The sequence below is a fragment of the Bacillus rossius genome, chromosome 1 (assembly GCF_032445375.1).
Source record: "Bacillus rossius redtenbacheri isolate Brsri chromosome 1, Brsri_v3, whole genome shotgun sequence".
Lineage (NCBI taxonomy): Eukaryota > Metazoa > Arthropoda > Insecta > Phasmatodea > Bacillidae > Bacillus > Bacillus rossius.
In genome coordinates this window covers 298,263,607-298,335,695 of record NC_086330.1, presented here as the reverse complement: position 1 = coordinate 298,335,695, position 72,089 = coordinate 298,263,607, and the positions used below count along the sequence as shown (strand labels likewise).

The 72,089-nt window shown below is 38.1% G+C and overlaps 1 protein-coding gene across 1 annotated transcript; it reads right to left on the bottom strand.

Moving 5' to 3' along the window:
• Positions 1 to 39,357: 39,357 nt before the first annotated feature.
• LOC134527764 (uncharacterized) lies at positions 39,358 to 53,414 on the bottom strand. Its single transcript, XM_063360699.1, has 3 exons — positions 52,815 to 53,414; positions 44,604 to 44,949; positions 39,358 to 39,416 (listed from the first exon to the last, which is right to left on the bottom strand). The coding sequence occupies exons 1-3, from the start codon at positions 53,412 to 53,414 to the stop codon at positions 39,358 to 39,360; spliced, it is 1,005 nt and encodes a 334-aa protein (XP_063216769.1).
• Between the last annotated feature and the right edge of the window lie 18,675 nt (positions 53,415 to 72,089).

The window sequence follows — 72,089 nt, the reverse complement described above, 5'->3', positions numbered from 1 at the left end:
TAAAATGTGACAGTAGACAAAGAAAAACAAAACAAAAAAAATGGCAGTTCGACTAGTTGAGCACAAGTGTGTAGAGGCTAGTCAGGCGCTTACCAGACAATGACGAATATTTTGCGGGTCAGTAAGTATGAATACCTACACCCCTCCTGGGATTGAAATGGACTCGCCCGGACCTCTCGCGAACATGAATATTTGAAGCGACGCAAACCTGCGGCTCTGTAGAGAGGAGAGAAACATGCTGTCAAGGAGAGAGAAGAGAGTGAGAAAGGGACAGAGGGAGTGAGAGAGAGAGAGAGGGTACTTCAAATCCCCGTGGATTGTCATCACCAGGATTGCCAACGCTAGAAATTTATCCCTAGGAGTAGGAAATTTGAAGGTTACCCAGGGAACCAGGGAACACTCTTTAAAAGAACCGGTTTCTAGGAAGAAATAGTCCTGGGGCAGGTATGCTTTTTGTTTAGCAAAACTTATCAGTAGTATTTTATTTCTTTACTTTCATAGTACTTACACAACGATATATTGTTAGGGACTGGTACTCAGGAATATACCAACTCTGACTTGTGAGAGTTATCCATTGGGTAGCCTGTGATTTGAAACATTTTTATTTAAATCTTTATCATTGATCCTGAGCCCTTAAAGAAAAAAAACTGTTAGCCAATAGCATAATAAGCTCAATTATTAATTTATTTATATTTCAGCGATCGCAAATTGAATCACCATATTTTACCGGTGTCTATAAATAGTATTTCTCCCACTTGTGCAAATGTGACCAACTTGATTCTTATCCTTATCTGTTAATTGTTGCCGGTCGGGAAGCCATTGGTTAGGCTATCCTCTCTTTCCTTATTTGTGGTTGGGACGAATGCTTTATCATGTGTGCTCTCATATTAATTCAACAAGTGCACAAATGCCATGACTGAACTCTTGGAGCTGGAGTTGCTTCACTTGGCAGTAAATAGTGCCCCACGCGTGTGATTCCTTGTGGCTTGAATATACAAGGCGAGTCAGAAACCTACCAAAAAATTTCGTCTGCAGATTCATTACGAAAAAATAATTTAATAACATGCATACGTAGCATATACACGTAACACTGTAGTGTCTCTGTTTCTTAATTGGTTGAGTTTCTTCTTGGTACACGCCCGCTGTCCGCACACGAATCAAAACAATTTTTTTTGCGAAAGTAAACATGTCATGGCCAAAAAGGCCATGGCTTCTCTTGCAGTTGGCTGCCAATTACATGGAGGAAACCTCTGACTAGGGATACCTCATTGCATTCTATTTAGCGGTCAGATATTTTCGTGAAAAATAGCTGCCCTTACTTATTATTTAAAGTGCTTTCCAAGGCTGATGTATGCCTTTGAAGTTGGAGCTGAACAAGTTATTTAGTTAAAAATAATACAAAAAATATTTTTAATGGAGTACTAAGAATCTTAGTAATGTTTAATTAAGTAACATTCTACAACCACTGCAAAATGTGTAGCTGTCGTAAAGTGATTTCTTTGAAATTATTTGTTTTTCATACAGTTTTTTAACATTATATTTTGATCAATAATTTCAAATAAATAATTTTAAATAGCAAAAATTGTACGTTAATTGTAGAAATTTGTTCAATTAAACATTATCAAGATGGCCAGTGTTACATCTTAAATAATTTCTTTATTATTTGCAGTCAATGAGTTGCTTGGGAAGCACTTTAGACCACAAGTCGTTATATATGTTAAATTTGTTTATATAGAGCCTACAGAAGAAGATCGTAGGTTAAAATCTGACAACCTATAAAATTATATTTTCAATAAAAATTAATGTTGTGTGTTTGTCTTATATTTGTTCACGCATCGTTCATCCAATTGAGTTGAAAAGTTTCACACTAAACCTTCGAAACAGTGTTTACATGACATTTCGAAAAAAAAACACCCAAGTCCACCGTTCCCACCTCTTAAAACAGAACTCTCACAATACTTGGTGAAATTTTGTTCACATTACATTCAAAATAAGGGGAAAATTAGAGTCTATAATTGGTATCTAAAAATGAAGTAATTGTTTACATGAAATACAAAATATAACACAGACTATTTTCCACCCCCGTAAAAAAGAATTTTTGTGATTTTTGATGAAATTTAGCACACTTTGTGTTTTTAATTAGGAGGAAAATCACAGACTTAAACTAATTTAGAAAAAAAGGGAACGTCAAAAAACAATCCCCATCCCCCTTTCCACCCTTTTAGGTAGACAATTGGTAATTATTTATGAAATTTTGCACACATGACATTCAAAATAAGAAGAAAATTATTGTTCAACATTTACTTTAGAAAAAAGTCTAAGGTCACTGCCTACAATGAGATTTTAAAAACCACCCCACCCCCCATTTGGATTCACTAAAGCATAATGTTGGTACATATATTCGAAATTAAGCACAATCAATGTTAAAAATAAGAGGAAATTTATTGCTCTATATGATTTCAAAATAGCCACCCTATCCACGTGATGTTTCAGAAACAGTTACCCTTTCCCATACCATATAACAGGATATTGGCATTTATTTATGAAATTTTGCACACATGGTGTCAAAATTTAGAGGAAAATTACTACCTCTGTCCGATTAAAAAAAATTCTTCCATCATCATTTCTACATGATATTTTGAAAGACCGCCCCTAATTACCCTTACTACAGTTTTATGGTAATTCTTGATAAAATTTTCCAAACTCGACGATCAGTTAAGAGAAAATGTACTATCTTAATTTAATTTAATATTTACCCCCATAAAATTATCTATATTAGATTTTGAAAAACCACCCCTCTCTACCTTTCCCGCCACTTAAAGTATAGTTCTGGTACAACTTATAACATTTAGGACATTTCACCTTCAAAAGAGGACGAATATTACTGTCTACATATGATTTTCATAAAAAAAAGTTAATTGAATACGTGATATTTAAAAAAACTATTCCATCCACCTTTACTTCCTCTTAAAGATAATGTTTTACACCTTGATAAATATTTTCACAATTATGTTAAAAATAAATATATAAATAAAATAATTTTTTCCTAGTTACATGAAATTTAGGAATAACTACCCCCATTCCACTTTACTACATCTAAAAGCATTTTTCGGGCTCTCCTTGGTAAAATTTTAAACATTTCACTTACAAAAAAGGGTGATTTTATCATCAACATCATTTTTAAGGAAAAAAAAATTCACTGAAAACATGATAGTACGAAAAACAACCCCCAATCCCTTTCATACCCCTTAATGCAGTATTTTGGCCCTCTTTGACGAAATTTTGCAGTCCTATTGCATAAGAACAACACTACTATCTCCCTCTGATTTTAACAAACAGTTGATTGAACACATGAGATTTTAAAACACTGATATCCTCCCGTTTCCCCTCTCCCTACCAACATTATATTATTCTACTGCTTGAACGAGAATTTGGACAACTATTGATGACATTTTTTTGCACACTTAACTTTCAAATTAAGAAGACAACTGTCTGAATTCAATTTCAAAAAAAGAAAAAGAAATCCTCTTGACCCTGTGTTGATCCCGGGCAACGCCGGGTACTTCAGCTAGTTGTGAATGATACTTGACAGGTGATCGATAACAAGGCCACTGTGAACTTCTGGGAGCTCGGGGATGGCTGTCGGTGCGGGAAGCCGGCCAAGTGCTCGGATCCTCAGCTCGGCCCTCCACAGCGCAAACAATCTCCCCGCGGGCGCCGGCGGATCCCTCTCGAGTCCTCGGCGGAGAAGTAGCTGCGGGTGGGCGAGAAATCCCTTTCCGATATCCGCGCATCTGCCACGCCTAGTGAGATATTCTTTGGATCAATCCCGTTTGTGCTCATCTTTCCCTGAACAAACAGAAACCAAAGATTTAAAATAAAGAAAAAGGTAAAATTCTTTAAAAATAATGCCGAGTGTGATAAATATACGGAAATTGTATTTTTAACTACTTAGTTCCCGCACCCGCAGCTAGAGCTCCCTGCCAGAGCAGCTACGTTGAATATAGAATAACCAGACCGAAAGTTTTTCCTATATAAAAAACGGCTCTGATAGAAACGAAAAAAGATTTAAAAAAAAAAATTATTGAACCCCGACTTTGGACATGATTATCCACATCTTGTTAAAATTCATTAAACAGGTAATACATTAAATATTACCTTTGGCTTTATGAACTTTGGTTCGCGCCATCCACCACAGATGGCATCACCGTGGTTACACATTTCCGTTCCATGCGACTTCCGTTCTGTTTACGAAATTAATCCTACCAAATGCCGTATAACGAGAGATAAGGTGTTACACACCAAAATGACTGTAGAAAAGAACGCTGACTCAATGATATATAGAATAAAATCTACCGCACTCTACATTCTCGGGAAAATGCCACCAGCTCACTGGCTGCTGACTTGCATGACTTCTCAAATCAATAATTTTTACACAATACCTTTTTTTAAATATTGCTCAACTTAACCACAATTTAGACAAAGCAAAACGCTGACCAGTATCCTTTAACTCAATTTCCCTCCAAAACCTGAACCAAACTGACTCAGCACTGGAGGTTAGGGGCGGCAAACCACCTCCCAGTCTCACTGCGGGCACCGCGCTTTGGAGGCCAGGCAGGGGTCGGCAGGCTTTCGAGTAAAGAGACTCTCCAAACCTTTGGAGAGCCGGAAAAGGTATTTTCTTGGCATCTACATGGAATTTTAAGACGATAAAAAATAAATTGATAAAATAAAAATGTTTTATTCACAAATTCAACATAAATTCTTAATAAAGAATACTTAAGAAAATAAAAAATGTTCTTGTAAAAAATATTTTAGTCATTAGTAGAGCTCTACGGATAAACCAAAAAAACTTAATTATTTTATGCATTAATTTAATAAAACAAACATCTAGACTTTGTAAAATTTATTAATTAGTTGTATCGGTGACCTTGCATTGCTTTCGAAAACTTAGCCATGTCTGGCAAGTAAATAAATACTTATTTTCAAATTTAGATATGATTGTTAGTTGTCGTCGGTTAACTTACTTCTTAATGATTTTTTTATTTGATTCACTGAAGAGGATGTTTGTTCACATGAATAGGTAGAGCCAAATATTTTCAGAATAGCCAATGTTAGTTTTTTGTTTTGTTTTGTGAATGTTTTCATGAAGACTATTCCACGAATAAAATATGATTTGCTCTAATTTAGGCATTTGTTTGTAGCCGTCCACTTACAATGATATATTAAATTTTATTTCTCTCTTTCGTATTTTTCCAAGCGGCTGATGAGATCCGACTTTTTTGTGTGTGCTGTGGCAGCGCAGATAGCCGCCTGGCATCGCCTCAGGGGCCACAGCAGCTGTGGTGAGCCCAGCGGCAGCCAGCAGAGGCTGCAGAGGGACTGCTTCACTAAGCACGTATCCCCAGAAACTGGGCAGCCCTCATTAGATTATATTTTAGGAGAAATATTCTTATTGGACCAGAACCCTCAAGACAAACTGTGAGCTAACGGTAAAAGTATATGAACTTCAACCTAACGCGAAATTAACCGTAACTTTCTGCTATCATTAAAAATCAAGTTAAATATTATTTAGTATATTCTAAATGTCTGCAGCGGAATGTGTACGTAGGCCCGCACTTGCTTGTAACGACTAAGCACAAAGACACTGCGCGTTATATGCCACAAACAGCATGCCTCATAAAAATTCTACATTTATTTCATATGTATGATTGATATACGCATGTAGATTTCTATAAAAATATTTCGAGATAGTTGTGTGCTGCACCTAGTAGCATCGTCTGTGTTTCGTGATTGGACGAGGTTCTTCAGGTACACGCCCAGTCGGCAGACGTGTCGCAGCCACTCTTTGCGGAAGCAAACGCGACCTTAATGAGCCGGCTAAATAATGCAATAGCTTCTTTTGCAGACGGCCGGCCATTGCAACAAGAAACCGCCGAAGAGGGCATAACGTATTTCAGTCTAATGAGCGTCCAGATTATTTCGTAAAAAATAACTGCCCCTATGTCCCTTTCGATACTTCTTTTGGCGAGGGTGTCTCTTTGCACAGTGTTATCAAAACTGCGAGCCAACAGCATAACCAGCGCAATGTATAGGCCCCTAAGTATTTGTGTTTTAGTCAAACGCGAAATTAAATCGCTAAGTTTTCCTGTCTGTTCGTATAATGTACGAATAAGCGCGCGTGAAGTTGCCACAAGCCATCAGATACACTAATCCAGCCAGCATCCGCGACAGCACACGCTTTTAAGTATTCTTAATAGTGATGATATTCGTGGTGCACACGCCCCTTTTCATCCCAAAGAAATGACATGAATGAAAAAAAAGTTGCGAAAAACTTATTTTGCTATTTTATTAAACTAACTAAACGTCGCATAGTGGTAAACAAAATCACCCCCTCCCCCTCCAAATCCGCCGTGTGAATCTTCACGAGAACCTTTTTATCGGTAACAGCGATAACTGTGCCATCGCGATTATTCAGGTTTCAGCCACTTATCGATATCCGAGGTGGTCCCGCTGAACGAGATATCACCTGAATTATGGTTTCATTGAACATCTGTTATTTTTCCATCTAGAGAGTGGAAAATATATTGAGGGGGAGACAGGTGGTGGCTATAATAGCGAGGCTGGCTATAAAGCATCTCACTCTTAGTTTGCAGTACAGAGTAAATGGCGTGCTTTGTTGCCAGGCATATGTATTAGTAGAGTACACTTGTTAATAATATGGCTTTTTATATAAATAATAGTTTTTTGCAGCATAGTAATTAATTTAAAGTTTAAATTATTTAAATTCTAATATTTTTCAATATTTTAAGATTAAAAAATGTATATTATTACTATCATTACAATTATGGCCATTCTAAAAACACTAATTTAATAATAAAGGCAAATTATTTCACAAGAAAAACAATTTGCATCAGCCTGTATCTGTTAATTTCAGGCATTCTATAAAATCATGTGCCTTGTTCGAATAGAGCCAAAAATTTTAAATTAAATTGTAGAAAATTTTTTTTGACAAAGTTATATTTCAACAAGATGGCAACTTTCAGTAGGTACTATCTCCTTAGAAGTAAAAAAAAAAATAGATGAAGCTTTTGACGAAAACAAAATGATGATGCATTATTTTCTAAATCCTAATTTTAAATTTCCGTTTACAGCATAAAATAATAAAGTTTTTTTATTAACCTTCATGACAGCACAGAAATGTAATTTTTCTAAAACATTACAAAGATATGTCTACAACTGTGTGTTCTATGGTCTATAGATGGGAAAAGTGCTCACATAAACAAGGACAGCGCTAGTGACAGAAATCTTGTATCGTAAACAGAGAGTTTCAAGTCCATTACACTGCACACAACGAAGTAAGGATGGAGCGCGCTATAAGGCCGTGATGAAGCTGTATCGAGTATCGGAAAGAGATCTTCCCCCAGCCAGTTGGGCATGTCGCTGTCGGATCCGCCATCGACGAGAGAACGTGTGGATCGCGAGGCTTGTCACTCGGCGTTTCTTTTATTTATTTTTTATTTTGGGGTTGAAATGGGATGGTATCTCTCCTGATGCTTTCATTACATCGCACTCCCTTTCCCTCTTCTCATAGTCCTTTTGTGAATACTTTTCGGAAAACACTAGAAAACAATTGAAAGATAACATAATGGGCCCTTCCATCATATCTGCTAGCGTCTCAACTGGCGGAGTTTCGCTAATAAAACACAGGAAATATCGTCCGTAGGATAAGCATAAGTTTGGCACAAGTCCTTCTAATGTACACAGAAAAACATTTTCTTTACTTTTACAAAAGATTCCTTTGGAAATCAGATGACAAGAAATAGTTTGATATACTACAAGAAATATATTGTAAATTCATACAACACATGGCTGTGGCTACTTTGCATATATGAAATATGTTTTTGCGAAATAATACTGAGTATTTCTTACAAAAATTGGCGCATAATTTTATATTTAAATTTATGTTATATTCAAGCATTAATATTTTAACCAAATATAATATAATCGAATATATAATAAGTGGACATTATTTTGTTTTATTACGCTTGTGAAAGTGCACAGTTAATACTTGAAATCTATATAACTTTAACTATTAGAGGTACTGGGACAACACAAAGCATAAATTCCCGGGTAAGTATCTGAGCCCGGTATTACTACAAACACTATTTTTTAGTTATACTGGTGTTTTCATGTACAAATGTACAAATTTTTGTAAGTTTACATAAATATTTATGTTCCAATTACAAAAAAAAAAGCATTTACCATGTAAGTTACGTGAAAAATATATATGTGTATATATGAAATAAATATCATTGCGAAAGTGTTTTTGGCCAATAAATTCTTGTTACTTGGATTTGGCGATTTATGTTTACAGGCACTAGTTTTATCAAAGACAGCGCCGGTCTGGATTCCAGTACGTGTTTTAGTCGTTGGATGGATAATTAAGTGCGGCCCAAGCTTCTTCAGTCCTTATGGACCAATAAAAAAATACAAGTTGTAAATGTGGACACCGTGTATTGAAGTTTATTAAACAGTTAATGTTACCGCGATAAATTACGATCACAATAGATTTTTCTTTTGGAGGAATTCCAGGTTGTCTACGCTGGCTGGCTGGATGTGGTCCGACACATCACTAAAATATAAAATGACGTGCAATCTAGCTTGACGCCAAACAACAACGTGATTCCTAACCTTCTCTCTTCTAACTGCTTTATTTCCGGCCAGGGCAGCTCAGGGCACAATATCGAGGAAGGGAATCCAGCCGTTAGGCCAGGTTTATAAACTTTGCAGGAAACGAAATATGCAACAAACGCAAGTATAACTACAGTAGTCTATATTTCTTTACACAGATAATATTTTAAATGGAAACATTTGGATTTTTAATGATTTTATTTGTTTTCTCTGTGTGGTGATTTAATAAATGTAAACGTGAAATGTGTAATGAAAATAAAATCGTAAAAATGTACTACTACAGTGTCTGTATTTATAACAATACAGTTTTGGAGACACTTCACATCAAACATAAAAGGCAAAAACGCAAGAAGTTATGAAGTCGGCCGACGCTTACGTTATGTTTTTGAGTCTTGCGTAATTTACAACTGGGTGGTGGGTGGTCTTAAATGTGGTTACTTAACTATTCGCGTCTAGAGTTTCCACGTTTCTTGCATACTGTTTATAAACTCGGCCTAAAGTTGCTAATAATTGAAATGAATGAATTTAAAAAATGTGCGAAAAAATTATATTGTTACCTGTGCAATACCCTAAGGTCAGGCCTTGTAGTGGTAAAACATATATTTATTTCCTATTTTCTTTTTTGCTTCGTGAAATATCGCGAATGTCTTGATAGCGTATCGCGCTCAGTTCAAGTTCCAGATAATCCAGCCGGGTCCCGCCGAGAGATATCGCCTGAATTGTGGCCGCTGCCGAAGTGACTATCTCCCCCCGCGGAGGCTCGGCGGCAGGAGTGGAGGCAGGAGTGGAGGCCGCGATAAAGCTGCGTCGAGTGTTGGGAGGGCCCTTCCCCCCTCCTGTGTGACAGGTCTGTGTCGGCTGAGTGACGTCACACCGGCGCGGGCACGTATGGATCGCGGGACTTGTCATCCGCCGTCAAACCCCTGGTATTTCTGGGAGGTGGTGGGGGGTACCTCTCCTGAAGCCTTCATTAGCCCGCGCATCCTCCCAGCTCCTCTCTCCCCTCACCCCTCGGCAGGGTTCTCGCGCCTCCTGTCGGGAAAAGTGGCCGATGTGCTCTGGCATTGCTATACTCCCAGCTCACAACACTTTAAATGTTTTTTTTTTTTTGTAAATAAAACAGAAATATTAATGTAAACTTACATATATTTGTTAATATGTACATTCACATGAAAACAACTGTACCACTACAGGTTATTGAGGAAATATATTAGAAATATAGCATTAAATATTTTAGTATTTACGAAAACATTACACCGTATTTATTAAAATGTCCATGATATTATTATCATCCCCGAAAACTCATATTAGTCTGACAGGTTAAAGTACGCGCTCAGTGTCGTGTTTTCTAACAATGTACGAAGCGATGATATGCATACTGTAACCTTAACATGTAACTTTACAATGTTAGCATGATTTTAAATGTCCTTTGAACGAAGTTACGTTGTGTAATATAGTTTCAGGTTAATATTTCAGCTAACATGAAAATTTAACAAACCACTTTCATCTCAGCCTGCAGGCGCAGGCGTTTCTCGAATTCCATAGCTATTCACGTTGGAACAAAGTAAGTTGAGGTCCGTACAATCAAATATCACCCCTTGTAACAAGCGTTGGTCGTAAAACATCATTTCAGTCAAAAGTTTGATACTGTGCCTGATAACAAGTTATGAACACTTTTGTTTTTCAAACCATATTTTCATATTAAACATACCTTCTGTCCCAGTTTTACCTCATTGGTTTGATTATTTTGATGAACTCACATGAGATTTTCTTTATCCATATTTTGTGTAAATGTTCGCAGATAATCTGTTCAAAATTACGGTAGTTTTAATATCCAAGAAAAGTTATATCTATAAGTATAAATATTTATAAACTTTTGAGTTGAGAATGGTTTTGGGGTATAGTGACCATAAACAAACAAAAATAAATTACACCTCCTTATCGAAATCTACCGCAAATACAATTTTTTTTTTTAAGTTTCACAGAAAATCTTAACTTTTCATCCAATGTGATTTATTCTATATCCGTGCCTTTTCATCCAATATGATTTATTCTATATCCGTGCCTTTCCGCATTTTCTTTTTCAGTGCATTCCGTTCCAGACGTACTTTTCATTTACTCTTCAATCTAAAATTTTCCATTTTGTTCCTCCTCCGTCGCACAAGACTTATGGAAGGAATGATATCTCTCTCTCTCTCTCCCTCTCCAATTTTCCTCAGATATTCCCAGTTCTTTTACGTGAATCCCAAACGTTCATATCTCCGTCGAGTTGCACCACTGCGAACGCCTTAATAATGACTCGCAATATCTCCATCAACCTGCTACAGTTCCTTGCATATTAGTTCTTCCCACGCCGTCATCTGTGCTGAATTATAATAAAAATTCATTAAATATGTATGTTTAAATATTCTCAGACGTATATTGAACGATACAGTTCTTTATGGTAAAACTGTAGGAATAAATAAATTTACAATTCAAAATAAACTGCTACTAGATACCGTTTACATCTAGTTCGCAGGCTTTCATGACCAGAGTCACTCGGCAGCCATATTCAAGGACAATTAACAACTGAAGACAGGGGCGGACCATGGTTAAACTTCTGGGTGGGACAACGGTAGTCTGAACCTAGTATAATTCCTGTCGTGTCGTGTTATACACTGCATATTTTACCCTTCTGTGATTGGGGGGGGGGGGGGGGGGGGCACGTGCCCTCGTGCCCCCCTCTAAATCCGCTTCTGACTGAAGGGTTGGTGTTCTGGCACATCAACGCCCAACGCATCTATCCCTACTAATATTACAAATGCGAAAGTGTGTTTGTGTATTTCTCTGTTTGTCCTTTGACGCAGCAACGTAGCAACGGATACACATGATTTTTTTGCATGTATGTATGTAGATAGTTTATGGTTCGGAGAGTGACATAAACTACATTTAATTATGAAATTCCATCCCTAAGGGAGTGAAAAAGTGGTAAATTCAGTTATATAATAGAAAATCATAGGAGGTAGGTCATAGACACACAAACAGTGAGTTTGTGTCATTTCTCTATGTCCACCTCACGGTCATATAGTAAGGTCGGGCAACTTCCTATCCTTCTCCATGGTGAAACCCATCTGTCTAGTGAAGCTCGTGACTGCTAGCGAATTAAAGGTGCTAATAACAGTTTAGTTTAGAACTTCGTCAATAGATGGAGTTGTCTTGAATTTGTAACGGGCTATCGTTTAGTGAGGCCGTCACGTCTTACCTAGGGAATACCTGCCTTCCCACAAAATGAAGCTGAAGATTGGCGTTTGGTTTTTGCTGATGTGTAGCCTTGATGAATCGAGATTGTGAAATCAACGAGACTTTAAAATCATAATTTACCGTTTTTCAATTGTACGTCATGCAGACTTGAAACTCGGTAGTGGTGTTAATGTATTATGATGTGTTTAGCCCGGGCAACGCTAGTACTTTTATAAAACTGTAAACAGAAGTGTGTTTGTCTGTTTGTTTGTTTGTTCGATCATCATGCAAAAACTACTCAACCGATTTTGTTGAAACTTTTTTAAAAAAGCCCACGATTAGACATAAAAACTTGTTCACAATTTATCTCGCTACGATGACGGATGATGGAGCTATAACCACTAAACCCCATTTTTTCACAACTAAGTGCAACCAATATAAGGTGAGCTCCCATTTCAAGTTCATTCATATTAAAGGGGGGTCAGTTTTGAGTGGCCCTTGCGCTAGAAGCTACGTGGGCGGAGTTGTAATATAGAATAAAAGATAAAAAATATTCAAAATAATTTCTAAATATTTTTTCTTGAGTTTTTGTTTGTTTCTTATAAAAATCTGCATTTATGCTCCGATCTCGATGAAATTTTGCGCACTTGACCCTCGGAAAACGAGGAAGGTCACTGTCTAGGTGAATTTTCGAGAAAACCACCCCTCAAGCAGAATTTAATTATTCTTCACGATTTTTCCCTATTTCATTGTTTATGCCTTCTGCGTATCCATGGCATTGACTTCTGCAACGACAGTGGCGCACCCACGAGGAAGGGCATGCATAATGAGCAGTGCGAGTGTGTTCTGCCCGCAGCCTGCCGTAGCGAAGCACAGGTACTCCGGCCACTGATTATTCAGAGGAGGATAGTATTTTAAAACTCACCCCAAAAACAACAAAAACAAGATGGATGCATATTAAGTAATGTCTGGAATTCTTTGTTTTACCATAAACATGAACGTTCACCCTCCAAAAATAACCAAAGTCAATGCTGCTGCACCTAACAAGCCGACGTTTTGACTGGGCACATTAACCTCCGATCATGACCACCCATACCGACCAATCACAGCTTGGCTATGAATGACATGTAAAAATACAGTGTTTGAACACCACGCCTACAGCCGTTATTTGCCACCAAAAATGACTGCAACAACGCATGCCGAAACATCGGGAACACAGTAAGTTCCACAAACGTAATCTTAACCCACAAGCCAAGAAGTAGTTGGTTGGCACTTAGTATGAATCGAGTAACAAAATTGCAAAGTAAAAATAAGACGCCAGAGACCTATGTGATAAATCTACAGGAATATCCATTAATAAATAGCATTAACAAAAAAAACTAACCAACATTGCGTCTGAGATAGTCTTAAATTGGCAGTTTTGCTCCCGAACTTTAACAGCTCTAGGGATAAGGGTGACCTTGACCTGCATATCACACGTATCTTCGCCTATATGCCACGGGTACCACGATCTTCCGCAGTCTTTTCGTCAGTATAGCACCTCTGTTGGACTTAAAGCAGTGAAACTATCATTTTAGATTGGCATATTAAAGATAGTTTCCAAGCATGTGCCTATACTACCTACAATACCATGCTGCGAATGTTTAATAAATAAAAATGTTCGTGGAAATATAATATATTAATTAACATGTTAAAAACAAAACCTTGAAACGAAATGACCATAGGAAAGAGCAACGGCTCTTAAAATGATATTTGTAATCATACGAACTAAATAGATGTTGAGTGGTTTGTAATAATGTCGCGTTAGTATCTGGAACTGTACACGCCATTAGAGCGACTTTAAAGGCAAAATATTTTTTTTTTTTTTTGGCTGTGTATTTTCATCTGCTCTGTGACCAGAAACTGTCGCGGTTCCCAGGGAGTGGACGTTATAACAACGAGAGGCTGGATAACCGCAGACGTGCATGTGGAATTTAAATGGTAATCTCCTTGCCGATGAGTCACCCAAGAGTAGCCACCTGTTGGTGGCCGCCGTTATTCGAGACCGTTTCCGCTCCGAACAAAAACACAGCCATTCCGCGGTTTAACTGAGCCAGTAATCTCAGAGTTAGACCCACGAGTGTAACTCATCGTAAACTTTAAGTTCAACATTAACTACAAAAAAAATCATTAAAAAGTGACCCAGTTACGAACGTCGTAGAAAGACTAACAGGAATAACTGGTTGTCGATCTCAGTAACGCAGTTGGACGCACACCAACACTTGCGAGATCTTCTACAGGTACATGGTAAACGTCTGGTCAAACAACAAATGCAAGAGAGTTATCAGAATATATTCACAGGGAAATCCCTTAGCAAATAGTAACGACAATACAATGAAATAACAACTGTGACGAGCCGCTTAGCCAGTAGCTAGCATATGTGAAAACACCGTACAACAAGGTTACCAGTCAAAACAAAGTTACTAGAGCCAAAACTGATTTGTTTTTAATGAGATCGCTGTCACCTACGAAAATGACAGGACTCAAACACGCATATTCCGGCCTTTATATCCTTAAAACTACAGGACAAAAAAAAAAAACAAATGGAGAAACTAATGGTTATGCAAGCATTACCACGGCCTGGAGGGCCATGGGATCTCGGTTCCCTTTCCGGGTAATGCATGGTTGTGAATTTGTGTCTTAAACAGCCACAAACCTGTCACATCGTCAATGAGTTGTCAAACGATATTATACATTTTGTATGTAAATACTTCATCGTTAAAGAGAGAATGTTTGGATTTTAGGCAATGAAAAATTACCAACAAGCCAAACATTTGTTAAGAAAAAGAATGGTAAAAAATATAATGCATTGACAAGATACTGGACTCTAATTGCAGAGGATCTGCTTACAAAAACTGAATGTGGTTTGCCGTAGGTGACCGAAATTACTCTAGGTGAATGGTTCCTAGCTACAGGCCATGGACAATCACTTACCCAGTTTCCTTGAACTTGTTTTTTTGAGATCGTCCTCTCTAATGACCTCGCTGGAACAAGATGTTAGGTCAAAGTAAAATAAAAAAAACACAAATAAAAATATTTGGTTTCAATAATTAAATATTCTTGCATTGACGATTTTATTTTAATGCTCAGCCTCACATTCAAATTTGAATTTTTTTTCGTTTTTACATCATTAGCTTTATTCTAGAGCTATTTATATAATCTTAACTGGATATCTCTATTGCACTTGTTCTGCCATAAATATTTTCAACATGTATTCACGCAGTGTTGTGGCGGAAATCAGCTTCTCTTGGCACAATGTTTCGGTTTTATTTAATTTTTATATTTTTTTTAAATTTATTTTATCTGATTTATTTAATTAATTACTTTTTTCTTTTTTTTTCGACTGTAACCTCTCACCCAAACTTTTCCTGACCAGTGTGCGTCGGTATTCCCATCGCTGAGAGCTGATGATCCAGCAGTCCCATGTTAATTCAGCAAGGCTCATCCTTTTCCCTTCGCTCCTGATCACGGCTTGGATGTAATTCCTCTCCCCCACGGTGACTCCAGGCGGGACTCATCGGACTTACTGCTCCCGTCACCCCCTACATGAGTACGAGCCTCCTAAGATGTCGTCTGAACTAGACAACTCTGGTCAGGCCTGGAGATCCGTTTCGCTATCCGTCAGAGCACATCGAAGAGGGTAAGTTCGTCAAGTTCCCACTATGCCTGCTCTCCTCCCGCACTCACTTGTGCACCCTCTTTTTTGCTTGTGTTCCTATAACCAGGTGTCCGTTTACTGTCTATAAATCCAGTTCCCCTGCTGGTGGAACAAAGGCATGTCCCGTAGTGCGCTGCTCGCGCATGTCATGCACTTGTCGGGCTTCTGTAATACTAAGACCAAGATAGTTATTCCCCTTCCCTGCCAGGTGGAAACTCCAGCCAGAACCATCAGCCACTGGCCGGTCTTAGCGCCCACGCGTGCAATCGGCCGGCAGTCTTGGGAACCATTGGGTGCCACGGACCAGGTCTATTTCTTTAGTGGGTCCCTACTACCTAAGAACCTATGGCCAATCAGAGGCTACTATCTCCTCCCTTCTCCATGGCATAGTTCCGTTCCTTTCCCCTCCCCCCTTTTTGGCACCAGGGAAGGAACTTCAACTATACGAGCTCCAGCTGGCTCGCGGCGTTTATGTGCCAGTGCGCGAATGAGCTAGTCACCGACTCTCGCTCCGCCGAGATAGAGACCGATCACTGCCTGTGGCGAGATGTAGTCGCTTTCGCGCGGTAATCTTGTTGTCATGTTTGCGTTTATGTCTCGTAGCGATTTAGCTATGCCTCTCCACAGGAGTACTTTAATTTCGGTCCCGCGCGTCTCCTCGGCCGCGCTAACTTGATCTTATATTCTGTGCTACCCATTAAATGGTAAGTGATATGCTTTGTGTTTTTTTTTATTTTGGCTTTCCTGGCATCTTTGGCTTCATTCTCTTTTTCCGATATGGACTCACTATGCTTGGCGTGTCTCTTTGCGTTGTGTGGGTCCAACTGTAACCCCCCCTCCCCCGATTTCATCCACCTGGAGAGACCGGCGGTCCTACGCGTCCGCGATGGAGCAGCTCTCACAGCATAAGTCTTGGTGTCGCCTGCTGGCTTGGTCGGCCTTCACAATCCGATTTTTCCATCACTAATATCACAGGTAGCAAGGAGAAAATTTTATAAGAAAAACTAGGGAAATTATGAGCACCTATGTATTTGGGTAAGTTAATATAAATAAAGACTTAATGTCACTGCGGCCGGCCGACAGATTAATTAAATATTATGGTACCAGTTTTCTGTACATTTCACTTCGTAACTGCTGTGTGTAATGTAAAGTGTACTTTTATCGCCAACTCATAGCGATATTTTTGTTTAAGTTTATTTAAACTCACATTAATTGCTTGCTGTAAAGCTGGTGCAAGAAAAGGGAGTAATAATAATAATAATAAATAATTTAACAAACTATGATTCAAATCAAAACATTTGGTTGTTGTTACTTACATAATTACTCCCAGTGGGTTAATCTTAAAGAACTTTATTTCTGCATTGTATTTGTTCCCTTAAAACAGCATAATAGAACAAGCCAGTTAGTCTAAGATCCACGGTAACTATGCAGCTAATGCGTAGGGGTTGAACTAAATTTATTTATCACTCACTCTACTCTGAGTGTGGGTTTTCATCACATTACTTTGTTTCTTTTACGTAGACTAGCACATGCTTACAGGCCTTGTTTGTTATGAGCTATAAGTTGGAATTAATTACACACAGAGTGGAGGGTCACCGTTTAATATTATGTGTTAAAAAGGCGCACAAATTTTTGTAATTATGATCACATCCACGACTTTTTACACCCATGATATTACACAAAATGAATATCTGTTGAAAATATTTGTGGCCTATTAACAAATGCAAGAGTGATATCGAGTAAAAATGTTATAAATAGTCCTCAAAGAAAAGTAATGACAAAAAACAACACTACATGACATGTAAGATTAAGCCTTAGAAAGTGTTTTTAGTTTAAAAAATATATTTTATGGCCAATATGATTATCTTTATTAAGGAGATTAATTAACTGTTTTAGTTTAAAGAATTGTAGCCTACATATTTTAGCAAAGCCTTACGATCAATGTTTGTGCTTTACAAAAGTAGAGGATGACGGGAACATTTGTCTTTCACTAATAAATGGTTTAGTCGTGTCAAAACATTTATTCGCTGTATGTTGTATATTACCTATACTAACCAATTTTTTTTTGTGGAGGTTCTGTTGTTTAACTGAATATATTTTACTGTCTGTTTTTACGTTTTGTAACATTCCTAGGTTTGTAGGAATAGCAGCGACACATAGAGTGAGAAAAATGATTGCTGCAGGAAAAAAACATTTGCGCTTAAAAAACTTCCAAAACCTTAAATAAAGAGTTAACAATGAACTGTATTGGTGTTATCATCTACATTTTACTGTAACAACACACGGAATTGTCACACTTTTTAAAATTACGGTGAATTTACGGGTTTTCCATTGATATTCTCCTCTAATAAATGAAGAGTACTTTGTAGTTCCAGAAAACTCAACCTCAATAAAAATACTCTGGATTCCGACTTCATCATTATATGTTACACTGTTAACCAGGGAAAATTCAGGCGTGGAGGGAAAAAGATAGTTTGGTTCTAGACTTAAAAAGTTCTCGAAACTTTTGTTAATACTTAAAAGTTGACTCATGTGAGTTTGTGTTCACAGTAGTTAATACAGTACTCGTAAATTCACGTAGATATCAGTAATTTTAAGCAGAAAAATAGGTAAGTAAAAATAAGGTGGAAAATTTGACAGTATATAATGTTTCAGAATGTTCTCTATATGTATAATACTGTTGCTGATTCTGACATTGAAGTCTGGTTACTGATGTCTTGTGAATGTGTTAACACAATTGTCTGGTTGTACACTTTCCGCTCATCCCAAATTTGCGAAGAACACTTGTTAAAATTATTTAACTTCGTACATTTACCGTTCCTGCGAGTAGTTATTCTGAACGTAAATACACAAGAATCATCTTCTTAATTTTTGAGTCGATTGCAAACTCACCTTCATTGCTTCACTTGCTTGTAGCCCTGTTTACTACAGAACACAGAACTCGAATTCGGAACCTGGTGTGGTATTAAAGAAAACCAAAAGTTCCGTATTTACGAAAAACTATGCATTTTTATGTCGTATATTCTTCGTTGCAAAGTCAATGGATATTTTATAACAATCAAACATTTGTAGTTCGTTCCGAGGAAAAGTGGCTGCAGAGGACCCTAGCCCTACTCGAAGTCAGAAGTAAGAGTAAGTAACAGGTTGAAGAACTCACTCGTCTCGGAGCTCACTCATCAGTCGCTCGCCTCTTGCCAGGAGTCTACGAAACTGCCAGCAGTTTCAATTAGCCATCCATTCATTAGGAGAGGGAGGAAGGACACGAGTTCTGTTCCCATCAGGTTGGCACGCCTGGCTCGCGGCTGGCTCAGAAAAACACTCCTCCCTAAAGGGGGGAGGGGGAGGGGGAATTGCCCATACTATAGAGTAATGATGGACGTAGACCGTCTAATCTGCGCGTGTGGCCAACATTGACTTTTATTTTACCAACAGAACTGTCAAAATAGGCTGATGCAGGTAAACAATATGTATGAACCTGTAAGACTCGCTTTAAGATTTCGTGACAGATTGTTCAGCGAACAAGTTGCTTACAAGTTGTAGAACGCGCCGGATTTGATGGCATCTAGTCTTTCCGGGCTGAAACATCACCGACACGAGCTCCCGAGAACCATAGAGCAACGGATATGCCATTTCATCACAACCTGGAGGTGTTTGGTGAGGAGCTAAAATGAGAGGCTGAGGCAACACATCTCAGTATTATGGCCACCCTCCCCGCTCTCCCTTAACCTGCTAACCGGTGATATACTAAGAGGAGGAATCACATCCTAAGAGTATCACATGGTGCCTATCCAGGTCTACAACATATCTGGGACCCCTCAGGAAAAACAGAGCTTTGTGATCTGGCGGAAGCGCACCCAGGCTATAGACCGTCTCATTCCTAGATTGCAGTACAAGACTTATGGAGCACGAAATTCAGGATGTGGTTTTTGGAATTAAAATTGTACAAGGCAGAAAATAAAATCACATATGTCGCGAGTCACGGCACAAACTAGCAGGCTGGAATTTCAGAAATGCGTGCCGATAGAAATATCTGATCCAAGGAGACATTTATCTTGGTACTTGCTTGAAGGACAAAACCCCACTTCTCCAAGAACAAAGTTGTGTTTCCTCTTACGAATCATTTTTCGAGCGAGCCTCTATTACAGCACATTCTTGGGCTGATAAGACAAGTCATCCACAGCTATGGACACGAAAACTGTAGGAGCAAATGAGATGGTGTTTTTAAAAACTAATTCCATTCATTGTGAACATTTTTCACGCTTCGTCCCCCATATATATATTTATTTAATAGCAAAATACTTTGCTGCATATAAACTTCTTGATGTGTCAATTTTTGAGGAAATGCATTTTCGTATTATAAATATTATATAATTGATACATGGAGAATTTTTGTATTCAGATTTTTTTGTGGCGTCCTGAAACATTAATTTATTAAAAAAAATTTTGAATTGAATTGTTATCACTTGAATCACTTGTAGTTAAATTTTTTTTGATGTGATGCATTTTGGAATACTTCGAAACAGTTCCCTATGAGAAAGTTACGGTTTTTTTTTAATTTTTTTCCCGGCTTATTAAAATGCAATGATGCATGCTAAATATACATAGCCTTATGCGTATTTTTATTCTTTACAAAATGCAAAAAACGGTTTGTACAAAAAATACAATTTCACATTCGTATGATATATGGCAACAGCGCATGAAGACACAAAGACAGCGCTAAACGGTAGTCGGCGTGTGTTAGAAAGAGAAAGAAAGCTCCCATTTACTTCCACAATGCAATCTAAGAGTGGGATGCTCTATAGTACCGGATCATTTACACTTCTCACTGCGTCTGCCCATCAGCGGAGTGTGGTGTGGACCCTCTGGACGTGCTCTAAGCAATCACCAACTGCCAGTGCGTTGCCGGCAGAGAGTACCTCGGCGGGAACTCCCAGCATCAACAAGGGTCGCCCCGCACTACTGCTTAGATGTTCCATGCACTTTATGGCGTGCACAGGCGGTTAGCCTGCGAGCTAGCACGGTAGCTGCCCCAGTCCAGGACACGCCGTACGGTCCCTCGTATACCCCACCGACTTGGACGAACACAGTTCTGTGTCATACTTACAGACCGAAAAAAAAAATGCGGAATCATTTCGCGTTAGGAAAAAATTAAAATATGTATACATTAAGCTAATTACACTATTAGCACACAGTTTATAAGGAATACTACTGACCAACGAGAAACCCTCAAATAACGAATTAACAAATCACAGTCTACCTAGTTGAGATGTCGCACCAGTCGGTAGCCAATGGACGGCCCAGTATACACAAGTCTGCGGGGTCTAGCATAGAGGCAGTTGAAAATGCGAATTTTTCAGATCCCTAGTGATACGCACCTCAACAAGGTGCCAACTGCTGGATGTTCTAACGATGAAGTTCACTTCTATGCTGCCCAAAATGTGTTCAATAAATTAACTAGGCCACAAACTTCCGGCTATGAAGGTGTCGTTTGTTGGGTCACGTATTTTTCGCGAGATGTTGGGATTATTTGCAGTTCAAAACAATTTAGCAACGTCTGTGTATCGGGAATGGTTGGGTTTGTTTCAGTTACACGCCCACTCTTAGCATGCGAATCAAGACCATTCAGAGAGAAAGCAAACGCACCTCTGACTGGCTCGGTCAGATAAAGCGATGGCTTCTCTTGTAGTCGGCCGCCAGTCACAAGTAAGAAATCGTAGTCGCGATGGCATTCTCATGAATGATGAAATGTTTTTTGAAGAAAAAAATATTGTCTCTAGCTATGAGCCGTGATGACGTTATACTGGGGTTCAAGTGGAGTGAATGCGTAATGTGGGAACGTGAGTTACGTCCGCCAGTTTCCCCGCTTGCGAAAAACACCCGACCGCTTGACGGCTCCGCGGCCTGAAGGAGTTGCAGCCGTGCTGTGTTGAAACCCACACGGCCACGTCAGACCCAGCTCGCATCCTTGGCAAAGCCCAGAGGAGCAGGCTGGGGTAAACCACCCCTATCTCCGCATCCGACCGTTTCCTTCGTTATCGGTTTATGCCCCCGCCTCTGCCCTCGTGTGCGCCTGACCGCGCGAGTTGCCCGGTGTAGCTGGACCGCTGTGCCGGCGAGGCGGGCGTGCAGCGAAACGAACAACTCAGGAACAGCCCGCGGAGGCAAAACCACTACTGTTGTTTCGTTTCTACTTGTTATGCTTTGATGTGTAACATGTTAGCTCTCGGTATATGGCATTTAGTAGGAGTAATTTCGTGAATGGAACGAAAGACGCATGGAACGGAAATGTGTAACCACGGTGCTGCTATCTGTGGCGGATGGCGCGAACGAAAGTTCACAAAGCCGAAAGGAAACTTTATAGTTTGCAATGGATTACCTAACCAGGATAAGCCAACGCAAGTCAGACACCCACCTAGGAACGGCCTCCAAAATATTTGAAAAATTACAATTTAATTTTTTAAGTTTACATAATTTTTGAGTGTAATTCTTCTCGCTGTTCCTTAAAGCAGGTGCCCCGAAAAGCAGAGAAAACAATAGCAACAACTAAATTTAAGGTAAGAATCATATGCAATCACCTTATTAGAAGAAATTACTCAACTAGAAGAAACGTCCAACACATTAATCAAAATTAACTTTGAGTTTGAACATGGTTCCTGTAGCATTCAATGAATCAGGCAGCGTTCAATGAGCGCTAGGTAGGCCTACGACATATTTGCTAATACTGTACGTTTTTTATACACGTACTGCAAATAAAATTACTGCAATTTTCTTAATACAATTCAGCCTGGTTATCATACTTAAGCAATTTAAATAGCTACCCAAGAAAAATAAAAATAAAAACTATTTACACAAATACTTAATAAGTTGTTCTATACAAAGCGACCCGGGTCTACAAATAGTCCAAGCAACGCGGCACCGCATATTTTCCTTTCGCGGCTTGTTTTAGTCTTTTACTTAAATTAAGTCTACTGGCCATAAACTTCACATTCGATGTCGTTTAATTCAAGATTTCGAGCGGTCCCCTCGTGTGACCAATTTATAGGAATTCGCAACCGTACAGTCAAACTGGGACGCCATATAAAATGGCAGCTGACTCCGCCTACGGGAATGCAAGGGCTTAGGGAACGGAGCTGATGACGTATTTGTTCATTGGAGAAGTCGCTGCGAAAACCTGACCCCGTGCCAAAAACGGGAGTTTTGGCGATCCACCAAGCAGCTGCCTGAAGGTTTGCCCGGCTCGTGGACTCACTGGTCGGGCGCACACGCACTTGTTCGGGTACTCTCGTCTCGTGCATTTAAAATACGTATATTTTACATAAAGTTATTTATGTGTAGCCATCACTCCCGTACAGCCCGGCCCGACACGGCTACCGCAATTGCGGCCGCGCCAGTCAGCTGGGTGCTCGCGAATGCCTCGTCGTACCTACTCGTTACTACGTCACTGTTCACCCCCCTCGTCTACCGCGCCTGGCGGCGGAGACGTGCATTTTTGTATTTACTGGCGTTACAGTTCGTTAACGTATTTTATAGTTCATACTTGTCCACGTATTTTAGGCCTCACGTAAAATATATGGTACTCTAAAATTAACAAAATATCTTAAAACAATTTAAAGGAAAAATGAATTAAAAACTTAACGTAATAAAAACCAGGCTGCCCCTTTACCTAAAAATAACTACACAGTTGTTTTAATCGGCGCTTGCGCGCCAAAAAAATCAACTAAAAATTAACTAAAATTAATTTACTAAAATAAACTAAAAAATACTTAAAATTTAGAGTAAAGCAATAAACATAATTAAGAAAAACACATTTCCTAGGTGAGTTGCCCTTAACGTCCGTTAAGTCTTTTGGCCATAGCAAAGCTGGCCACAAGTTTTAAATATTTAATGAATTTTAGCAAAATGGGAGGTATTTTAATTAAATTCCCTGATGTAAATCAGGTCCAAAGCCAGGGTTAATTATTTTTTGAAGTATTTGTCGCTTTTCTTGTAGCTTATTCATTATAGAGTTTAAGATTTCGGTCTTCCATTGGAATGATACGATATTCGGCGTAGCTGCTCCGGCAACGAATTCTAGCAGCGGGTGTGGAGACTACGTGTGATTCGCGTCCAGAAATTTAGTTGAAAAAAAAAAAACAACAACAGACTTTACGTATATTTAACATGCTCGGCAATATTTTTAAGAATTTTAAGTTAATGTTCGTGAACGAGTTTCGTATTATAAGTGTATCTGCAACATGAGAACACATGAATTTGCTTGTTACTGAGGCTAGAGATTACACATCTCTGGCGAGTACTGAAATACTAGCTAACATTTTTTATAGATAGTTTAGACATTGCAGATACTGACATTATAAAAATGACAAATTCAGTGAAAACCTATTCATACATAAGCACAGTGGTGTATTGTTTGAGAGTGCTATTCACATTTGAGCATCAAAACTGCGTGAAACAATCTTACAAAATGCGTTTTAAAATTCTTCCGCCCAGCTTCACACACTGTGAAGCACGCTCATGTCCCGCACTTGCAGCTCTGCGTCGCCGCACGCGACTGTCTGGGACTGCTGTAGCGACGTACTTCATACTTGTCCGTGCAGTCCTTTGGTGAACAAAGTTCCTCACGCATCCCGTACGCAAGAAGCTGTTCGTGTCAAGCGTTTACAATTTTTCGAATTACCCCTTCAGTATTGGGAACAGTATATACACACATTAAAACTTTGCTCCAAATGTTGTATGGAATAAGCCGCGTGAGTGGCAGTAACTCATCGTGAATCAGACAGTATATTTTCACCAAAACACACCATAGTCCAGTGCTGGCTTAAAAAAAAGTTTCAATCATTTGTCGTAGATCACACTGATACTAACGCTGATTTTTAACAAGTTATAATGGATCTAATATATATATATATATATATATATATATATATATATATATATATATATTTGCATGCATTTATTACAGACGTATACACTGCTAAACATAATAAGTAAATTTGGAAGTTTTCTTCGAGAGTGCTGTATTTTATATGTAAATATCCTTAGCATGTTTTGTTTTAACATAAAATACTAGCATAACTCGGCAGGTGTTTCCTGCCTATTTACCTTGATATATCTAAAATTGGTGGTTTGGATTTAATCTAGAATCTAGGTATAAAGCTTTGCAAATGGTATTCCATTTTAAATTCACTCACAACTACTATTTGTTGTTATTGAGGATTAAAGTAGTAAAAATCACAATATCCCAATTTTTATGGCGATCGGTTGAACAGAATAGAAGTTTATGCGCTGCAGCGCCATCTAGTGGCGAGTTATAGCACTCAGAGGTGCCAACTTTCATGGTGGTAGGTCAAATGGGGTCGGAGTTTATCAACGTCATATATAACATCATACATTTTTATACATAGTTAATTAATCGACATATAAGACTTACAAAGTTAGTTTAGTTGCGTGAGATAAAAAATATAAATATGTTTATTGACCACGATCATATAGAAGAGTCTGGAAAATTACCTTAGTTCTTCCTCGGTTTAGTGAACCTCACTGCGGCCTGCGAACTAACGGCGCTAGTAGTAGTGGAACCCATCATTAACATTGTGTTAAATGTGAGCTTCGTAAAAAAAAAGTGGGCATATCTTTTAAAGCTTTGTTTAGTTTTGAATTTCTGTTACGGTTAAGCATTTTTAATTTATTTAAAATGTTTTTAGGGTTAAATGCATTGAAATAACTTGTAACTTTGCCTCAATTGTCAGTTGAAAGTTGGAGTATTGAGAATAAAAAAAAATTAGATCTTCCATAAAAAAACATGTTTTAAATCAAGAATTTTCGTTTGCCATATCATTTAATCTTCGAGCAAGTGTCATTCTTTCAAATGTAATTTTTTTAAATCCATAAAATATTTTTAATCTAACAAGGGAAGAGTCCGTGTTGGGGCTCACTGATTTGGCTTAAACTGTGGGAGTAGAAGCGGGTAGGTGCTCCTTTCAATGTTCAAAAATATCTCGCCTGAGTAGGACCTAGGAAGCGATAAAAAGCTCTTTAAAGATTTGAAAAAATATTTATAGATCATTTTTTCAGTTATAGTTAAGTGTGTGTCTTGGTGCAGTGATCAAACGCATGACTTGGCAATTTGTGTACTCGGTTTCGATTTCCAATGGAAACTTTTTTTTTTGTTAATTTTATTCTTTTATTTCTCGCAATATTAAAGTTTAAATTAAAGAATTTAAATATATTCAAACAGTTTTATTACATAATTGGGTAAGTTTTTAAAATAAAATAAACAAATACGAATAATCTATGAAGTAATTATCTGCTCTGCTTTTAATTTATTATCAGAAGAAACCTTAATTTTTTTTCCATTTTAAGAATACATTTTTATGACAAATCACAGCAGACACGTGGTAAGACGCTGTCCACAACTGTAGAGACTGTTACAAACTGTAGGAAAAAAGTATAGTAGATAACGGTTGACTAAAGGGGATTTGGAACAGATGCCTGAGACTTGTGCTCTGAACGCACGCAAGTAAAAAGGATGAAATGGAGGATATAACGACAGCAGATTTGCTAAACGTTTGTTTAACGTTGCTATTGAAGGACAAAAGTTAAAATAACCTAACCACACACTACACTATATACAATAAAAAAATGTATCAAACAAGTCCTCTTTAAATACATTAATTAAATAAATTACAGTATTATTTACTAAAATATGTTAATTTAAATATAAACATTGAAATGTTTAAATTTAATTTATATAATAAACAGTTTAATATTGCTAGAAATCAAAAACGAAATTGTAAAAAAAAAAAAAAACAGTTTACCAAGGGAAACGAATCCAAGACCGCAATCTACAATGCCAAGCGTTTGACCACTTCACCAAACCTCTGACTCAACAAAAGATGAAAAAATGTTTTATAAAAAACTTTAAAATCTTTAAAGAGCTTTTTCTCGCTTCCTAGGGCCTACAAAGGCGAGATATTTTAGGAAATTGAAAGGGACACCTACTTGCTTCTACTCACTCAGTTAAAGCCAAATTGATGAGCCCCGACACTAATCGTGTCGTTAGTTAGGTATAAAAACCAAAAACACCTGACGGTTTTTAACCGTAACCTTCATTACAGCCAGGCGCATTAAAACACGAGGCATTCTCTCTCGTCACTTCAACTTAACTAACAAATGCGTAAAAAAATTAAATTTTAAATTTTACCAATTATGCATTAAACAAGCCCCCAAAATAATGAGAAAATAGTAATCTCGGAATAAAATTTCAAAAATTGACACGGAATTAGGAATTATATCTTTTTTATACTAAACTCCCATTTAACACAATGTTAATGATGGGTTAAACTATTACTAGCCCCGTTAGTTCGCAGACCGCCGCGAGCTACCCTATGCCGACGAAACACTCTAAGGAAAATTATAGCAAGTTGCCAGACCTATCTATATGACCGTGTTATTGACAGATAAGACGTCCAAAGATAGTTTAGTTGCGTGTGATACAATTGTCATTTGTCAGGAAAAAATAATGGTTATTTATAACTGCATTACACGGCGTGGCCCGGGCTGAACACGGGGTGATAGCGCTATATGACAGTGCGGAGAACCTAGAGAAATGACACACAATTACTGTTTGTATGTCTATTACCTATGATTGTATGTTTACCCAGAAGAATCTGTAAACTCAAACGAATGCCAGCACGAAAAAGTGGGTGTGTGTCTATATATATAAAATTTACTTGTCACATTGAGTTAAAGTCGAAACAATTTGGGCATTATTACTAAATGCAGAATTTTTAGTAAAATTTTTTTTGTTAAACATGCATCCGTAATTGATTAATACTTACTTTTCTTAGAGCCACAATTAATTATAGGATTAATTTTACTCCAGGTGAGACTAAACTTTTCCATGAATAATAAAACCATTTAAGAGTACTTTATAGTCGATAGCAAGGTCATATACTTTGAAAGATTGCACGTGATCTCCTGGTTTATAACTGGCTCAGGGTCGTCACAAGCACTGTAGTCCTATCAACAACGTGAAGCAAATATATACGTGCTTCAAGTCGACTTTGCTACCCAAATGTATCCGCGAAATAACCGTGGCTCTAGCTATTCGAATATCAGCGAATATCGTGCGTGTATTTCGCGACAGCGAGAGGCCGCGGCTCATTCCCCGCCCGTGTCAGCAGCTTCCATCAGTGAAGTGAGATTCCCCCTTCTTCTCTGTCGACTATGTCCCCTCTCCCCCTAGAGTGAAATCAATACCGTCCAGACGGACACATACCCCGAGCACGCACCCGCCATTTGCATGCGCGAGCGCTACCTTACCCCTTCTCCCCCTCCCAGCCACGCGACACCGGGAGAGCCGAGCCCACCCGAGCGCCTTCGGGAGTCCTCGGCAAGCAGCCGGGTTCTCTGCGCGGTCCGGGACGAGGCGTGGCGGCCACCTGTGACGTGAGTCGGCTGGCTGGCAGCCTGGCGGGAAACGACTAAAGTCGCCCCCAAACCAGTGCCACCAAAACCAAATGCGGACAAAATGTCCAAGCTCCCACCCATTTGCATAGTAGCATTTCTACTCTGTCCAACTCTTCTTCCAGAACCATCCTTCTGTTCCTGTAACCAACCTGCTTGTAATTAATGCATTAAATTTTGCATCCCGCATGTCAGTGCCCAGGGTTTTCCCTGTGTCTATGCAGGTTTTACCTGGGCCCATCTTATCTAGTTATAGTCTAGAATAGTCAGTGAGGGGAGTTAGTCATGGCTAAAACGTTGCCATGGCTGGCCAATCCCCTCCTAGCACATGATGCATGCTTCCTCTCCTGCATGGTTCATAACCTGCATGCTTAGAGCGTATAGGCTTCGGCCTGAGACGCACTTAGAGTCTTCCCTACCCAGACCCCTCCCAAATACACTTAGTAATTAGTTAGGTTAGGAAAAAAAACAAAAAAAAAAACAGTCAACAGTTCGTCAGTGCAAATATACACAGATCGAGTTGGTATTACCGATACGAGTGGCATGCTGCGTGCTACGGGGGGCCGCCGTAGCGTGGCACGATCGTAATAACTTACTGTACTAATGTGAATACGAATGCCTGCTCTTCAGTTCCCTGCAGTTTTTATAAGCAGACAGTTCCTCTATAAGGCGATCTAGCATTAAGAATTAAGCATACTATCTACTAGCTCTAAGGACCAAACAAATATATCACATACAAAACAAAAAACAAAAAAAAACATAAAATATATAAAAAATAATCATTTAAAATTTAACTTATTATCTTAAGGATATTTTTAAGTTATGTACGCCTGGCCCCTGCAGAGCGTGCATATAGTTAACCATGTTTTGCTTAAGTATTTTTAGTTTGTAAATAATATATTAATCTTTTCCTCTTTAGTTATAGGTGCTGTCTGGCAGCTGAGTGGGTGGCCCGGTGTAGCTTCAAAATCCAGTCCTGGATAAAAAGCAAAGCGGACCACGAATCCAAGTGCTTAATACCCGGTTTTTCGAACTCTTCATCCAGACCCTCTTCTGTCTCCTGTTTCCCGACACAATAATGCTTGCAAACTTGCTCCCCGCATGCCTGTGCCGAGGGTTTTCCGTATGTCAATGCAGATTTTACCTGGGCCCAACTTAACTAGTAGTTGAACCTAGATTTAAGAGTGAGGGTAGTTAGTCTGGATATCAATCGCTGCCTTGGCTGGTCAATCCCCTCCTAGCACAATATTCGTGCGACTCTCTCCCTGCATGGCTGATCACCAGTATGACTAGGCGTATAGGCTTCGGCCTGAACGCACCTAGATCCCTCCCTAACTCGGACTCCTCCTAAATACACTGAGTTTTAGTTAGATTAAGAAAACAAATCAGTCAATAGTGCACGGAAACACGCAACAAACGGAAAATAATGAGATTGTCTTAAAATTACTTGTGTGACTAACGAAGATACATGCACGTGAAACAAACTTTATTTCAGACGTAAAAATGGAGAGCAACATGTGCGTCCATTTTAAGTTTGAAGGCCAAAGATTGTTATTGAAGCTATAAAATATTTTTTTTCGAATATGGTTAAAAAAAACATTAATTAAATTGAAAAAATAAAAGAACATAAAACCGCCGGGATTTAAATATATAAAAAAGTAAGCTTTGAGGTACTTACAGGACACTGATAATTGTATCTAAAACTTAAATAATCATGGCTTCTATGAATCGCACAGAGTAATGAAAGCGGGAGACGTGGGCTGTGCTCAGCTCATCCGTACGGTACGTGTCCGCATGCGTTCCAATTCAGATACTTTATAAGCGTGATTTACGTGCCCGTTTAGCTGATCCGTGTTCGCTTCCGTGTTACTTTACAGCGGGCCTTACTCCAAAAAGAATGACTTCACAGTGTTACACGTGAAGAAAGCGTGTTTACAATTGCAATGTTCCTAAACAGGACCAGGGCCAAGCCGGGAAACTACGTACGGGTTTGAATTTTCCATTTCTTTTCGTGAATTATAAAATGTTATGCTATATGAGCATTGCATTTAGCGTTTTATATAAATTTATGTTTTCACCAGACACAAGCTTTATAATGTCTGTTATTTTAAAAATTAGTTAAATATAAATAATAAACATTTTATATACTTTGACCTTACATACTTTGATCTTACATACATGACATACATTGGTCACTAATACAAGTTTATTCTTTGGGTTTGCTCAACTGAGTAACACACAAAATTTCTTTTATACTCAAATTTTAAAAATAATTCTTCATAAAAAATTGAGAATTATGAACAAAAAAAATCAACAAGGCGGTTGAAGCCGAGTGTTAATAGCGCAAATGGTTACCACTGTATAATTCGAATGTAGAGCAAGCTACGATATAGCCAATCACAACAAGCAATGAAACAAATAAAATATTCAAATTTAAACAAAATATTGCGAAGATTGCAATGTTCCTTTATCTCTTTATACGGAATATTACTAAAAAAATACGTAATAATTATTGTGCGTGCTTAACAAAAACAGGTTGCGTAGCTGCTATTTGAGATCCATAAATTATCAAACAATTTTATTTAACTCTTTCAGTCTATATGCTAAAAAATTAATTAAGTTTATACAGACTACAAATGTATGGGTCATGGTATGTATTTTAGTTGGCATCTTCATTTACTGCAATGATAGTCAATCCAACTATCGTTATTATTGTTCATATTATAATATTGTATTTATATGTAATATTAAATCAAAATCTATACTAATATTATAAAGCTGAAGAGTTTTTTTGTTTGTTTGTTTGTTTGAACGCGCTAATCTCAGGAACCACTGGTAGAATTTGAAAAATTCTTTCAGTTGACTTGAAATTTAGCATAGTTACTCATTTTTGATGTAGACGCTCATTAAGAACGGATTCTGCGGAAATCCGATCCCAAGGGGAGTTTCGGGGGCGTAATATATCAAAATTTCCAGTTTTTGGTAGGAAATCACCATGGTAACGGCTGTTGCTTCGTCTCTATGGCAACGACTATTTCATTGTTAGTGCAGTCCTCATCCCCGTTGAAATTTTGCGGGTACTTTAAATATCAAAAATTGCCCCTTTTTTCAAGTATATATATTTTACAGACTTGAAACTTCACAGTAATGTTCCTTATGTTACGCAGGATGACATTTACCGAAAATTAGATCCCATGGGTGGTTAAAACCAGGCAACAGTGGGTACTTTGCCTGCATGAGAACAGGATTTTGCATTGTTCATGCCTTCTGCGTCTCTTTGGCAACGGGCATCGCGCAGCAGTGGCGTACCCAAAAGGAGGGTCATGTATAATGAGCGGCGCAAGAGTGATCTGCCTGTAGACTGCCGTAGCGAAGTACGGGAACATCAGTTGTACGTTGCGTGCACGAGTCAGGAAACCATCGGTGCTATTCATTTTCTCTCCGGTACATTATATAAGATTGTAATAAATTTTCACAGAATTTTTTTTTTTAGATACCATTACTGTAAATGGGAGATGTGGCTTAATTCTTTTCCATTAGTATAGCCGTGCGAAGCCGGGTCGGGCAGCTAGTATTTATAAAATTTCAATTTGTGTTTTAAAAATAATGAAAATTTAGGTTTTTATTTTTTTAGTTTAGGAAATGATAAACTGTAACTGATAAGGTTAACCAGTTATCCGTCGCTACGTGGTTTCCATTCACCCGTCGCGGTTCCGCGGGACAGTCAACTGCCTGGCGCGCCATCCACACGTCCACACGTGGCTGCCGCACGGAGACAATACAATATGCCCTAGAGACTGACCGCTGATGTCGAGCCCTCAACAAGTGTCCTTCCTTCAGCGCCCGTCTCCCTGACTGCTGACCAATCACAGCCATCCGCTGCTCTGTCGAGTTGCTCGAACACTTGTTACATCTTTCCCCTGCAGCTTCTGCGATCGCTGCGTTCATTAGAATCTCACGTACCTATATTTCACACTTACTCCTTCATGAAAGTTGAAGTTGAGTTTACATTTGATTATATTCTATTCCAAATTAATATAACTAATCCGAAAGTATATGCTTTATATAGTACAAACGTTTATGGCACCTTACATGACTAACACATAGCTAAATTTCCCCACGATGTGTTTCTGGGAACAGGCGGGAAGTGAGCGGGAGTGAGAGAAGGTAAGTGCTGTTACCCAGAATTAATCCAATCAAGGCCTGGCGTGGGGCAATTATCGTCTCCTCTTACACGGTCAGAGAGAACGGTTTCAGCTAACCTCCCAGTTGGCATCGCTTTAAACAACTTATTTATATATTTTTTAAAACACAATTTCGTTTTTAAAGTGGAATATTTCGGTGCCATTAGATTCACTTTTTAAATAAATTTATACCAATGTACGAATTTGATGTATAGAGACAAATAATTTTCGCGAAAAAATCTGACCACTTAGTAGACTGCAATAAGGCATGTCCACGTCAGCGTTTCTCCAAGTATCTGGCAGTCGACTGCAAGAGAAGCCATTGCCTTAATGGGACGGGGAACTCAGGACGCGTTTACTTAAGTAAAAAATGCTGTAATTCGTATGCCAACAGTGGGCGTGTAACTGAGAGTAACTCGACCAGTCACGAAACACATACAATGCCTGAGTGTTCAGACACGTAGCTAGCCTAGAAGTATTTTTGTTAAAAATTAATGCCCCAAATGATGCAAAATATGCAAGATGTTGAATGTTTCCAAATACTTATTTTCAACGAAATAGAGTAACTTTAACAGTGGAACTAGAACTATTTAGTTTGAATCGTTAAACTATATAGTAAATATTAGATTGTTTCAAATTGAAATATAAAATTTTAAGCTAAAAAAGAAGTGATAAGAGGCAATTGATCAGTTGGGAAATTTTTTTGAATTTTTCAACAATCGACTTTATTGAAAATTTTGTTGAGAAATTCATATAATAAAATGTTAAATAAATTAAAATATATGTGTGAAAAATTAAAATTTAAAGATTTTCGTAAAATTTAAATCATTATGTTATTTCAAACTACCAAGCTTTACGGTGTTTTGAATTGTATTTTAGTTTTATATGGTGTACAAACACACGTGTCGGTGTTATTTTGGTTTTATCGCAATGCACCATAAAAATTTTACCCTATTTATCTCGTAGCATACCTTTATTAAAGAGCTTAATCTCAGGTACCAAGTTATGTGCTGCGAATCTAGAGAATTGTTTTTTTTTTTTTTAAATGAAGCTTGTTCATAGGAATGTTAACAACACAATTGGCATTGTTAAACGCTTGGTCTCAATCACCATGCTACTAAAGTTAAAATATATATGCATTGCTAACTACACAAAATAATAATACAAAAATGTATTGAGACTGTTATTGTTTAAAATCATGTATTTCTCACGAAAGACTTGGAGACAAGTTGCGTGTAAAGAACTGCAGGAACGCCTGTCGAGTCCACGAGCCCCGGCAGAGCGTGTCGCGAGCAAGAGACCGCCGGCAAATACGCTACTTGCTGCAGCACCGCCGCGCCGGTGTTCGACCCGGGACCGCAGCGCGCGCTCGCACCGCGACGTGCGGCGGCGAGCCTACCTGACCAACAAAGTATTGATTAAATTCGTGACGTCAGAGGACACGCCGGGTGTACAGCGAGCGTCTACCCACAGCCGCGTGTCCCCATTCGCTCTCCCTTTATGCCCTCCCCCTTCCCCCCCCCCCCCCCTTGGTGCTTACGTGTACAGCCTCCACCATGCGCAGGGACCCGGCAACTATAAGGATTCATAAATTGAGCCACGTTTATTTCGCGGATTGTTCGGGTAGGAAAGTAGACTTGAAGCACATATACATCTGCTTCATGTTGACGATTGGACTTTAGTTCATGTTGACAACACTGAGCTAGTAATAAACCAGGAGAAGAAGGTATCTGATCACCTCATAAGCCAAAGGATGTGACATTATTATCGACCAATGAGCACAGTAAAAATGCTTGACTACACATAGAAAGTTGAGTTTAGCCTGGATTGAGATGAATCTGGAAATAACCATGGCTCTAATTACTAACAAGTAAAATTTAGAGTATGTTATCAATATTATTTCAATTAGTCACTATTTAATAATTTTTTAGTGTAGTGTACTGCAATTATGTATATTTCCAGCCCAGATTAAGTTAATAATTTATTTTAATTTATATTTCTTTGTTCTATGTATATATTTTATTATTTGAAAGCTTTTTGGATTTTTTATGTATATCTATATAATTGAAGCTCTATGACTAAAACGAACGTTTGAGAACTGGCAATTGCAAGGACCCCTCTAAGAACAATTGAAATTTAAACGGTAAATTGCTAATTTGACGCCGTGTTTATTAATGTAAAATTTTATAACTACGTGTTTTTATTTTGAATGTAATGTGAGATTTTGTGTTCCGCGCTATTATTGCGCGCGGAATTGATTATTTTATTTAAAATATGTGTAACTATCATTAGTTCTCGGCCAATCAGGAGCCGTATTTTAAATGTGGCACGAATTGTTAAACTACTTAAATTAATAAGGTTTAGAAAAGAATGTAATGGCCTATAAATGAATGGACACGTATCTGTCATCGTCGAAAATTTATCCTGAAGAATAGCTAATTATAAATAGGCATCCGCACCAAAGGATGAAAGAAACTGATTGTTTAAGTGTCAGTGTATAGTAATAGGGCTTTATCCAAAAGGATAAAGATTCTAGGAGTGCATAAATACGTGAGTAAGAAATGGCTGTGTCTGTTACTCCATTTCGTTAGATACGAAACACGTATCACATCCATGCTTAGTTATTTTGCGGCCTAACTTCAAGAAAGACATTGAGAAACTGAAATATTGTAATATTAACTACGTGAATCTAATTTGACACTAGTTTTAACACACAGCCTTAATTACCCAGTGGTCTGGGAGAGAGAGCATCAAAGCTCTACCGAATTAACTTATTTTGATCTAGTCGAGGTAAAACATATGTAAATCATAATTATATACTGAACCTATGTATTTGATATTGAACAGGAACAAAAGAGACATTTGATTGTTTAGTAAATGTGCGCATCGTCACTCCAGACATTTTACCTATATATATGTGTTCTGCAGTGCCAACAATTATTAAAATTTTGAAAGCAATAATATTTTTACTTTTGATATAACCCTGAGATATTTTGAATTTCATTAATAAATGATTAAAATTACCATTGTGTTTTTATAATATTATCTTAATATATATAAATCTCGTGTAACAATGTTTGTCCTCAATGGACTCCTAAACCACTTAACCGATTTCGATGAAAATTGGCATTTATGTGTAATATTTTCCAACTTGAGAGATAGGATAGTTTTTATTTCGATTAATGGTCTTAATCTTATAATTTTAGAGTTTTCTAATGTGATGTATGTATGAATTGGCAGAAAATCACCATGGCAACGGCTGTAGCACTGTTGACGCTTAATTCGTCTCTATGGCAACTTTGATTTTTTTTTCCATTCGAGGCGCGGCAGTGGCGTACCCACAAGGAGGGGCATATAAAATGAGCGGCGCAAGAGTGTTCTGCCTGCAGACTGCCGAAGCGAAGTACGAGTACACCAGTTGTACGTTGCGTGCTCGAGAGTCGGGAAACCATCTATGCTATTCGTTTTCTCTCCGATACATTAAAAAACGTAATAAATTAATTGCCATATATTTCATTTATTATTAATGTAAATGGGATATTTGGTCTTCTTTTCCCTTTACTATAGCCATGACAACGTTGCGTGCTCGAGAGTCGGGAAACCATCGGTGCTATTCGTTTTTTCTTCGGTACATTACAAAGCATTGTATTAAGTTTTTGTCAAAATTAATTAATTTTCATTTTATTTCATTTATTATAACTGTAAATAAGAGATTTCTTCTAATTTTCCCCCATTAATACAACCGTGCGAAGCCGGGTCGGGCAGTCTTCGGTACATTACAAAGCATTGTATTAAGTTTTTGTCAAAATTAATTAATTTTCATTTTATTTCATTTATTATAACTGTAAATAAGAGATTTCTTCTAATTTTCCCCCATTAACACAAGCGTGCGAAGCCGGGTCGTGCAGCTAGTAATATACTAATTATCAACTGTGTCCCTATCTATAAATATAAGTATATATCTATCTATGTGTCAATACAAGTAAATAGCAAAAGCAGTTAAGCTAGTAGCTGCACATAATTAAACTGACTATCAACTGTGAGACCTCTAGTAGTGGTGGTACAGTAGATTTACGTCTTAAAATAACCAAGTCACTAGAGACAGGCCAACACTTTACAAGTACCTACCATCTTAGTGGCACACATTTAAAAAAAAAGATTTTTTCTTCTTTGGTGTTAAAACACTACATCGTAGACTGTGTTTCGTGATTGGTTGAGTTGCTTTCAGGTAAACCTCTTACAGTATACATATTTTACGAAAACGTACAATCCCAATATGAATAGGGGTTATTTCAGTAATAAACATAATTTTTGACGTGACAACGTCTAATAAATCGATGAACGCTGGCTGAACGCACGAAAAAGTGTCCCGTTACGCAAATTGTTCTGTTACGCTGTGTCTCGTTACGCACATTTTTCCATTACGCTGTGTCCCGTTACGCTCATTGTACGCTTGCGCCGCATCTATCTCTCTTCCACTCGACTGTTTATAAAGCGAAGTGAAAAGTTAATGTGGGTTTTCATTGCTAATTTCAACAACAATTAAAGCAATAAAGGTTAATTATTCTTGCATTTTAAAAATCTGATTACTAGTATAATTTCAAGTATTTATTCCTTTATTATTAAAATAAAAATGATTCAATTTTATTCATAAATTATGCAATCATTTCATCAATTTTTTGTTATGACGTTGTCACGTTAAACTATCGTCCGTAAACCGACTTTACAGACACCCAATTTTTTATCTAAGATTTTATTCTGCATATCAAATAATATAGTTGAGTAAGTAGGAACGGGAGAAATTTACGGGTACATTGACCTCCAAAATGGATTCCAAAAACCTCTGATTACTCAGAAATATGACACCTGCTCAACGGCTGCTGACTTGCGTGACGGTTCTCCTGCGTGGCCTGTGATTCGACCTTTCTTTGGTTGAATCTTTCTGTTTGGCTCATAATACTTCTAATAATGACGAGTCAATAGCGGAGTAGCGCAAAGATGCAAGTTTATTAGATTTTGCCTTACGAGTTGAATGAACGAATTTTCCCTGTCTTTGTTAAATAGGTTTTTTAAGGATGAAAATAACACCCGCATAACATATTATTCAGACGTTTCGTGGATGTTTGTAGAAATAAAAGATCAATTTCGGAACGGTATTTTGGAAGTTAGCTCACGTGCATTCATTACATGATCACCTGGAGCAACGTGACGGCTCGTGCTGGCGGCCAGCAGGTAAGCAGTCCCGTGAGGCGGGGGGAGGCGTTATTAGCTCCGCGCAGTTTCCACGCGTCCGCGAACTTGGCGAGGCGGGCCGGCAACTCCCGGGCCAATCGACCCGCTGCGTGAGCGAGGAGCCCCTGCGGAGCTCCTGCCAGGCAACCCGCGGAGCAGCGCGGGTCGGCACGTGGCCTGTCGGCACAGGGGCACACTTGAATACAATACTGTATGTCCGTAAAAGAATGTCCCAGTTATAAATTTTAATAGTTACAAATGTAAGCGTTGTACAGTGCTGGTCCAAGGTCACAAGTTAAAGTAACTTAAACAGTTTTAGATAAGTGCATGTGCGAGTACTGTTTTGTTGTCTTCTCGCTTGCAGCCCCTCCTACGCAAAATGGGACTCCTGTTCGTGTTCTGCAATTTGCTAAGAGTAAAGCTGTAATTTAATTTAACGTGCGTTTCATTAAAAGTTTAATTTTGATCCCCCATGTGGCAAAAACATCCGCCGATGGTATTATTGGCAATTCAAAACGACCGGATGTATTTGTAAAGGGAAAAACCACGGGAAGACCAAAAGTGTGTACAGGTTGTTTACCGTGTCAGAGCGTCTTACCTGCGTAGTCATGAGCAATCTGTTCGGAAAGCAAGTATTGAACTTCAGTTGCTATCGGAATCTCTTTGTACGAGAGTGGTTGAACGTCGAAGTTCCTGACCGTTGGATTGGTCGTAATGGTCGAGACGACATACCTCTTTTTCGCTGGTCTCTATTTTCACCTGATATAACGCTATTTTCCTTTTAAAAGAACGTGTATACCTGATAATTTGCCAGAGTTGAGACAAAGAATTGAGAGGCTATTGCTTCCCTTACTCCGGACGTGTTAACCGAAAGGTGGAAAGAGTTGGATTAAGATTGGATGTGTGTCTTATACCTAAAGGTGCACATATTGAACATTTGTAAGAAAAACTAGGCTAGTTTACCTTCGATTTGATGTATGATTTTTTTGTAAATAGTCTAAATTAAACCTTTATAATAAATCATTGAAACTGGCACCTTCTTTTGTTGACAACATATACTTCAAGAAACTGCATTTATGTTTACGATGTTGTATTTTGAGCTATGAATAGTAACATTAATTATTTCTGACCACTCCTAAGATTGTAACAAGGTTTTCCCGCGCCAAAAGGTATTTTACTTGTAATTGGAGGCCGTTTGCAAGAGAAGCCATTGCTTTTTTTTGCTGGGATTTGTTTCTGACAGAAACTCAGCTAATCACGAAACACAGCCGTTTCTACAGTATTTTAACACACTGCTGGTTTTGACATTATATACATGGTCCCATCTATATGAGTTAAATTTCAGATACAGACTAATAACATACAGTTGATTTGAAATAAATCGTTTTTTACCTTTATGCACGTATTTTTAGTCATTAAATACTTACGGCACACCAACAGATGCTTCATGACACAAATTAGGTAGGCCGTTTATTACTCAGACGTGCCATTTTATCACTTCTTCTGAATCCTAGGCTTCTGTCGAGTGAGTTGGCATGATTCGAACGCACTGTCGCTAGTCGCTAGTTAGCTGGCCCTTGGGGGCGGAGAACGGCGAGGTGATTGAAGGCCAGTCTCTACAGAACCGCAGAATCCAGTTGTTTCCTGTCTCCAGACTAGAGTTCACACACGGGTGCACAATGAAGTCAATGTCACCTTCATTTCACCTTCAAGTAGATGATGACTCGTCAAGAGGCTTTTGTCATTGTTTGTAGTCTATAGGGCGCATTAACTGACAAGTGTTGCAACGAGGAAGGTCATCAACTGTAGATTGTTGGTAAAATAATAACGTTGTCTTCGCAGGTCCCTGCCAGTCGCCACAGCGGGTCAGAGGCGCCAGTTCTTGGAGTCCGTGGACTCGCCCGGCTGGCTCGGGTTCACGACTCCTGGGCGCCGAGCGGTCGCCAGGGAGCGAGGCCGGACTCTCAGCCCCTCCCTTCCCTCCTTCCCTCCCCCCCCCCCCCCCCCCACGGGGTGGATCGAGTGATCCACGCAGAGTTCCGGGTCTCCCAAGCTTCTTGGTTCCGGGGGGAAGTAATGTAGCGCAGTGAAACTTCAGGGGAGAGTTAGAAATGAAAAGAACTGTGAACACCCCTGCTGGTGTCTCAGCGCACCCAGCACGGGCGCAAAGCTTCTTCACACTCTGGTTGATGTTCCACACCAAACGAACCATAGCATAACTCTGAACTTTTCAAAATACTCGAAGCAACCAGTAGAAACGACGGTATAAAATACAATATTTTAAAGCAAAGCAAATTAAAAAAAAAATTTTTGAGTCTGGAATTGGGATGGCATAAGGCATAAAGCAGAATCAAATATTTGTAAACATAATGAAGTTTTATTTGCCTTCAAAAGTAACTACGAGGGAAAATTACCAACATTATTTTAAGCACAACCGTGCCTTGCTAAATGATAGGCCAACCCATACATATTTAAAAGCATAAACATCAAGGCAATTAAAAATTATATTTAATACACTATTACGTTAACATACAAAAGCATGTAGTATAAGAATAAAATATTATGCATTCCCACTTTTTTATCATCTTTATTTCCTGCGGGTACTCGATTTGCTATAGTGATATGCAAAAATATAAATGATAAAAAAAGGTAATTTAAAAATTATATATAACGTAAAAAAAACGCAGCTTAATCTCAAAACCAGTTCATGTTGGGGTTCAAATAATAATAGTACATATTCCACTGTGAAAGTTTTCCGTCACTGTTGCAACGACGCCAAATGTAAGCAATTTCCAAAATTACTCCAGACACTCTTAAGCTTTATTTGGAAATAAGTTACACGCACTCTGTTTATCAAATAACTTAAATTTTCATAGCTCTGTCCACCTTACCAAAATGTCTAAACGTTCTCATAGTTTGTTAACAATATTTTACAATGGATAGCATTTTACCAAAGTTCGTGGCGCGACTAAATTCAAAGTTGCCTCACATTGGGATTGAAATACAATTTACAATAAATGACGTGACGTGCCACTCAAAACGGGCGTAAGTTCAAAACATATAGAAATGAATGCCATGCCATGTCCAGACGTCGAAGTTTATGCTGAACACCGTCCGTGCGAAACATCATCACCTTGAAGATATAGATCGGCGCAGATATCACAGTTTGTATAGAAAGTGCCATACCAGCCATACGCTCCACATGGCCTGAGTATAGTAGAGCGATCGAAGTCCACTCAGGCTGGCATCGTGCTTCAAAACGGCCCTGTCCTCCCATGACCGAGGGAAATTACAGTCTTACCGCGCTAAAGTTGACGTCACACCCACCGCCTCGCGGCGTGGAACGACCGACCGCGCGCCGCGGCAGACAGCAACCCCCCCTCCCCCCCATTCCGTAGAAAATTCCCAGAGAGCACACTTGCAGACCTCACCGTGCTCTGTCTTCATGACGTCAACCTCACAGGCACGATCTGACTCCTAGTTATCCCGCTACGTCTAGCTTCGCGCGTTGTCGCACGGCCCCCAGCTAAGCGTCGATGGTTCAATGCAATTAATAAGAGCTTTTAATAATAACACTATAAATCACCTTGTAGTTGATAAATACAAAATTACCAAAATTGTAATTATCTTTTATATCCTGATCAACTTACCCCGAGACTGCCTTAACAGTACAAATATATAATGATACATGTATCTAGCCTACCTAAAGTGGGACTACAAGAGTTTAAGATATTCAAAAAAAGATTTAAGATATTAAAAAATACAGAGCAGAAAATTAAATTAATATAATCGTTTTGATGAGCTGCTAGAAATAGTTTTCTCGGTGAAGTCATTGGCGTTTTGGACATAACCACAACTATAATATGACTGCCAATAGAATTTATGTTACGGTCTTTAAATACCTATTAATGTGTAATATTTGTATTGACAAAGAGAAATTATCAATATTGAACGATACAAAATTGTTACGGCATGAAAACTGTTGAAACCACTGTGGCGTCTTTCTCTCCCCCCCCCCTTCCCCCCTTATAGGAATGGCCGGAAGGGCACCACCCAGAGCAGCCCGTGTTCAGCTTGACTCAACAAGAGGAACTTTAGCCGGTTCGGACGGAATTGGGGAGGAGTGACAGTTTAAGGGGGTGCCTCCCATTTTAGGTCAATAATATATATTTACAGTATTTACAGATAAACTTGTAGACTTTTTCAATTGTTTATCTTTCACGAAATGAAAAATATATACAGCGCATACTTTTTGTATAATTAGCTGCCAAATTTACATTTTTAACGTTTTTTAGTTGTACAAATAAGACAAATTTAATTTTTTTTAGAACTGAAACTTTTAAGGTTTAACTGCAATGCCACTGTCTTCTTCAAGAAATGGGTTGAATATCTTTCATAAAATATTAATTAATTTTACCTGGCATTTCAAAATTCTCAGATTTATTACGATTTTGACAGCCAATAAAAATGAAAACTTTTTTGTGATAGAAATGCAAACCATATCATGAAGTAACCAGTGACATTGCAGTTAAACCTTAAATGTTTCAGTTCTGCAATAAATTAAATTCTCTTTATTTGTACAACCCAAAAACGTTAAAAATGTAACTTTATCAGCTAATTATGCAAAAAGTATGCGCTGTATATATATTTCATTTCGTGAAAGGTAAACAATTAAAAAAGTCTAAAAGTTGATCAGTGATTAATATAAATATAAAATCATGATCTGAAATGGGAGCCACCTCCTTAAGAGCTCTCTGTTCGTAGTGGGTGGAGCGATGTCAGCTAGATGATCATCTTCCTTGATTACGTGTTTTTGGACACACTCTGAAGGAATATAAATCAGTAATAAACGCCATAAGAATTTTGTGAATCATGATCGACCCATAGAAAAGGCGAATTGTGGCAAAAGCCAAGGAACACGTGACATCGAACGCACGCGTTTGTAAAGTCCGCTCTTGCACCAGAAAAATACATCTAAATACACATATCTCTTGCTATTAAAATTACTGTTGCATATATAATTTCCGTTGTTGTTAATTTGAGTTTTCAGTATGTATGCTTTGGACAGTTAATTGGCATAAAACGGTTGTTTTCACGGACGTGTTTTGAAAATAAAATAATCGTCCGCAGTATTGCAGGTAGTAAAGGGACGTGAACGTTAATATTCAGCTTGGGATTATAACGTCACATCTTGAAGTCCCACAGAGGCTCGTCACCTACGAGAAGACTACAGACCAGCGTGTAGCGCGTAGAGGCGAAGAGGCGAAGAGACGTATAATAGGTTTGCCCTTAGCACCTCTGCGCTCTAAAAGCTCGCGCGTCCAGTCAGCACGTGGCCAACTTTAGACGTAACTCCGACATAATTGATCATCATTGATTGGTATTGGTGTTGAATCGCCGATACGTACTGCCACAGGAGCGTCATGGTTAAACACTCGCGGTAACTGATAATCAGAGTATCTAGCGTAAGGGCAAACGGAAAAACTAAACACGCAGAATTATCAGGAAATTAAAAAAAAATCTGAATAATTCCAGAAACTGTCAGGGGAATATATGTTAGTTAAGGGAATTTAAAAGAAAAAGTAAGACAAACACTCATCTTTTATCGCTATTTAATTCGGCCATGCATATTGAGTTTGGGTTTAGGATTTGTTTGTTGCAATGATGAAGTGCCAAGTATTTTCGAAACAGATTTGTATTTTGTGACACGTGAGGCTGAATAACCTCTGTGATGGTACCTTGGAATTTTTTGTGAACAGTTTCCAGTATTTTAGTTACTGTGTTAACAGATTAATCACATCATTAAATAATGCGTAAGTACGTTGTGACTAATGCAACATAAGATGCACAAACATTTGTATTTTGGTTACCTATAGAAATATGGCAGGTTTTTAATCAGTGAAAAACTATAAATGTGATGAAGGAGTCAGGGAAGAGTCAGGTGTGTTATACTGCACATATTGGTAATACATAGGTAAAAAAGAAATAAATATTTTGAATACAGGGCTGGTTTTGCCCGCACGGTAACGCATTTACGACTTGTGACCTGTGACCCGTGGTCAACATTCTCGTTGACGGAGTTTGCCCTCGGGAACTTGTTAACGCCCCCTCCCACTCCTCAAATGTTTGCCAGAAACACATCTCCCTTTGCCACGAGTCCGGGGGGATGGTGCTGTGGCCACGGCCAGGAAGATGACGTGTATCTAGTCAACAGAGACTGTGGCTCGGGAAACCTATATCAAGTTGTGTAAGAATCGGAGAAACTACAACCCAAATAAATATCTATTAATTTCTGAAATTATAAATAAAAATGTACAATTACTTAATAATTTTTCGTTAAACTACGTTTTTGAGATTAAACTGGCGTGAGTTTGACTGTATTCAGGAAAATGATCTTGATACAGATGACAGGGACAAACACGGAATTTATATATCACACCTTTTGCTACTGGAAGATACGATGTATCTGTAAAATATACACCTATTATGAGCTTACGTTGGTCCAAGCCTACTTTATTTTAAGCCATTTCGGTTAATTAACTAAAGTGTTTTCTTACAGCCAAGGAGGCATTAAAATATGAAACTACTTAGTATGTTGCCAGTTAAAAAGCGTGTAAAGCAGGCTACGATTAAGTGGTATTTTATGCAGTTATTTTTTGAAATAACTACCAGAAGTCCATTTCAAAATTTTCAAGGTAAAAGTAAACCCACAATTTTCGCTATGGAAGAACAATTTATATGCTTCACGTCATTTTCTCGACTTATGCTGTTAAAAATTTTCACCTTAAGTTTACGAATAACACTGGTTAAAAATTATCCAGGGTTCTTCGTAAATTTACTGATATATTCGTAAAATTACAGGCTCTAAATAATTATTTTGGTGCAATGACAAGACCATTAGAAACTTGTTAAGTTTACTCAGGAAACACGATCTTTTATCCTTACAAGCGTATGATTACCCTGTTTCAACGGAACACAGGTCAGTATATGGTAAAGTTTCTACGAAAGTCAATGCTCTGTAAGTAAGAAGAGAACTTGGTTTATTCCAGGAGCCTTCTTAATTCAAACGCCTGCATGTTGACTGGAATTGCTGCTGGTGCACAGGTACTCACCCATCTCGTCGATGATGGGCGCCATCCTCAGCGTGACCCCCACCAGCAGCACGCTCATCAGCAGCAGCAGGCACGCCGTCGCGATGATGGTCCAGCGCGCTCTCTTGGGCAGGTCCTCCGGGTCCATGACGCGCGCTGTCCTCTTCGGCCGCCCGGGCCCGTCGCCGCCGTACTCGCGCTTCCGCCGCCGCCGCCTCCGGTGCTGCCGCCGCCGGGCCGCCGCCGGCCCCGCCTCCGCGTCGTCGCCGTCGTCCCCCAGCGCCTCCTCGTGCAGGCTGAGGAACGCCTCGTCCTCCAGGTCCATGTCGAGCGCCACGAACTCGGTGTCGTAGTGCGAGTGGAGGATCTTCCTGGACGGCGATCACAGAACCCACGGTCGCTGCTGCGTGTCAGGCTAGTGCATGCTGGAGGAACCCACTGTTAGGGAGGATCAGACCCCACCACCTTGGAGTTTTACATCTTTTGGTTATAGCTTTAATTTAGAACTATTTAGCCCAATGTTTGGCATGTCAAAGCATAAATAATATCTCCCGTAACTTCGATACCTTGTTGCAACTACATATTTACTTACAGGCTCTAGTCTGTAAGTCCCACGAGGAAATTACTTATATCACCCGGGCGACTACAACTATCGTAATAATCTCACCAGTTAACAAGTGTTGACTTCAACAAGTAGCAAAAGCTCAATACAATGCCATGTTATACCAAAATATTTAGCGCTTAAGCTTTATTGAAAGTGGTATAAAAAATTTTTAAATTTCAAGATGGTGAAGTTTAATTCCCCTAAAGAATTCAAGATGTGCGGAATTCAACATTTGTGGAGTTTCCTCTGGTCAGTTTTAACAACCACTGATATGGTTGAAAGGTTGGGTTTATGCTGTGGTATGTAGCTAGTATATGGCAGACGAAGGTAAACATTATGATTTTAAAGAGCATGGAAAAGCATATTTCAAGAATTAATGATCTTTGTTCAGAACCATTTTAAAAATTTTGAAATGCAGGTACGAACAGGTTTCTGCTGCTATTTAAAACTATTGAATGGTGGGTAAAGGGAATTACGATAACTGGTTAAGGAAAATGTCATAATAAACCTATGTTGAGACCACTTGGGCAATGCTGAATTGCATACATGGGCGGATTTCTGCTGTGGTCACAGACTATGGACAAGCGGGTTAAGGACAATTCGTGATTCTATGATGTTTGGACAAGGAGGACTCCAGAATTTGTTAAATCTCGTGTAGTGCATAGTGAGTGAAGGCGAAGTTATGGATTTATGGGATGTGAACAGAGTAACCTTATATTTTTTTTTTTTTGTTTCTGATCATTTGAAAAATTGTGGATTTTCTTATATGGATAATATTTTGCAGTCGCTTCAAGCAAGTTTAGGATTAACGAAGTTGAAGTTACGAATGTAAAATGCATAGAATGTTACGACACAAGAAGAACTGCATAATTAATAAAGTTGGTTTTGGCTCAATTAGGAAACATTTTAATATGCACTGGAAGGTTTCTACTGTGTGTCAAGCTAGGGATTTTTAACTCAATAAAAAATTTGTATTACAAAATTTACTGAGAAGAGTTGTGGCCACAAATGTGTTGTATGCATGCTCATGTTACTACTTTCTTATTAATAAAAAGTACATGTTGGGGGAAAATAATATTAATTATTCTATGTTGAACGGAAATTTTCGAAGCAAGAAAATTTTTAGATTTCATTACAGTTGACTCTGATTCATTTCAGCAAAATTTATCTGCATTCATGTGTCTACTGTGGTCTCAAAAAAGTGAATAGTTGGAGAAAGTTAATTTATGACTGTATGATTCTTGGTAAAGCAGGTGATTATGGCATCTCCAGAATATTTTTAGTTGGCTCAGCAATGAAATATTTATCTCAAATTCTGAGTTACATGCAATGATGTTCATATTGTATTTCAAAATAGACATCGATGGATTCAAATACAGTTATTATTCTAAGATGCATTGAAAGTAGTATAGTAAACGGGCTCCTGCTACAGGGTCCAGAGTCCAGATTGTTGATTGTCGATTGCCATCTTAGATTGCAACATCACGGGGCCATCTTGAATGATGAAATCACGCCTGCCATCTTCATAATCTTTATTTATTATATTGATTTTAATAAGAAAATTTTTAGAATTTATAAAAAAATTAGTTATTAATATTTTTAGTATAAAAAATACCAAAACAGGGAAAATCGTTCACCATATTTAAAAAAACTGTAATTTTTAAGCTAGGTAATCGGGAAGACTTAAAAATTTATAAATAATTAATAAATTAAACTTTAATAAAAAACCTCATAATTTTGCAATTTGTCCGCCATTTTAAAAACCAAAAATTTTGTGCTAGAAAAACGGGAAACATTTTAACATTTATAATAAATAAATTCAAAATTAAAATAAAATTTTTATTGATTTGACCTTAACCTTTAAACTTACCTACCATATGACCTCAACCTTCGACCTTGACTTGACACTTGACTATTGACCTTGACACTTTGCCTTTGACATTGACACTTCAACTTTAACCTTGACCTCGACCGCAACCTTGGATTATTATGCAATTACTGACATTTGAAATAAATATGTTACTGTTGAAACTTTTGTTTTGGCCACCATCTTGAACATATGTAATTATTAAGCTAGAAACTCGAGAAAATTTCAAAATCCATAAAAAAACACTAGTTAAAATAATGAATTATTCGATTGCCTTGCTTTGATCCTTGCTCGATCCAAAAAAAAAACGTTTGTTGTAGGTAAAAACCACTAATTTAATAAATCGTGATAAAAAATATAAAAGTAAATTAAATTCCTCATCTACCAACCTACAGTAAGCCGATGATGACATAATGGCCACACATTGGAAATTCGTGATTATTAACATAAAAATTCGAAAAAATTAAAAAAAAATTAATAAATCAGCAATTAATTTACTGATTTATTCGAAAGTCTCGTGTCCACGGCTTGATACAAGGCAGTATCTACTGCGTGTCCATTGCATGTCCAGTGTTTCCATTTCATGTCTTTTTCTTTTTATTGAATCTGTGTCGCTTCGTTAAATGTGCATAGTCAAGACTGTAGTCAGGTCATGATTGGCCTCGTGGTTTGGAGATGCCTGGTCTATACGCCTGACATTAAACATGACCTGTCTAAAATGTTTGCTGAGTTTCGACGAAAAATACCTCTTGTTTCGGAGACGCTTGGCCTGTATGAAGATATGTTGTTTCTTATTATTTGTGACGATGTCTATTTTTGTGGGATATGACCTGGGTTCGACTATGGTATATGCATTACAAAATATTTCAGGGCGCAAATATTACTTTAATAGGCTCGTAGGCTTTCGTTCCATTTTTTCCCTTTCTGTGAAGCCATTCCAAGTACCTACTATACATGTACTGGGTATAGATTCCAGCGGAGTTTTTAAGTTTTAGCCGGGCGGCCGGAAACGAGGCCGCGCATTCCTCGAGCGAGCAGGTGGACGGTCACCCTATGCTTCTGCAAGCTTACAAATATTTCCCAGCGCGCGGCATGCAGCTACAGACTGGCTCGCTCAGCTTCGTCCAGTCTCGTCCAGCCTCGTCAATATTTTTAAAAAACTTTATGGGTAACATGCTTGAATTTATGTACTTCAACTAGTCGAACGTGAATACGTTTAACTTTATGTATTGGAAGTTATTTTTCTACGCAAGACAAGAAAAAATAAACAAAAAGTTGCTGGGTGGGTATCGACCACATGGTCAATACCGCATGAGTGACTGGCACTTGATGTGTGCTAACTCTTCTGTCTTTCTGTTTCATGTGGTAATTATGTTTATTAGTTATTGTATCCCGAAACTAGACTATTTAATATAGGTATAGTTGATCAATTTAATTAACTCTGTACTGCCTGTTATCAAACCTCGAACATGGATCTTTAGATTAAATCAGTTACTTAATTACAGATGTTTTTGATGATTTTTGGAATTTTTCCGAATTTATAGGTTAATAATCACGAATTTCTATGAGGTGGCCAGTATCTTCGGCTTACTGGAGGTTGGTAGATGAGGAATTTAGTTTGTTTTTATGTTTTTAAAAACGATTTATTAAATTAGTGGTTTTTACCCACAAAAAAAAACATTTTTATATCGAGCAATGATCAATAGAAGGCAATCGAATCAATCATTATTTTAACAAGTGTTTTTTTTTTACGAATTTCGTATTTTTCTTGAATTTATAGCTCAATAATTACAGATTTTCAAGATGGTGGCCATAACAAAAGTTTCAACAGTTACATCTTTTATTCAAATATCGGTAATTGCATAATAATCCATGATGGTGGTCAAGGACCAATTTTAAGTCAATATTCAAATTAAAGGTCAAGTGTCAAGGTCAATGGTCTAGTTTTAAAATCAATAAAATCGTATATAAATATTTTTTATATATATTTTTTAATTTTCCAGCATAATAATTACGGTATTTTAAGATGTCTGATTCATTTAAAATGACGAAAGTTTTTTAAATTAAAGTTTCTTTAATTTCAATTTTTATAAATTAAAATTTTGTTCCCAATTTTTTAGAATGAAAATTTCCGGAAATTTAATATGGCGGACCTTTTTTAAAATTGCGGAAAGTTTTTAATATTTAAAATTTAATGTTTTTATTATTTAAAAGATTCCTTTAAAATAGGATTATAACAACGAATGTATAAGATACCGGCCGTAATTAAAAGTACAACAGTTACGTAATCCTTATGGTGACCTTGACGTAACAATTCAAGATAAGCGAACGTATAGAAAAGTGCAACTGTCATGTCATCATTCAAGATGGACACCGTGACGTCACAATCCAAGATGGCTTTTGACAATCAACAATCGGGATCCAGGACCCTGTAGCAGGAGCCTTCTTACTATATTACTTTTGAAAGTTACATGCCTAGAGGGGGCTGTCACTAGATAGGGCCTAAGATGCTATTATTGTACACTAAGGATTCTGTTTATACTAACATCAGAATGTCATTTACCTTCAGAGCTGACTTATACATAATTTTTAGTAATGTTACTTGTGAACTGTCTGTGATTTTACTTTCTTAATATAATTATTTTGACTCGAAAAAATTATTTATTGCTGAGCAAACACTTAAAAAGTATTTAAACAAAGGTGCGAATCAACAAATGTTACACTGTCAGGTTGGATTCCTTTTTTTTAAATCGCGCACGTTAAAAAGACTCTGTGTTTTGCATATGCCTGTCTAATGCGTATATTAAAAATATTAAATAGGTTGCATAACTTTTAAATAATATGTAGCACATAAATTTAAAGTAATTGGGAGACGTTGGTTAATGTTTATATTGAAATACCAACATTTATGTTAATTTTTGTGTTATCATGTGTGTTTCAATGTATCAATTGATTCTTCAAAGCACTAGTTAATGGTCCATTCCTGTTTGCGTATTTGCTTTGATTGTGGCTACAACTTCAAATAATGTAAATTTGTGCGTATTGCATTGGATGGATATTTATGTAAATTAGTATTAGGATTTTACAAGCCAAAGACGGTTATGTATTGTGAAACAACTACATAGGTTAACCTAACATTGTTTTAGACCACCAACACCACCTTCCATCTCTAATAAAATTTTACAACAATCCTTATTTTTTATGGTATTGAACATCAAGACTCTAAAATACAAATTAGACATTATTTTACTAAAAGTTTAAATGTATTAAAATCCCCTAGATCCTGAACCCAAAGATTGCTAAGGAGAACCTAATTCCTGATGTATTTCGGAACTAAACTAAATTTATTAGGATTTACGCTGTGTGGTTGGTAGTGTGAGAATCATTAGTGACCGATTTCAGACAAAAAATAAGGAATTATGTTTAACCTGGGAGTGAAATCTCATATAACTTGTATACTTCTTTTAGAGGAATTTACTAATTTGTTGCTGGTTTTTAAACATTTCGGAAAACACTAAGTTGCATTCAAAGACACGTTACTACTGTTCATTATCTCAAATTTTGCATAGTAAATTAAGTTGGCTAGTCATGCATTGAAAATCTTGAGGAAAAGATTTTAGTAGTTTCTATTCGGGTCTGAACCACTAAAGTAAAATAATGCTTAGTATTAATAATAACGACCATTCTTTGGGATTGTCTGGAATATTATATCATCCCAAAAGGGGAATTCAACTATTTGTTTTGTGCATAGTAGAATAACATCTAGAATTTCCATATAAAACTGAAGCAATTTTGAATATCATATACAAAATAAATAATTATTGATTATTAATTGCAGTCCTAAATAATTGACAAGAATACATATGTTGATAAATACTTGTCGATATATATAATGTATTATGATTGAATCCATAAATATTATAATATTTTCTTAAATTAAATTTTTAAGCTACTTGTAACAACTAGTTATGGATTGTCTTCAAGTGCATCTATAAGGGTAAACTGGTATATCATGTTTATTTCCTACAAAATGATTTGTGTTTTAATAGACTCACATAATGTTTCGAATTTAAAAGTGGCCTTGAGTTTGCCATGCTAAGATAAGATAAGAAAACTATGGTTGTTCGAAAATTACAATCAGCACTTCTATGCATATACAAGTTATATGTACATAGAAAATCAAAATACTATTCTTAAATGATTTAATTTTTATATAAATAACAAAAGAAAAACTTATGATGACACGAGAATTTAAATTTAGTTTTGAAATACCCTAGGCGAGTTTAAATACTCCTTTATAAATTAATTAATTAAAAAATTAGAGCACACTTTTAACTATTAATTTATTTTTACACAGTTTTATGTGTTTATGGATCATATCGAATCATTGGAGAGATTTTGAAAAGAGTACTCATAATGTAATTTGTTTTCAAATTATTTTTGTGCAAGTTCACTCAAGTGGAGAATTGAAACTTTCATGATTTAATTTGCCGATCGAATCAAATCATATGATTCCAACAATATATATATTTTAAATTATTTGATGAATCTTTAAATAATATTTTTATTACTTTATTCTGCGGACACCACAACTCATGCTTGTCGATATCCATGCATCAGTTAATTTTCAGATAAATTTTGGAAGTGTGATATTAGGAATGGTAGTGTGTCACAACTGTTTCTTTTAGAGCTGCAGTTACTCTCGCCCGGGGGGACGCCACAGCGGGGAGGATGCCGGGGCGAGGAAGGGGTACTTGAATTGCGAAGGCGCGGGACTGGGGCGAGGAAGGGGTACTTGCCGTTGCGAGGGCGCGGGGCTGGGGCGAGGAAGGGGTACTTGCCGTTGCGAGGGCGCGGGGCTGGGGCGAGGAAGGGGTACTTGCCGTTGCGAGGGCGCGGGGCTGGGGCGAGGAAGGGGTACTGGCCGTTGCGAGGGCGCGGGGCTGGGGCGAGGAAGGGGTACTTGCCGTTGCGAGGGCGCGGGGCTGGGGCGAGGAAGGGGTACTTGCCGTTGCGAGGGCGCGGGGCTGGGGCGAGGAAGGGGTACTTGCCGTTGCGAGGGCGCGGGGCTGGGGCGAGGAAGGGGTACTTGCCGTTGCGAGGGCGCGGGGCTGGGGCGAGGAAGGGGTACTGGCCGTTGCGAGGGCGCGGAGCTGGGGCGAGGAAGGGGTACTTGCCGTTGCGAGGGCGCGGGGCTGGGGCGAGGAAGGGGTACTTGCCGTTGCGAGGGCGCGGGGCTGGGGCGAGGAAGGGGTACTGGCCGTTGCGAGGGCGCGGGGCTGGGGCGAGGAAGGGGTACTTGCCGTTGCGAGGGCGCGGGGCTGGGGCGAGGAAGGGGTACTTGCCGTTGCGAGGGCGTGGGGCTGGGGCGAGGAAGGGGTACTGGCCGTTGCGAGGGCGCGGGGCTGGGGCGAGGAAGGGGTACTTGCCGTTGCGAGGGCGCGGGGCTGGGGCGAGGAAGGGGTACTGGCCGTTGCGAGGGCGCGGGGCTGGGGCGAGGAAGGGGTACTTGCCGTTGCGAGGGCGCGGGGCTGGGGCGAGGAAGGGGTACTGGCCGTTGCGAGGGCGCGGGGCTGGGGCGAGGAAGGGGTACTGGCCGTTGCGAGGGCGCGGGGCTGGGGCGAGGAAGGGGTACTTTCCGTTGCGAGGGCGCGGGGCTGGGGCGAGGAAGAGGTACTTGCCGTTGCGAGGGCGCGGGGCTGGGGCGAGGAAGGGGTACTTGCCGTTGCGAGGGCGCGGGGCTGGGGCGAGGAAGGGGTACTTGCCGTTGCGAGGGCGCGGGGCTGGGGCAGCACGAGGCGCAGCGGGACGGGCCCGCGCCGGGCGGCGCCAGGGTCGCGGTGCTCGCGCAGAACGCTGTCTCCTGCAGCTGGTACAGCTCCTCCTCGTCGCGGTATTCGCGGTGGTGCAGCTGGCAGTCGTGGTGGTGCTGGTGGTGGCGGCGGTGCCGGTGTCGGTGGCGCCGCTTGGGGAACAGGCCCGACGCCAGGAGCCCGCCGGCGTCCGACGCCCGGTGGTGGTGGTGGCGGCTCTTGCGCCGGCCGTGGTGGTGGTGGTGCTGGGGAGCGCCGTCCTTGTGCGAGGACACGGTGGAAGACGAGAGAAGGTTCCCGGGGGCGAAGTCCTCGGGCGCCACGGGCCGGCGCGCTTCCTTGCCGGAGCCCTTGATGGAGATCACCTTGCTCTGCACCAGCGCTGCCAGGACGGCCTCCAGGCGCATGATCTCCATCACGGGGCCTCCGGGGTCGTCCTTGCCCGGATCTGGCTGGCGCCGCTTCAGGTCTTCCGTGGACACCGCCTTGTCCGCGACCTCGGCGACGCACTTCATCTCTTGGCGCGGGAGAGGCGCCACCTGGACCATCGCTCGTCGCCGGCTCGCATGGCCGCCGGCCGGGGTCGGTGCGCGGCCCTAGAGCAGCGCGGGCATGGCGCCTCCAGATCACCAGCGGCTCAGCCACGTCGCTCCGCAGTCTCCCTCGCTGCTCGCCCGTGCCGCGGCACAGCACATCGTGCGTCGCCAACACTGTTCCAAAACTACACTCGCGATCGTCCGCACTTGCTTCCCACTAGTTTATCATTCATTTTCACCATTGAGACAGTCTTTCATTTTCAATCAATCTTCTTGGTTCAATATTGCAACGTGCCCTGTAAATTTTGTGTAGAAAGGGGATATTAATAGTGGGGAACTCGAATTTTAACCTAGGAGACTTGGTGTTTGGTAAAAGGTAAAACGAATAAGATTAAATGTAACTTAAATTTTATTCAAAATACTGGTAATGAAATGTATCTCTTGATAAATGGGCTGTAAAATTATAAAACAATTATTATCTTTTATTCCGTGTTACGGTTAATCATGAAGTAGCGTACTAATCATTGATAAAGAGTAGTTCATAATGGCCGATTTTTGCAGAAATGTATGGGAATTGGCTTAACGGCTTGACTCTCGGAACTCTTCGGCCATGTTCGGACGTGTCCATCATCCATGCTTATGATCAGGAGCTCGTTGACCATTTTGGTTACTTTCGTCTTCTACATTCGCTTTCCTGCCCGATAGTTCACTGTCTGTAAACTAGAATATGCTAGTCTCTCCTACCTGGATGACCTGCCATCGCCGGCAGCCTTATTTTATATTTATTTCGGTAGCAGCTAGTTGTATTGTAAAAAATTCGTTTTATTTTATGCCTCGGAAGGTGTTGTTATAATATATATAAATATGTTAAAGTTGCAACAGGTGGATTCTGACATACGAGCCCCAGTTTTCATGCCCAAAGTGACGACTCCTTTGCCCGCACGACCACCACACCAATGTGTGTACTTAACTTAATCATTGACTGCCATTATAATACTTTTTTAGTTTATTATTTATAAATTACTGTTTATATCATTTTAGCTTGACCATTACTACATCAAAAGCTTTTATATAAAACGATTATTTTTGTTTACAAACGAATTTATGATTTAAGTAAACAACACACTCGGTGAACAATCAAACGATTCTACGTCAATATTTTTGCAATACTGTATGCCAGAAGTTAATTCAGTAAAACGTTTCTGCGATCTTTCGGTTGTCACATGAAAAAACACTAGGCAACTGAGGTTATAAAACGTTTGCTAGATTGCACATAGCTTACATAATAGTAAGGATATAAATATTAATTTAAACAAAGTAATTGTGCGGAAGAGTTAAGTACGCAACACTATTACCTTTAACTTAATATGTTTTAAGAATATTGGGGGAGTCCATTTATTTGTATTCCGCCATTTTAGTGACCTTAACATTCAAAGTTGACTCAAAATTCACCACTTTTCTTCAAGGTAGGTGGAGTGGTCATGCGGTCAAAGGCGTCGCGCCACGCTTGAAAGTTGTGTGTCGCAGAAAATATCCGCATGTTGTCACTAAATATTAATTTATTTAGAAATTGTAATAAACAGTTTATTAGACCAAACACAAAGCGATTTTTACAATACAATAAGTTGCTACCAAAATAAATATAAAATAATGCTGCGGGTGATGGTAAGTCTAATTAGCAGAGTCTAATTAGCAGCCAGTGAACCATCGAGGAATGCGGATGTAGAAAACGAAAGTGACCGGTCATGGTTGACGAATTCCTGTTATAAGCATCGACCGATGCACGTGTCTGGCCGAAGGGACCCGAGAGACAAGACGTGGACGTCAATGAATGTCCCATAAGAAATATATTGTGCCAAAGTCGGTAATTTTGAACTACTATGAAGGAACCTTAATACATTTTTTACCAGATTATTACTTTTAATTTTAATGAAAATCACTCACCGTTATATATTGAATGGCCAATTAGGATATAATTATTTTCTTTACAGTGCAGAAAAAGGCTAATGGGGCATTACAAAATCTCAGAGTATATATTTGTTTACTATTCTCAATATGGAAAAAGAAACACAAACACTGCCCCAATACGTGACAAACTCCTGCAGAAAAAAAGACGAAGCTTTATTCAGTGTGGGTTTTGTTTTGGAACTTAAGCTTGTAGACACGGACTGGACACATTTACGAGATCAATGACCAACAGGGTAGACTACTTCATGCGGTTAATGCCATCTGTTGATTGGCTGGTGAATTGCGAGACGCCTGGACCAGATTTTCTGTGATTAGATGTTTCTTTGTGCCGAAGGATTTCTCATTGGCTGAGTCCGTCACACAAACTGTGGCGCAACCGGAGAACCAGCATGAGGGCACGCTTGATTGGTCTTATGTAGACCAAAAAATGATAACACAAATACTACGGTCTCTAATATTTACTTATGTTAAAAAGAGAGTTTGTTTGTTTGTTTGTTTGGGAGAAGTATAATCATAATGAATTATACCTATTTCCAAAATTATTTCACAGTCATAATGCTACATTAATCGAGATGTAGATATGTCAGCTATGTTTTATTTTAAAATATTTACATGAGATATAGCAATATGAGTAACTAAACCTACAGAAAACGACCGAATTGACTGTATTTTAGATTACAAAATTTTACATGGTTTTAAATCTCCATGGCAACATTCAATATGTTTCTTCATTCCCATGCGTAAAATACCGCTCTGTGTAAATACTGTCCAATAACAACATGCCAAGGGGACATAGTGAAGAACAATGATAGGTACATTCTTTGAACATGCGAGTCTTTTAGCAAAGTATGGATGGGTCAAACATCTGACATTAAATTATATATCAGTTTCTTACAAGAAATATTACTATGTTCAAAATTTTCATCCACCCATGAAAGCTGAGTACCACATCTATTCATGGACAATAGTATGTAATAGTATAAACTGGCACAAGCGACAGGCGGTGGGGGTGGTGTTTTTCCGCCATCTTGGATTGTGACGTCACGGCGGCCATCTTGGATGGCAACACCTTGACCTTTGACCTTGACCTTTGACTTTAAAAATTTACCAAAATTGGGGAACATTTTCCCACAATTCGCCAAAATTCGCCAAAATGTCCAGTTTTTTTGGAAAAAAATTCCGCCAAAAAAATCTCAAAAATACAGAAAAATAAAACATTTCTCTTTTCGAGGAAGAGTACCCGTTTTTAGTCCTTAAAAATCCCATCGGCTAGAAATGTCCATATTGAGGCTTAAGCATCCATGTATACAGCCTCTGACGTCATCATGGAATATGTAATCATTGAATATATCCGATTTTAACGATTTTTTTAAATTATAAATATTCAATTAAATAAATTTTAATAAAAATATTTAAAAACATACTCCTACGACATGGAGCTCGATGTCCTCGGTGCGAACCCGGTGAGTACAAACAAAATTAAAATGGCGACCGTTCCTTCATGGTGGCTCCAGGAATACTGACCCCCCCCCCCCCCCAACTTATGTCAAGGTATAAATATCGTCAGCTAGTATGACGTCATGTCCGTCATCTTGAAAATAAGTAATTTTAATGCTAGAAAATGAGGAAAAAATTTAAAATTAATAAAAAAAATAATAAAATAAATTTTAATAAAAAATCTTTAAAACTCCGTTGCACTTTTCGTTACAGCCACCATCAATGAAAACAGTAATTTTTATGGTAGAAATCTGGAAAAATAAAAAATAATTATAATTAAATTTTAATAATCACATTTTAATAAAATACTATATAAAAACGCACTTACGTCCTGAAGTCCTTGGTTCGAACCCGGTAAGAGCAAAAATAAAAATAAAATATCGATATATCCTTCTTCCATGGAAGCCACTTGTCGACTGACCTCCCACCACCAATACCAAGGTATATAATATTATCAGCTGATATGACGTTACATCAGCCATATTTTTTTCGTCTGCTGGAGACCACCATCTTGTTTTCGGCTCCTGGTGTGCACTACCTTCATATTAGTTAAAATTTAAACTGCTATTGTGGAGCAATAAATTATATAACTGTGGCACCCACCATCTTGAAATTTGGTTGCCATCTTGGAAATTCGTAATTATTTAGCTAGAAATTAGGGAAAAAGTTCAAAATTCATCAAAAAATAACTTATTTTAACTTATTAGTATTATGTTTTGATTCCTCCGGGCACAGGCACTCGCAGGAAGAGCCAGAGGAGCCGACCACCATCTTGGATTGTGATGTTATGGCGGCCATCTTGGACTCAAACATTCTTCAAAATTCTTCAAAAATGACTCAAAATGACTCAAAATGACTCAATTTTACCGTTTTTAAGAAACAATTCTCGTTTTCTTCCTCAAAAATTCAAAAATTAGGATTTCGAAAAACCTCAAAAGTCTTTTGCCTTAAAAAGAACACAAAATCCTAAAAGAGGCTTAAGCATCCATGTCTACAGACTCCGATAAGCCTCTGACGTCATCTAGGATTATGTCGTCACTGTTGCAATTTCCGTTACGACCACCATCTTAAAAATCCGTTCGATGACAAAGTGAAGAAGTGTGCATTCAAGACATCGGCTGCAGTAATTTACAGTTCTGACGATGTGAAGCAAACTGTTAAACACGATATCCAAAAACTCTGTCAAGAAGAGGAGGACTATGTCAGTAAAGGTTCTGGCTGGTCTGTGTCTAGTATAAACCTGCTGGAGCTAAGGCCTATGCAGGCCTTATTTTTTATAAGATTGCTGGCTTTCGCAAGTGTTCCTGTAGTAGAATAGAAATTAAGTAATAAATATTACGTTTGTAAAAGATCTTGTGGTGTTTTATTTCTCTAAACTGTCACTTTTGTGCTATTTTTACATTAATTTTTTTTGCATTGCTTCGGGATCGAACCAAGGACAGGAACTGATCGAACCAATAAGTAAAATAATAAGTTATTTTTTGATGATTTTGAACTTTTTCCCTAATTTTTAGCTAAATAATTACGAATTTCCAAGATGGCACCCAAATGACAAGATGGCTGTTGCCACAGTAATATAAAATTATTGCTGCACTATAGCAGGTTAAATTTTAACTAATAAGAAGGTAGTGCACACTAGGAACAGAAAACAAGATGGTGGTCTCCAGCAGACGAAAACAATATGGCTGATGTAACGTCATACCAGCTGATATTATATACCTTGGTATTGGTGGTGGGAGCCCAGTCTACAGGTGGCTTCCATGGAAGAAGGATCTATCGATATTTTATTTTTATTTATGCTCTTACCAGGTTCGAACCAAGGACTTCAGGACGTAAGTGCGTTTTTAATAGTATTTTATTAAAATGTGATTATTAAAATTTAATAATAATTATTTTTTATTTTTCCAGATTTCTACCATAAAAATTACGGTTTTCATTGATGGTGGCTGTAACGAAAAGTGCAACGGAGTTTTAATGTTTTTTTATTAAAATTTATTTAATTAATTTTTTTTTTAATAATTTTAAATTTTTTCATTTTCTAGCATTAAAATTACGTATTATCAAGATGACGGACATGACGTCATACTAGCTGACGATATTTATACCTTGACAAAAGTGGGGGGGGGGGGGGGGGTTAGTATTCCAGCAGCCACCATGAAGGATCGGTCGCCATTTTAATTTTTTTTTGTACTCACCGGGTTCGCACCGAGGACATCGAGCTCCATGTCGTAGGTGAATGTTTTAAAATATTTTTATTAAAATTTATTTAATTGAATATTTTTATAATTTAAAACATATGTTGTAAAATTAGATATACAAAATATCAGTAATTTTGATTTATGAAGAATATTTTTTTTTAAAAAATTGGTTGTCTGTAAAGTCGGTTTACGGACGATAGTTTAACGTGACAACGTCATAACAAAACATTGATGAAATGATTGATCCAGAAGAAAAGGAAATATCATATTCGGCCTGAGACTGAGCCGTAATAGGTTTTTGCAACTAAACCATTTAGGCATAAAAATATTATATTCTTTGAGGAAGAATTTTTTTTAATTTTTCTCTCTTTTTTATGATAAAATATACCTCTGCATACTTTTATGACTAAAATTGAATCATTTTTATTGAATTATCACTATTTTGTATGAATACAAAGGAGTGAAATGAAATGTACAATTTAATTAATAAATTTACTTTTATTTGCATTCATTAATTCAAATATATTTATTATTTTGAAATGTTGCTTGCGCCGTATTTATTTTTACAAGTACAAAAAAAAATTTCGCAGATGTCGGGTTTCGAATCGACAAACTTTGGATTGGAAGTTAGCGTGCTAACCTCACGGCCACGAGGCCATACTTAATAAATAATAGTTTCAGAGTTATATACAATATTTATAAAAATTTTGTTTACGGTAGGGGAATAATATTATTTCGTTTTTATAACACGATTTTGTAACAAATACGCATCCCAAAAAACACCAAACTTATTTATAATGTGTTACAATATTTTTTAAAACATTGTGCAAAAGATCGCCGGTGTAATTTGAATTATTATGTGTAACTGTAAAACACCATTGTTGGTTCAAAACGTATTTGAATATTCAACATTACTTTTAAACAACCGTAACGATTGTGCTGAAAATCGGTGGACGATCGTTAAATTACATAATATTAATAATTCAAACGACGAAAATATGATTTAAAAGTCAAATCGATGATTGTTCCAATAGAGTGGAAGAGAGATGCCACGCATGCGTACAATGAGCAAACAGGACACATCCGTAGTGAGACATCCGTAGTGGGAAACTTTTTCGGGCGTGAAACCGGCGTTCATCGATTTATTAGACGTCACGTCAAAAAAAATTCGTTAAAATCGGATAATAAATAACGATTTACAAGATGGTGGCCATAACGAAAATTGCAACGGTGACGTCATATTTAATGATTACATATTCCATGATGACGTTAGAGACTTATCGGAGGCTGTAGACATGGATGCTTAAGCCTCAATATGGACATATCTAGCCGCTAGGATTTTTAAGGACTAAAAACGGTAACTTTTCCTCGAAAAGAGAAAAATTTTTTTTTCTGAATATTTGAGATTTTTTGGCGGAATTTTTTTCCAGAAAAAACTGGAAACTTTGGCGAATTTTGGCGAATTGTGGGGAAATTTTCACCAATTTTGGAAAATTTTGAAATACAGGTCAAGATCAAAGGTCAAGGTCAAGGCCATGTAAGATGGCTTCTGTGACATCACAATCCAATATGGCGGAAAAACACCACCACAACCGCCTGGCGCCTGTGCCAGTATACACTATTACAAGCTGCCCGACCCGGCTTCGCACGGCTATACTAATGGAAAAAAAATAAGCCACATCTCCCATTTACAGTAATGCTAAATTTAAAAAAAATTCAGAGAAAATTTATTACAATGCTGTATAATGTACCGAAGAGAAAATGAATAGCATCGATAGTTTCCCGACTCGTGCACGCAACGTACAACAACTGATGTACCCGTACTTCGCTACGGCAGTCTACAGGCAGATCACTCTTGCGCCGCTCATTATACATGCCCCTCCTTGTGGGTACGCCACTGCCGCGCGATGCCCGTTGCCATGGAGACGCAGAAGGCATGAACAATGCCAAATCCTGTTCTCATGCAGACAAAGTACCCACTGTTGCCTGGTTTTAACCACCCATGGGATCTAATTTTCGGAAAATGTCATCCTGCGTAACATAAGGAACATTACTGTGAAGTTTCAAGTCTGTAAAATATATATACTTGAAAAAAAGGGCAATTTTTGATATTTAAAGTACCCGCGAAATTTCAACGGTGATGAGGACTGCACTAACAATGAAATAGTCGTTGCCATAGAGACGAATGATGCATCAACAAAGCAACAGCCGTTGCCATGGTGATTTACTACCAAAAACTGGAAATTTTGATATTTACGCTCCCGAAACTCCCCTTGGGATCGGATTTCCGCAAAATCCGTTCTTAGTGAGCGTCTACATCACAAAATGAGTAACTATGTTAAATTTCAAGTCAATCGGGTGTATCGCTTTAGAGATCTCGTGATCAGTGAGTCAGTGAGTGGTATTTCGCTTATATATATATATATATATATATATATATATATATATATATGTGTGTGTGTGTGTGTGTGTGTGTACAAGTCCTTGTCAGAATTGTAACGGGAGGGTAAAATTATTGATGGTCCAAAAAATGAAAAATAATTAATAATAGTAAAAATAATTCTAGTAAACAAAAAAAAATAAACACAGAGAGAGGAAAAAAACAATAGTTTAGGTTTGCGATTTAAAGTGATAAAAAGTATTTAAATACTAATTGGAATCTTATGAGGGTTCTGATTGCTTCGTTGTTAATATCATACGGGTGTTTTTTACTTGTATGGAAAAATTAAGAATGATAAGGCATCTAGTGCGTGGCAACAATGTTAATAGGCAATAGGAAATAAACTTCTAGCGCCTGCGGCATTGTCAACACTCACTTCGTACGTGTACTGCATGTTGTATCTAACCCCCTCCAACGCATTTGATTCTAAATTGGACTTTTAGTAAGGATCCCTAATGTTATTGATAATATTATATAACCTATAGCCTTCCTCGGTAAATGTACTATCCAAAACTGAAAGAATTTTTTAAATCGGACCAGTGGTTCCTGAGATTAGCGCGTTCAAACAAACAAACTCTTCAGCTTTATAATATTAGTATAGATATACTACTATGGATAATTAAAATGCTTAAGTGTGTACATGACTATTCACCGAATAAAATGAAATGGTACTTTTACTAAATATTACTTTGGAAACCAGTTGCCAAGAAATAACTTTTTTTATAATAGAAGACAAATATAGTACATTTGAACAACACATTGCTATGGATATGTTTCCACATATTAAATACATTTTGAAAAAAAAAATACTGAAATTTTTTTGACGTGTTTACGAAAAATGGCACATAATTTAATATTTGATTAATGTTTTACAAAAGCATAGAATATATAATTGAAAATTCATTAATTAGACTTAATTGTGTGTTATTATGATTATTAATGTCTGGAGTTAATACTGGAAAGCTATTCAGGGAACGGTTTTCAAATATCTTTAACTAATGTAGGTTACTGGGACAACACAAAGCATAAATACCGGGCAATAATCCGAATCCAGTTATAGTGCCAATATTTTCGATACAATTGGTTTCATGTAAGTGTAAAAATTTTCAAATATCTGTTTTTACATGGTTGTTTAGGTTCCATTTACAAACATTTTTAACAATGTACGTACAAGTAGAACTTTTGATGTTTCTTAAGAGTTCAGTCTCACACGCCATTCAGTTAATTGTTTTCGTTATTACTTTTATTTAAGAGCTATTTCTAAAATTTAAACTCTATGCTTCCTTTGTATTTGTTGTTGTGCCACAAATGTTTTTAATGTATACTTACTTAGTGTAATATCAATAAATGTGTATGTTGAATTTTGTGTAGTAGAACCACATATACCTGTCATGTATTATGACGAAATTTTATAAATAACCCTTAAAAACGTAAATTACCAAGAAGCGAAGAGAAAAAAGTCATGAATAGTGAGACCGATTCTCAAAGTACCTCTAATTTCGGATTTAGTTTTTTTTTTTGTAGTGTTAGAATTTTACGAAAAAAAGAAGTTTTTAAAATGCGGCCAGAAAATTAATTTTATTAATTGCCAAAATAAGAATTCACAGAAAATAAACTCATGTGAACTCGATTTTATTAGTAAAACAGAAAACGTTGGTTGAATACTTCCCTAACTTTTTAAACATAGAAAAGAGCTAGTAGCATTTACATGGCAACAACATTCGCAACGAAACATAATATACGATGCTTATAGAGTGAAATAATTACAGGAATTATACTTAACTGCGTAGTATCCTGCATTAGGAATCTTTTATAAATTGGTGTTTTTGCTCATGCATTTAAATTAATTCATTATAGAACTACGAATAATGGTTTTGAAACTGGTTCATAAATTAAATAAATAATTCTTTAATTTTTTTTATTTGAACGTAAGTTTTTATTTCAATCCTTACACGAATATAGACAATGCAATCGTAGCGTGATACGGTTTTGAATTAAAGGTTTGAGTGTGGCCTTTTTGCAAAAGATTTATGTTTAGGATATTATGTCGTAATCAATAAACATTACAGACTTACAGGATTTTATTTCTATATTAAGAAATTAATACCTTTAGGCTTGACCTACAGGTGCTGTTAGATTAAGGAGTTAATATATCTATAAAATAAAAGTAGAAGGGCTGCAATCCTTTTTAACTAAATTACATTATTTAAGTGAGGATATGTCGTAACCAAAATTGATTCAGACAAAAGTTTGGGATAATATTTAGAAGGTTTACAATAACACCAAATAATATTTGGTGCTGTGCCTTCTAAGGAGTTATGAATTGTTTGGTTATTCAACTATAATATTCACACACATGAAGCTTATCATTGATGTTATCAAATAACCTTAAAATAAAAAAAGGTACTGCTCTTAAGTGGTATAGTAACTTTAAATGAATGAACAATTTTTCAAACTAAGGGAGTTATACAGATTTTCTAGTGTTTCCAAAAAACCTCCCCCAAATGTTTTTACCACCTTGGTCAGATTTTGCTCATTAACGAACTAGACCGAAATTTTTTCATGTATTTGTTTTATATATGATTCTTATTAACGGTAGTTTTTTTCGGATATAGGGACCAAGAAATATTAAAACTAGGTTAAAAGGTTTCGGTAATCGCACCATGGTAACGACTACAATAGGTCGTATTGCTTCGAAATATACTTACTTTGAATTCATTAAAACCACGTAAGAAAGCTTTGCTTCTTTTTCCGAACTAAACAGAGACTATGGCAGTAAGCAATAACTCGCTAGGACCACGGAGCAGCAGTTAGAGCCCCCCCCCCCCCTCCTGCAGGGTGCAGGGGTGTGACCGGCTGTACCTGATCGACCGTAACTCACGGCGACACTCTCACACGGTGAGCTGCGGAGTGCTAGCGTCCCTCCTGTCGAAACACCTTCCGCAACAGAGACAGAGTACAGAGTCATGCAGCCCGACGGTCTGCCCACTGGTGGGCCTGTACGTACACTAGTTTCTCACTGCGAAGCGAATACCGAATATCAAAACTGATGTTTAAAATATTCGCGAAGTCGAATCCCACTGCGAATTTTGTTCTCCGCGAACCTGTATTACGCTTATTTTTGTAAAATACAGGATTGTTGTGTTGACTTTAAGATATCGTCATCGCCATGTTGATCTCGAGATGTTAGAAATGTTTATTTTACATCACTTCATAAACACGTTATGTTTACAGGAAACAAATGCATGGTCATCGAGGAGGATTCCCTGAATTTTAAATTATTATTTTGACGTGAAAACGTCAAATAAATCGATGAAAGTCGGCTGCACGCACGAAAAAGTGTCCCGTTACGCACATTGTCCCGTTACGCTCATTGTACGCTTGCGCCGCATCTATCTCTCTTCCACTCGATTGGAACAACCATCGATTTGACTTTTTCGAGGCACATTAAACTTGAAACACTCCCATTCGTTTCCTACTTTTCCTATCATCGTCCTATCCTTAACAAAACAACACAGTTTGGAAATAAGTTAAATAGCAAACATATATAAAAGTTATAGTTAAAATAATCTCTTCGTTAAAGTAATAAACATATTTGAATTAATGAGTGCAAATAAAAGTAATTTATCAATTAAATTGTAGATTTCATTTCACTCCTTCTTTGTATCCATACAAAATAGTGATAATTCAATAAAAATGATTAAATTTTATTCATAAAAGTATGCAATCATTTCATCAATGTTTTGTTATGACGTCACGTTTAACTACCGTCCGTAAACCGACTTTACAGACAACCAATTTTTTAATAAGTAATTAATCGATATACACGTGTGGTATCTTAAAATGTTCAGAAAAATATAAGTTTTGTGCTTAGGTTAGTACTTCACTATATGAGCGCTATTTCAGCTCTGGCGGTGTTCAGACGGTAATCAATCTCCTGCCATGTCTTCTGAATCGCGTCCACAGTTACAGTTGCAATTTCTGCAGCGACCACCTTTTAAGGCGCGGGATGTTCGTTATCTTCTCAGAGTACGCAATGTTTTAAAAAATATCCACACTTAAAAGCGTTTAGTTTTCGTGTGACCTTGTTGAACCGCTTGGTGAAGGTGTTGAAGGGGGGGGGGGGGAAAGAGGAGGGTGAGGCTACGAGACGACCCTGTTCACTTTCGCGTGTCAGGACGCGGACCTTCAACAGAAGGCTCAGTCTGTGTTGTGATCGCCGAACCGAAATGGGTTTTCACAGTGCAATGGAAGTAGCGACGTTGGCATCCACGAGAAAATCCTACAGATATCAAAGTTTTGAATTGGTAGCTGGATCAGTTCAGAAAGAAGAGCCAATTTTATGCACTTTTGTTTGTCTGTCGTTCGGTTTAATATAATGCAGCAGCAGAATTTTGCAAGCGTGGAACTTGAAGCGATTTTGCGAAATTTTGAAATTTTTTTTTTTGGAGTACTAAATGCTAAACTGCGCACAATTGATGTCTTTGGGCAGGATTGCCTTATGTGTTCCACTTCTTCCTCCGTTGTTTTTCGTCGTCCAGAAGATGTTTATTTCTCAGTTCCTCGCAACTGTTTCAGCCAAAGATTCAAAGATTTGCCATCTGTAGGTTTTTCTCGTGGATGCAAATGCCGCTAATTCTGTTGCACCATGACAACCGATTTCAGTTCAGCACACCACGACATAAGCTGAGCCTTCTGTTAAAGGTCCACGGCCTGCCACGCGGAAGTGAACAGGGTGGTCTCTCTGCCCTACTTCCGCTCCCTGCGGTCACTCAAGGTTACACGAAAACTAAACGCTTTTAAGTGGAATATTTTTAAAACATCGCGTACACGGAGAAGATAACAATCATCTCGCGCCTTAAAGAGGGGTCGCTGCAGCAACTACAACTGTGACTCCGGACAAGATTCAAAAGACATGGTAGGAGATTGATTACCATCTAGACATCACCGGAGCCAAATTGGCAGTCATATTTGAGGACACTTAGCTTGTTATAATCCTTTAAATTTTTCTGGACATTTTAATACTCCATATGTTTTTACCCATCACAAACGCACGCATTTTACAATAACAGTGTAGAATGCCGGCAATCATTTTTGATGATTATTGATAGTACTCAAGAAAGCTAGCTTCTTTGCGTGTCTGCAAGCAGTGTTATAGTAATAAATTATTATTATTTTAAATAACCCGAAAATATAAAAAAATTTGTTACTTAAGATAAAGTACTATTTTGATAAAAATGTCTAAACTTTAAAGTTTCTGTTCGATGACAAATTAATATACAAAAACCAACAGAGAAAAGAAAGCCCTAATGAAATATCGTAAAAACTTCATGTAAAAATACTCAGCCATTGTTTGACATAGACTTATCCAGAACATCTGCATGGACGTGGACATATCCCACAGCCTCGCCGGATACTGCAGTGCACGACAAATGTGATTTTTCTCCCTTCTTTGCGCCAGATCGTTGATCACTGGTGCATATATACACATACGTATGTTTCTGTCGTCAAAAATATTTCCTCTGCTTTTTTGTGTTAACGTGTAGCGTGAATGAAATACATTCATAGCTTAATTGGACAGAAATAAAAACAATGTGTCACGTACGTGTGGCCCTGTTATGTACAGTTATATCAGATAATTTATTGGGATGGTGTTTTCATTCTGTCCCGAGCAAAAAAAAAATACTTTTTTAAAGTTTTTCGTTTTACTTTACTTTTGTTCTCTGACATCCACTGTAAACAGGTATAGTCTGGTTTCACAATTAAAATCACGTAAGCGATTGCAAAACCGAGCGTGCACACGACACGACTGTGCTAAATTATTTCACAATCAAAATTTTATGCGTTTATTTAAATCAACAAATTTTCGCGATTAATCTAACATCTTTTGGCAGTTTTAGGAAATAAGAATTTTAAGTATGATTCTAACACGTAAGCTGACCAGGAGCATACAAACAATATTTATCAACACATAAACTATATTTTTATTTGTTTTTATGTGCATTAATCGCGAATCACTTAGCAGGGTAATAACGATGATTTATTTTTAAAAGTGGATTTACCTCAGCATTGTAATATCCTAACAATTTATTGCCACCGTAAGTTTGAAAAATTTTAACAGTTTCCATTTCCTGCCAAAAATACCACCCTACTCTGCTCTTCTTTGCTGTTGCGCAAGCAGCCTTAACACAAGTTCATCGAAAGTGATTGCTGGGTTTCTGCAGTGTTATTATAAACTAAGTATTTAATGTATATAAACGTACGGTATCTTAACATGTTCAGAAAATGTTTAAAGTTTCCAATTTAACTGAATAAGTTATAATATGAGCACAGTTTTTTTAAGCTCTTGTGGTGTTTAAGAGCTGCATTCCAAGAGCTTCGGGTTAGGTAGCGAATAAGCACTGCTTTTTTGGGCCGTATTCCAGAACGTGTCTAAACCGAATTCCAGTAAGGAAAAAAACGGCGATCGTTTTAATAAACGGTGCCCTGCGCAAGGCTAAAAATTGGTTTCAACGTATTCTAGCGGACGTTTCGCAACCATTGATACGAATGTTATGGAAAAAATTCTAGAGATAGCAGCACCATTGCACAAAAATAAAACGGCCTTTCTAATTTACTTAAGAACTGTTTAAGTTGTGATTATTTCTTGTTAAAAACATTAAAATGTACAAATGTATTACAGGATATTTTCGCTACCATAAAGTTTCATTTGACACACCAACACGTTTGGTACGTTCCCTGATGATCACAAAATGGACTGTGTAAGAGTTAAATGCACCAAACGCGGGTCCGCCATCTGGACGAAATAAATGAACATGTGAGCTTTGCGCATGCGCGAAATCTGAGTAACAGAACTGCAACCGCTAGATCACCAAAATTCTATTCCTAAAAATAAGGGACTGGCAATGTCCTATTGTGCACTATGAATACGATTAGGGTACAGGTGTAGTATATTCAGCATATAAAAAACATTTTTTTTTGTGTTTTGGAATACCGGTATATACAATATTCAGTTTCTTGCCAAGTATTCTGAATCGTGTTAACAGTCTAATTAGCGGTTTCTGAAACGACCCTCCCTTTAAGGAACAGGATGTTCGTTGTCTTCTCAGCGAACACGATGTTTTTAAATGTATCCCCAAGGAAAGAGTGATGTTTTCCTGTGACCTTGAGTGACCGCGGGGAGTGAGGCTGCAATACTGCCCTGTCTCAGCAACAGATTCAAAGTTTTTTTATCTGGAGTTTTGAGACAACTACTTTCACCACACAAAGTGAGCCTTCTGTTAACTGGTACACATCCTGACACGCTCTAGCTCACTCTAAGGTGGAGTGAAAAGGGCAGCCTCGCAGCTTCACTTCACTCTTTTCTGAAGGAACAATTCAAAAACTTATTGTCTTTGCAGCAATAACATCTGTGACTTTGGATACGAATCAGAAGATATCATACCGTTTAGACACCACAAGAGCTAAAAACAACGCTCATATCGAAGAGTATTAAGCTAAGTCTAGAACTTTTTTTTTTAACTTTTTAGATGCTACACGTGTATATTAAAGAAATAATTTTCATGCAATAACATGTTGGAGTCCCGGTCATCCTTTTCAATGAACCTGCACAAATAAAATAATATTTTATATACTTCAAAAATAATTCTTCCCCCCCCCCCCCCCGGGGAACATGATCGTAAAATGTGTGATTGTGAATCGGTCCAATATTGTTTGCACATGAATTTTTTTATAATTTAATGCTTTTTTTCAATTGGAAATACCCGTTTACACTTCTTTGCCAATGTAAATCATTTAAAAACTTAAGTTGAACGTATGAGTTCCTTTTGTATTTTTATTTAATTTACAGTAGTTGTTGGTGTTTAATATAAATATATTTTCATAAATATATTTTCATAATCATTATATCGAATTATAATATACAAATAACTAATGATTTTTCAATGTTTTATCAATTATATATAGTTTTAATGATTTTAAGTACCCTTACTTACAAATTATATTTCAACGCTAGCATCAACTAAGAGAATGTAACTGTGTGGAATACAGTTTTGAAAAAACCGTTAGTCTGTAGCAATGTCGTGAAAATGTATTTTTTTTATTTAATCACTAATCAATAAAATTGTTTATCTTCCATTAAAAAATTAAAAATAATATATTAAGGATTATAAAAATCCCAATTACCAATAATTTCTGAATGATAAATACAATTAGTGTTTAACGACAAAGGTACATAGGTACAAAAGGTTAATTCAAAACTGTAGAAAACCCGATTTTAGATCTCAAATATTATTCGTATTGAAATATAAATTGTTATTTAATGTTTTTGAAAGTATTAGATGAACGCCAATCAAAATTATGTAACATTTTATAAAATATTTACCGGCTTTAATGTTATTAATTTATTAAAAATCCTGAGCGGACCCATGAAATCACACAAGAAAGCTAGTCTGAGATGCTGCGCCGTTGCTCGACCAATGCATGCGCGTGCAGCAGCAACAAGGACGCGAGCAGTGTCTGGCCTGCTGCCTCCACTGCTGGAGCTACTGGCTGGCGACACTCGGGTCCCTGGGTTCGATATCCAGCCGTGTTGGTGAGTCACCGCAGAAACACCCTTCCTCGTGAGCCCCGCGCGCGACGCGTGCGGACAAGACCCCCACGACACCTGCCTCACCGTGCAAGTACATATACTCACCTGGTAGCACAATCTGCCTGAACAAACTGCTGTAAGTTTGGTTGTGGCTATATGCGATTCCCGAGTTCATAGCAGACTGTCAGTTTCTTTTACTGAGTAAGTTATATTAACTTTTTTTTTGTCTGTGTATGCAAGCCGATAGTAAATTCACAGTAGCAAATTTTTAACCTACGATACAAATCATCGTTACATATATATTCATCTTCCTCATAAAATACGCAGGAATATAAATGTTTTTAAAATTTCATCGAAATAATAAATAAATTTGTTTCCTTGGGCTAAACTTATCGTTGACAAGAAGGTGATTAGAGACAGTTATGGGATGAATGAAACTGGGAGAGAAAGTTCGGTCACGGCATTTAGCAAACCACTGGTCTGGAGCAATGTCAGGGACCACGGGAAGCCTCCCCTGGAACAAGAGTGGAATGCGTTACCACCGCGCCTCCCTCGCGCCCAAACACCGATCACGCCCAAGAAGGAAACCGAGACTGACACGCCACCGAGCACCGAGCACGCATGCAGTTACTTCATTCCAGACTATAGTCGACTCGTCTGTACATAATAAGACATTTTTAAGAGTGGTCATTGGTCGATAAAAGGTCACATAATTTGGCGTATTACACGTGATTGGGTAACCACTTCACCTTGCGTACGACTGAATCAGAGTCGTCAATAGGCGTAACAGACACTGTAGTCCTGTCGTTATTTTGAAGCAGATGCATATGTGATTCACCCTACTTTGATATCCAATGAATCTGTGAAATAATTGTGGCCATAACTACAGGTTAACTCGCAGTGATGGACTAGCAAAGTAACTAAGGTTATTGAGAGAGGATGAATCTGCACTTGCCTACCGTTGCCTTCTGCAGTAAGGATTTTATAGGTTTACACATCACTATTTCCTGAACCATGGAGAGAAAAAAAGAAAAATGTTCCCACTAATATACCACAGTATTGTACATTGCATTAAATGGCTGGACCAATTTGATGGGAAGCATAATGTATAACCTCAGGTTAAATCAAAGTCAATGCTTCAAGTGGCTTTCAGAACCAGAGAACCTGGGTTAAAGTCTCGGTCTTTCAATAAACTAGAGTGCCATTGCTGCAGTTGTGTGGCCTCATACGCGTCCCGTAAGAGAATAAGACAGCTTCAACCTGTAACTAGGCAGCGGAAAGTTGAATTCTGATACATAATTTATGTCACAAATGTAATTTTTTGCAATAAATCGTTTTCTTTAATTCGTATTGTATTCCAGTCACTAAAATGTGTTTTCATCTATACTTCGATCTATATTATTATAAAACTGTAGTTCGTCTATTTGTTTGTCAGAGGTTGATTAAAAAAATACTGAACCGATGTGGTTCAAAATCATTGTTTTTAAAAGCTTATTATTATATGTAAAACTGGTGTATATTTTATCTAGTTACGATGACGGGAGCCGGAGATATAACAGTAAATACACATTTCATTGGTGATGCTTTCTTGGTTTCCATGTTTACAGGCTTTTGCATTGTTGATGCCTTCTACGCTTCCGTTGCAATGGCTTGTTGTACTTTATTTGGTAACTTTGCCTCATATAATAAACTAAACATAGACCCTAAGCAGCGAGCAGGCCGCCCGCAGTGAGGGCGAGGCAGGCGGGTTGCATATCCCCAGGGACCCGCCTAGCAGCCGCGTGGGTGCGACCCCTTGCTCCCTGGAGGAAGCTCTTGAAATGTGCTTAACGAACGTTTTGTGAAGGCTGGCTTCTCAGCAATAGTTTGAATAGCAAGAGCTGCTCCCTCGCGCGCAATCCGACAGCCACATAAGCACATCGGAGCTGTGCCGTCTCTTCCTATACGTATATGATGTTGCATCACCTCCTGACTACGTGAGTCGGATCGCTGCG

What these genes read in the sequence shown, in the direction of transcription:
- LOC134527764 (XM_063360699.1), bottom strand. Translation starts at nt 53,414, where the DNA reads ATGGTCCAGGTGGCGCCTCTCCCGCGCCAAGAGATGAAGTGCGTCGCC. An exon ending in CCGCGCCCTCGCAACGGCAA is followed by an intron (nt 44,950 to 52,814) that starts GTACCCCTTCCT and finishes CCGTCCAGGAAG; the next exon opens with ATCCTCCACTCGCACTACGA. An exon ending in GCCCATCATCGACGAGATGG is followed by an intron (nt 39,417 to 44,603) that starts GTGAGTACCTGT and finishes CTCGGCGCCCAG; the next exon opens with GAGTCGTGAACCCGAGCCAG.